This window comes from Thyridium curvatum (genome assembly GCF_004353045.1).
Source record: "Thyridium curvatum strain D216 chromosome Unknown NODE_117_length_85693_cov_76.445878, whole genome shotgun sequence".
In the NCBI taxonomy this organism is placed as follows: domain Eukaryota; kingdom Fungi; phylum Ascomycota; class Sordariomycetes; order Thyridiales; family Thyridiaceae; genus Thyridium; species Thyridium curvatum.
The window spans coordinates 614-71187 of NW_022156872.1; the positions used below are offsets into that span (position 1 = coordinate 614).

General features: G+C 46.9%; 12 protein-coding genes across 12 annotated transcripts in view; 7 read left to right on the forward strand and 5 right to left on the reverse strand.

The window, feature by feature from the left end:
• Positions 1-1147: 1147 nt before the first annotated feature.
• E0L32_011747 (uncharacterized protein) lies at positions 1148-2865 on the forward strand (the record flags this gene model as incomplete). Its single annotated transcript, XM_031134510.1, has 8 exons — positions 1148-1417; positions 1495-1631; positions 1708-1749; positions 1827-1893; positions 1952-1992; positions 2048-2137; positions 2214-2556; positions 2638-2865. The coding sequence occupies 8 exons, from the start codon at positions 1148-1150 to the stop codon at positions 2863-2865; spliced, it is 1218 nt and encodes a 405-aa protein (XP_031000047.1).
• A 489-nt stretch (positions 2866-3354) lies between these two features.
• E0L32_011748 (uncharacterized protein) lies at positions 3355-5319 on the reverse strand (the record flags this gene model as incomplete). Its single annotated transcript, XM_031134511.1, has 1 exon — positions 3355-5319. The coding sequence occupies one exon, from the start codon at positions 5317-5319 to the stop codon at positions 3355-3357; it is 1965 nt and encodes a 654-aa protein (XP_031000048.1).
• Positions 5320-6337: 1018 nt separating this feature from the next.
• On the forward strand, positions 6338-7974 carry E0L32_011749 (uncharacterized protein; the record flags this gene model as incomplete). Its single annotated transcript, XM_031134512.1, has 2 exons — positions 6338-7644; positions 7722-7974. The coding sequence occupies 2 exons, from the start codon at positions 6338-6340 to the stop codon at positions 7972-7974; spliced, it is 1560 nt and encodes a 519-aa protein (XP_031000049.1).
• A 5914-nt stretch (positions 7975-13888) lies between these two features.
• On the forward strand, positions 13889-16826 carry E0L32_011750 (uncharacterized protein; the record flags this gene model as incomplete). The annotated part of the gene is made up of 2 exons (XM_031134513.1): positions 13889-13911; positions 14045-16826. The coding sequence occupies 2 exons, from the start codon at positions 13889-13891 to the stop codon at positions 16824-16826; spliced, it is 2805 nt and encodes a 934-aa protein (XP_031000050.1).
• A 985-nt stretch (positions 16827-17811) lies between these two features.
• On the reverse strand, positions 17812-20348 carry E0L32_011751 (uncharacterized protein; the record flags this gene model as incomplete). The annotated part of the gene is made up of 4 exons (XM_031134515.1): positions 17812-19513; positions 19585-19723; positions 19790-20076; positions 20152-20348. The coding sequence occupies 4 exons, from the start codon at positions 20346-20348 to the stop codon at positions 17812-17814; spliced, it is 2325 nt and encodes a 774-aa protein (XP_031000051.1).
• A 1392-nt stretch (positions 20349-21740) lies between these two features.
• On the forward strand, positions 21741-23063 carry E0L32_011752 (uncharacterized protein; the record flags this gene model as incomplete). The annotated part of the gene is made up of 2 exons (XM_031134516.1): positions 21741-22574; positions 22692-23063. The coding sequence occupies 2 exons, from the start codon at positions 21741-21743 to the stop codon at positions 23061-23063; spliced, it is 1206 nt and encodes a 401-aa protein (XP_031000052.1).
• A 1665-nt stretch (positions 23064-24728) lies between these two features.
• On the forward strand, positions 24729-30944 carry E0L32_011753 (uncharacterized protein; the record flags this gene model as incomplete). The annotated part of the gene is made up of 1 exon (XM_031134517.1): positions 24729-30944. One exon carries the CDS (start codon positions 24729-24731, stop codon positions 30942-30944), a length of 6216 nt encoding a protein of 2071 aa, XP_031000053.1.
• Positions 30945-32647: 1703 nt separating this feature from the next.
• Positions 32648-33826, reverse strand: E0L32_011754 (uncharacterized protein; the record flags this gene model as incomplete). Its single annotated transcript, XM_031134518.1, has 2 exons — positions 32648-33663; positions 33724-33826. The coding sequence occupies 2 exons, from the start codon at positions 33824-33826 to the stop codon at positions 32648-32650; spliced, it is 1119 nt and encodes a 372-aa protein (XP_031000054.1).
• Positions 33827-34404: 578 nt separating this feature from the next.
• On the reverse strand, positions 34405-36691 carry E0L32_011755 (uncharacterized protein; the record flags this gene model as incomplete). The annotated part of the gene is made up of 2 exons (XM_031134519.1): positions 34405-36387; positions 36563-36691. The coding sequence occupies 2 exons, from the start codon at positions 36689-36691 to the stop codon at positions 34405-34407; spliced, it is 2112 nt and encodes a 703-aa protein (XP_031000055.1).
• Positions 36692-39656: 2965 nt separating this feature from the next.
• Positions 39657-41865, forward strand: E0L32_011756 (uncharacterized protein; the record flags this gene model as incomplete). The annotated part of the gene is made up of 8 exons (XM_031134520.1): positions 39657-39826; positions 39896-39990; positions 40050-40059; positions 40144-40390; positions 40508-40629; positions 40691-41097; positions 41169-41379; positions 41433-41865. 8 exons carry the CDS (start codon positions 39657-39659, stop codon positions 41863-41865), a joined length of 1695 nt encoding a protein of 564 aa, XP_031000056.1.
• A 23330-nt stretch (positions 41866-65195) lies between these two features.
• Positions 65196-67907, reverse strand: E0L32_011757 (uncharacterized protein; the record flags this gene model as incomplete). The annotated part of the gene is made up of 4 exons (XM_031134521.1): positions 65196-65209; positions 65263-65740; positions 65793-67495; positions 67571-67907. 4 exons carry the CDS (start codon positions 67905-67907, stop codon positions 65196-65198), a joined length of 2532 nt encoding a protein of 843 aa, XP_031000057.1.
• A 2434-nt stretch (positions 67908-70341) lies between these two features.
• E0L32_011758 (uncharacterized protein) overlaps positions 70342-70574 on the forward strand; it is a gene marked incomplete at both ends in the record, with an annotated part of 588 nt that continues 355 nt past the window's right edge. Inside the window, one exon of the mRNA XM_031134522.1 lies at positions 70342-70574. This exon is cut by the window's right edge and continues 355 nt beyond it. Coding sequence (XP_031000058.1) covers positions 70342-70574 — 233 coding nt within the window.

Here is a 70574-nt window from a genome sequence, read left to right on the forward strand (position 1 = left end):
TTTTCTTTAACTATACTAGATTTCTATTAATAGATATATTTTATTCTATATTTTTATTTTAAAGCCTTATAAAAGAGCTATCTAAAAATACTTTATTTTTATTTATAGTATTTTTCTATATTTAGATAGTATCACTGAAAAATTGCTGATTTTGGTGGGAAAAGGTGGCCCGGGGGGGGGTGGTCCAACTTGTGGGGCTCTGTCTTATGTATACGCGCCTCGGACATAGGAGATCACAATTCAGCTAGGCCCATAGCTAGTATATCAGCAGCATGGCGGCTACGGAGCCATCGATTCCTTTCTCGGAGAATTGCTGCAGATATTAGGCATGGAAGATTGAGCGTCACTCTGACGTGCCCTGTCAGCCAATTGCGGTGGGGATGTTTGTGTCAAATCTGCACCTTTGGAGAACCCTTGTCCTTGTCGCAGGTTCCGATCGGCCGGTTAGCTACCTAGGTAGCAGGCACGGTCAGCTGCGGGGAGAGGGAAGAGAGAGAGAAGAGAGAGAGAAGAGAGAGAGAGGAGAGAGTGTGTGAAAGTGCATTGCGCGGATTCTACAAGTACCAGCATTGCCACCGCGCGTCTCGCAGCAATCGACTCCCTCCACCGGCAGGCGCCGAGACATGCATCACTAGTTAGAGCGAGCACGATCGAAAAAGAGGGAAAGGGGAGAAAACCGAATGGAGCCGGCGAGCGTGGGAGGACCGGGCCGGGGATGCTGGCGAGTTCAATTGCGACTAAACCGCCTGGGGGAGAGGCTGCATTTTGCAGCATCTTGGCGTCTCGCATGGAGGTCTTAAATAAGGGTCAAGAGGTAGGTGTGAATGAACCCCGCTCCTTGCCAGTCGTGCCAGTCGTGCCAGCTTGTGCCAAATCCCTGCCGAATCCCTGCCAACCCTCCCCCCCCCCCTTCTTTCGCATTCGGGCGCCGCAATTGGGCCATGATTGGATTTTTCTTTTCATTGTCTCCTCCTCTCGCTCTCGCGCAGCAATCACCTCATTCCCTCCTTTTCTTCCTGTCCTCTCTCTGCTTCCTCAACCGCACCCCGCTCCGCCCGGCCCCGTCTTGAACTCACAATCCATCTATCCATCTACACTGTCTGACCTCAAGCTCACTCGCGCGATTGAGCCGCCGCCGTGCCCGATCATGTCTGGAGCTCAGCCGACCAGCGATCCCAGTGTGGAGCAGCCAGAAGCCGCCAAGTCGGCCGATCAGCCGACGGCGTCGACCTCCAACCCCGCCACCACCTCCGGAGCACCCGACCTCCCGGCCGCCACTCCTTCTGCCGCCGGCGCCGCTGCTGCTGAGGCCGAGGCGGCTGCTGCTGCCACTACTGCCGCACACGCTGCTGGCGACGTTCCCGCTGCCCCCGTCCCCGCCCTTCTTCCGGCCTCGCACTGGGCCGATCTCCCGCAGGTGCGTCCGCATGAGCCCTCCTGCTCCCGGTGCCACAGACGGAAGTAGCTGACGCACAGATCGTGCAACCCGGGTAGGCACCCCGTGACGATGACACAGACTCGGCCCAAGGCGATAACGCCAGCAGCACGGCGTCCATGTCATCCTCTATCCTGCAGTACAGGACTATCCACGGCAGGACGTACCACAGCGAGCGAGGCAACGCCAGCTACTGGTAAGGCTCCTGCTGCTTGCCGGCGGCGTCATCCTGACTTCTGTGGCGCTCACTAATCGTGGCCGGTCGTGTGTAGGAGTCCCAATGATGAAGCACAGAACGAGGCCCTAGATATCATGTGAGTTGCCCCCGGGCTGGTCAGCCAGACACTTTCAGGAGGTGATCGCGGACGATTGCGCTAATCCATATCTCAAGTCACCATGTCCTTACCTTGTCGTTGGACAACAAACTTCACATCGCACCACTCGGTGACAACATCCAGGTGAGATGCATCAACAGTAATTTGATAAAAGCAATCTTGTGGCTGACATCCGTCACAGAAAGTCCTTGACATTGGCACGGGAACTGGCATCTGGGCCATGTAAGTATAACCATCATCGTAGCATCTCCAGCCGCCCAGATCTCATCATAGATAGTGACTTTGCCGACGAGCACCCCAACTGCGAGGTCATTGGCACAGACCTATCGCCAACACAGCCGACGTGGATCCCGCCCAATCTGAAGTTGTAAGTATCTAACGGCCCCGAGGGCTCTGTTGTTGTGTCTTGCGAGGAGACGTTCGGCTCCTGACTGTTCACATAGCGAGATCGACGACTGCACGCAAGAGTGGACTTTTGCCGAGAACTCGTTCGACTACATCCACATCCGCTGGCTGTTTGGCAGCATCGCCGACTGGACGCACCTCTTCCAGCAGGCCTACAGGTCCCTCAAGCCCGGCGGCTACCTCGAGAGCCAGGAGGCATCCATCATGTTCCACAGCGACGACGGCTCCGTGCACGAGAAGACGGCCATGGCCCAGTTCGGCAAGTTCTTCCTCGAGGCCGCCAAGGTCATCGGCCGCTCCTTCACCGTCGTCGAGGACGGCACCCAGCGCAAGGCAATGGAGGAGGCTGGCTTCGTCGATATCCAGGAGAAGGACCTCAAGGTGAGCACTTGAATCCGTGACGTAGCAGCCAGGAGCTTGTGAGATGAGAATCGCATGGCTCACACAACTCATATATCATAGACGCCCATCGGCCCCTGGCCCACCGATCCCAAGCAGCTCGAGATTGCCAGGTTCCAGCAGATGGCCGTCGAGCAAGACACCGAGGGCACCCTGAACATGGTCGCCTCGCTGCAGGGATGGACCCCGACCGAGGTTGCCGTCTACGTTGCTCACCTCAGGCGGGAGCTCCGCTCCAAGAGCATCCACGGCTACTACCCTCAGAAGATCGTCTGGGCTCGCAAGCCCTAACACAAAGGACCCCAATCTGATGGGAGCCTATTTCATCTTCTCCTCTTATTCTTCTCGACAAAACCCATTGTGAGCTTTGCATATATGTTTCGACATAGACACGACCATGTCTCCCAGATGGGAAACGACTTTATGAATATATCTTGAAGATTGAAGGAATGCTACCTGTGACCCTTTGCAATGCCCGCTTGTGTGACGCTCTAATCATGGCCAGTTGCAAAGGCCACACCATCATTGACAAGAAACCTTTGCGTCTGGCATCTTTATGAACGAAAACGCAATACGCCAGATCCTGATGGGTCTACGATGTGGTCAAATATTCAGGACTCGCTCTCGTCCGTCGTAACCCTCTCAAGTCAGGCACAGGAGAAAGAAGGCGGCTGATATCTGACGGAGACCTCCGAGGAGTCAGAAAGCTTGGTTACACCCTCCACGGAGCTGCTCTCAAAGGTCTGGAAACCCAAACAGATAGTCATTCTATGAGCTTGTCTAAATGATACTCAACTCCTGCATCTCCAGCTTTCCCTCACCGACTAGCCTCTCGGCCTCTCCGTCCATGAACCCGTGCACATACACCGCATCCAAATACTCGTACTCTACCACCCCGTCGCCCCCCATCGACGGCCTCAGCAAGAATGGTACCTTGCCGCCCTCCACTATAGCGAGCACGTCCCCGTCCTTGGCACCCCGCGGCAACATGATCATGAGGCCCGTCTTGGACAGGCTGAAGCAAAAGTGCCTCCACGCTCGGCTCGCCATGGACCAGCACTGCAACCCGAAGCATCCCTCGAGGTCCTCCGAGATCCATTCCCGGCCGCCCCCCGTGCGCTTGACCAAGTTCTGCCCGGCCATGGACTTGCGCACGATCCCCGCGAACGTCTCAGCGTCGGCCTGCACGTCTTCGGCCGAGAGTCGCACAATCGGATACGCCTTGCAGTCGAGGGACAGACTGCGGCAGTAGGCTTGGAAGAGCGGCTCGCCGGTCGGCGCGTATACCTGCGACCGATCATCTAGGGGGGTTGTGCCGTAGTAGAGCTTCATCCATCGCTCGGGGCGCTTGCTGACGTGGTGGGCCTCGGGGTCGGCGGACTCCTCCTTCTCCTTGTCCTCGGGCAGCATGTGATATGTCTTCTGCAGCACGGGCCCGACCTCGTCGAGGATGATCCCCCTTACCAACAGGCGCTTGCCGTCGCGGACGCGGCACGGCACTTGGCAGGGCTTGGTGCTGGCAGCGAAGATGCCCCGCTGCGCAAAGAGGATGTTCTCCAGCCTTTCTGGGCCTTCCTGGTATTCGTACAGAGTGAGAGTGCAGGAAAAGTCAGGGACCCACGTAGGCAGACCGGGCATCTTTGGCTGGCGGTATTCGTAGTGGCCCTGCCATGGGTTTTGGCAAATGATGTCTAGATTGCCCGCCGAGTCGATGATGGACTTGGTGACGTCCACGTATACCTCGTGGGCCGTCTTGGCGTAGCTGACAGTGACGCCGTGTTCTTCCGTGACAAGGCCCAGCAGACCGTAGACCTTGTCCCGCGGATCGGAGGACCGGGCGTGCCTGAAGCGGGCCAGCACGTCGATGAGCTTGGACACACTGCCCTTGGTGGCGGTATCGCGCATGATGGACCGCTGGTGCTGGATGTGCTCGGCGTGGCGGAATATCTGCCGCGAGGCCATGCGGTTCACAGGCCCGTGGCCGCCGACGACGTGAAAGGCGTCGGCGTAGGGGGTGTCGCCGAGGAAGTCAAACAGCACGCTCCAGTCCAGCGTCCTGTCGCCGGCGACGAGGACGACGTGCGGGGCACAGGAGAGCTCCTGCGTGACCCAGATGCGCTGCCAGAGGGGCGTGAGCCGGAAGAGGGTGACGAGCGCTTGCTCTTGCTCGTAGTCGAGCATCCAGCCGCCGTCAGGGCGCCCCTGGCGCTCCATGTTCTCCTTCATGCCGGCAAGGGTATTGATGTCCCTGTCCTTGATCTTGACCATCAGGTCCATCCCCGCGTGGAGGTCCTTGAGCCTCGTCTCCAGCTGGGCGCGTTGATAGTCGTCGTGCTCGGCCTCCATCATCTCGGACGGATTGGGCCCCAGCCAGGCCAGGTCGGCGAGGCAGTGGCTGTAGATGGCCTTCATCAGGGTCACCTGGTGGCTCCTCTCGGCCGTGTCGTCCTGGTTGATGCAGATGGCATCTACCCAGAGACGCCTCTTGTCAGAGGGCTTGCGCAAGTGTCGAAGGGCAGACTCTAGATTCACTGTGATGTTGAAGGGTTGGGAGTCCAGCTCAATGGGTTGGGTGATCAGTGGCTGCCCCCAGGTATACGAGAGGGCTTCGTAAGGAGGGGCATCTTGCAGCGTTGTCAAGTCCAACTCGCAGCGAAGAGGCTCGTTGAAGTCTTTGGCTGGGAGCAGATGCAGCAGGCGGATCTCATGTCTCGCAGTGTTCAGAGGGCGGTATGTGAAAGCCATTTGTTCATGTGTTGTCTTGGGCAGATAGGTGGTGCTGCCATGAGTTTGACGGAATCGTCATGAGTTACCCTGTTCGAGGTCTTGGGAAAAGTTAAGAACCGCAGTTATAACATCGCTGATAGACCAGCATCTCTCGCGATGTGGACCAGGGTCTGCATTGCTCCCGCTGCGGCTCGGAGTTGCTCAGCCTCTGAAGGATTCATGGACTGGTGCAGGGGGTGTGCAGCTGCCCACTCAATCAATGAGCATTGAGCAACCAGAATGTCAGCGGTATCAACAGCCGCATTCATAGCCTTCGGACTCCTGGAATCCCCCAATTGCGAGTGCATGAGGATAGAAGTGATTTCTAAGGACCTGTCTATGTCTGGGGTCAAATTGGACCAACAAATTGAGACTCGAGAATGCCAGAGCAGCAACTCTCTTCTCGAATCTTATTTAACTTGGGAATAAAACTGCGGGATTGATCTTACGATTCTTTCTACGTACTGTATTTTGCATTTGTTTCTTTATACTCCGTACTGTTCACACCTGCCATTCAATACAAGAGTCACCAGGTAGCTACCTTGGTAGTTGTAGGTACAAACCTTGCGGCTAGATGTACGTGCTGTTTTGGGTTGAAGGAAGGGACAAATGATGAAACTCAAGTCGCAGTCTGCTCTGTTTATTTGTCGACCTCTTTGATGGGCGATTATACAACTCTAAAATGTGTAGGATGTCTTAGAGTCGCAATTGCAGCCTTTTCAACTATAGCGAAGTGATGAATGTTCTTAAGCTCAACCCACCAAGCACGCCAACTAAGGTAGGTACTCTTGTACTCTTGTTGCGGGGTCTCTCTTTACTAAGTACATGTAGGCACCGTACGATAAGCCCGTTCACTGATAACGATAAGAAAAAAAAAGTCATCCCAGTCTCCCACCATGGATGCATTCCCGCGACACCGCCTGCCCTGATCGATCGATTGATTGATTGATTGATTGCTTGCGAGATCAAACATCCCACACCAATCACCACAACCGCCATGGCGACGGTCCTCCCGCCGCCCTCCAAGCGGCAAAGAAGAGAGCAAGCCGAGCGCACGGCCACGCAGCAGGATGTCACTGCCCTCCTGCCCGGGCCGGACGCCGGATCCTTCAAGGCGCGCTTCATCGACGGCGACGGCCAGCAAATGGCCGACGTGATCGAGGTACCCCTCGCCGACGCCTCCGAGAAGAACGTCTCCCTCATCCTCAACACCCTTCTCGGCCGCGAGAGGGACGACTTCCTGCCTTACCGCTTCCGTATCCACATCCCCGGCTCCGACCCGCCCCTCATCATCGACCAATACCCGACAGACCTGCTCGCGCTGCTGCGGCAGCACGGCATCGAGAATGCCTTCGAGACGACCATCACGCTGGCTGCCGAGCCGCAGAGCGTGTTCAAGGTGCAGTCCGTCACACGCGCAGCGCACAGGATACCGGGCCACGGGCAGCCGATCCTGTGCGCGCAGTTCAGCCCCGCCTCGAGCAGCCGACTGGCAACGGGCAGCGGAGACAACACGGCCAGGATCTGGGATACGGAGTCGGGCACGCCCAAGTACACATTGAAAGGCCACACGGGGTGGGTGCTAGGGGTGTCGTGGTCGCCCGACGGCGCGCGGATAGCAACGAGCAGCATGGACAGCACGGTCAAGATCTGGGACCCCCAGACTGGCAAAATGCTCTCAGACTTCAAGGGCCACAAGAAGTGGGTGCTAGGGCTGGCATGGGAGCCGTACCACCTCTGGCGCGACGGCACGCCCAGGTTGGCCTCGGCGAGCAAGGATGCCACCGTCCGCATCTGGGTCGTCAACACTGGCCGCACCGAGCACGTCCTGAGCGGGCACAAGGGCTCCGTCAGCTGTGTCAAGTGGGGTGGCACAGGACTGATCTACACGGGTTCGCACGACAAGACGATCCGCGTCTACGACTCGGTCAAGGGCACGCTGGTGCACGAGCTCAAGGCCCATGCGCACTGGGTCAACCACCTCGCGCTGTCGACCGACTTTGTGCTGCGGACCGGCTACCACGACCACACCAAGAAGGTACCCGAGACGGACGAGGAGAAGCGGGCCAAGGCCAAGGAGCGCTTCGAAAAGGCCGCCACCATGGCCGGCAAGATCTCGGAGCGTGTCGTGTCGGCGTCGGACGACTTCACCATCTACCTGTGGGATCCGTCCAACAAGGGCACCAAGCCCGTGGCGCGCCTGCACGGCCACCAGAAGCAGGTCAACCACGTCAGCTTCTCGCCCGACGGGACGCTCATTGCCAGCAGCGCGTGGGACAACCACACCAAGCTGTGGAACGCAAGGTATGTTCTATGTCTACACTGCCAACCATGTTTACCAAAGAGCGCGCTGTGTCGGTGTCGCTAACACTTCCTTCCAGGGACGGCAAGTTCATGCACACGCTACGAGGGCACGTCGGCCCCGTCTACCAATGCGCCTTCTCGGCCGACTCGCGCCTGCTGGTGACGGGCTCCAAGGACACGACGCTCAAGGTCTTTGACACGCGGACGGGCAACCTCAAGCACGACCTGCCGGGCCACGAGGACGAGGTCTTCGCCATCGACTGGAGCCCCGACGGAGGCAAGGTTGGCTCAGGCGGCAAGGACAAGGCCGTGCGCATATGGTGTCACTGATCACCTTTTTGGTGTGTGTGCAAGGACAACAACAAGATCTACAAGTAGGGACATGAAAAGGAGGAGCTACGTAGGCATAGAGAAACGGAAGATACCCTGAATGGAAGATACGCATTGCGCATGATCTGACATGATCGTAATCCGTATCACCCAGTGGACCGCTACTAGCGACTTGCCTGATCCGCGGATCGTCTGATCCATTGTCCCGGCCATCCGGGGGATCGACCGGCAAGGACCGGGCGGCAGTTGGCGGCGCACTTCTGCTCCTCGCCAACGAAACGATCTCGAGTCCTTGTACAGACAAGAGAGGCACGGTACCACGCTCTCTTGTGAGTCATGAATGGGATGGACAGCCCTCGGGATGATGGTTCCGTTCTTGCCCAAGATCCAAGACACGAAACATGAGTAACCTACCTCGACGGATGGCCAGAGATGCCGATGCAATTTACATGTGATTCGGCTTGCTCGCTTGCAAGACCTACCTCCTATTGCTATTGATACGGTCTCGCATACGATACCAGAGTGGTATCTCGGGCTTTATCTTTGATCTTGATTGTCTGATCGAATTGGAGAACTGAGATCGGCCCTGCATGGGCAACGGACGGCTCAGAACGTTGCAGGATGGTGTTTGGCAGACAGCGAGGCCGCATCTGGTTTCCGAAATGCATCCCGCCGCTGTCGAAAGGGGGCAGTTTGAGGCGTCGGATTCCCTTTCAGTATCCTTGCCCTGCGCGCGCGCTGTGCGCGGTTAAGATGTGGATGCAGAATCCCTTCACCACAGACAGGTCCTTGCCACCGGGCGCCGCCAACATCCCAGCCATCGACGAGGTACCCACTGCAGCTCTGAGCAATCTGGTCAAGATTGTCAGGCACGCAAGACCCGAGAGTAACGGCGGGATGCAATGCGGCTGCAAGAAAGGTCCCTTGACAAATGACGAGTCGCACCAAGAAGCAAGATAAGAAAAAGCACAGCACGGACGGACGGACGAGATGGCTCCCGCCTTGGACGCGGCAAACAAAGACTTGTCTTTGGATGATCTTCGAATGACAGGTTCAGACTGAACGCGCGAACGTCAGTTGGCTCTGCCTGGTAGGACGATGCGGCACTTTCAATTGCTGCATGTGTTGTTCCAGGCTCAGCCAGTGGAGTGGATCCCTGTTGTCCCCGGCCCGTCCCAGCCAGCACTGGGCTTAGTTCAAGTTTGATGCTGTAACTACCTACCTAGCCTCTATAAACTACTTGTATAGGTACCTTGGGTAGAAGGTAGAAGGTAGAAGGTAGATCAATTAATTTAGGTAGTTGGCCGTTGTGCTGCAACTAGGTAAGGTACCCTACCTTGCCTTGCTCTTGGCAGGGATCAATCAGAAAAGTCCATGTGCTTGAAAAGCACAAAAATATCTCAATACAATGCACTCTTCGGCGGAGGAAGATGGGACGAGTTTGCAGGTGTTCTGTGCAGGGGACGGCGGCAATGCCCAATTTCATATCTCGATGATATTCCAACGGGCTTGGTTTTAGGGGGCCATTCCGCCCAATGCGACCCAAAAATGGGAGAGCGAATTAGCCCGCGGCCGTTAAAAAGTCAACTAATGTAGCTACTCCGTAACAGCCAGTCAACCACCACACCGGTTCGGAAAGTTTCGGGAGAGTCTTGGACTTCCAGCCTATGGAGCTCTCTCGCTTCTACGCATTTTTGCCCCTTTGGCGATTGGAGTGAATCCGGGGTTCCTCTGCTCGGCCGTTTCTGATATCTGACAAGCGAATGCATACGGAGTAAGGCTCGCATTGGAAACCGAAGCGTCAAACGCTCTGACCGAGGTTGCGGATCAGAGGACCGCGCGCGCAGATTATCGCGTGCCAGAACAGAACATCACTGGATGTACCTACATGATGAGGATGGCAGAGTACCTAGCTTAAATATTAGGTAGGTAGTCTACTACCAATCTGCCTCTAAACAGAGCGAACCTCTTGCCCACGAGGCCGGGGTGGGCTCAGTAATTGGCTACAGTTCTACTGGGAGCTATATTTATCACTACTGTTCCCTCGCTTCGATCATAGAGCATTTTGTGCGGCTCGATAGTCCCCGGACTGGCCGTGGGAGCAACCGCGGTCTTGCTGAAGATACCATTTCCACCCAGCCGTGGGATTCAGAGAGAGATGGAGATGGGCGTGACGTATCATGTTATCCCCAAGGCAAGAGTTGCCCGAGCAGGCCTCTACCCCGCCAAGTCGCCGTCCCAAACGGATCAGATCGTGTTATTGAGCGAGCCCAAGGCTCGTATGTCAGATCATCCGTTGGAGCTAACACACCTTGGCTGGGGTAGCTTCGTAAGCCCAAACGAAAGCCCCCTCACTCGATGTTGGAGCATCACCTCAACTTGGCAGAATCCTATTCCCCGCGTCTCGTGTCCATGCCACTGCGTACCATTTGTTGTTTCCGGGGAGGAATCTTCTGCAACGACGAGCTCGAGCGGGATCGTCTACTTCGGTCCCGGATCTGGTGCACATCAGACCTCAAACAACACGTCGCAGACAGAGCGCCAGCAGGTCGGATGCGGCAGTGGCGTCGATCGCGGCGCTGTGGAGCGAGCAAGTGGGGTCGCTTCGATGCACATTGCTTCCTGACACGGATGGCGGGTAAACACCCATTCAACTTGACTGGTCCTGGTAAGCCGGTGCGCGAGGGAGAGAGACTGAGCACGCTCTGCAAGTTCACAACGGCACATCACATGTGTCCAAATGACAACCGGGCTGCGGCTGGTCGATCATCAGTCTCCAGACAGACGAGGATGGGCCAAGCCACTTTGTTCATCCCATGCTATGCAGGTCGATCGACAGAAGAGTCCCAAGCTGCTCGAGCGGCGGGAGCCAAACTTGGTGGTGTCTAGATATTTCCAGAGACGCAAAGAGCTCTGTTCTGGACCTCTCGGCAGTGGGCCTATTGGCGCAATGGAGCTGCACAGGTTCTAGATGGAGCCCAAAGCCCAATCCCCATCCTCCCCACTGGGCGGGGGGAACATCCGTCGAAACATCGAGAAAGCCAGTCCCAAGGTATCAACGGCGTCGAGGTATGGCCGAAAGTGGTTATGCGTGTCGATTGCTGAGCGGAATGCTCGATCGGCCCTGTTATGGCGACGGTAGCCGCCAAGGTCGCAGCATGCGCACCACCCACTTCCGGTCCTAGGAAGCTCCAGACTTGGCTCGAGTGACGAGCAAAAGGGACATGGAGGATCGTGTGGTTTGTCAAGATGGGCCTGCCCAACCCTATTGCTCGGCGCCAGGTGGCCCGGCTCGCGGCGGGACGAGGTGCCCATCGGCCGTCTTGTCAGCATCGTGAATGTGGTTGCACAGGCGCCGCATTGGGCGAGGAACAGGGGGGGCGATGTGAGGGAAAGGAAGAGGTAGAGTGCGTGATTTACCAGGGTGAGGGGGCGACTGCAGGTCTCATCAAGGGTGTAAGTGAAGTGTGCACTTTCACGATACTTGATCCGTCGCAGCCTTTTGGCGGAGATGTCATCGCCCTACCAAGTAAAGTACGTACGAGACCACCCTCAAAGGCACATTGTCCGGATAAGATTGCCTTCTAGGACTGACTCCGCGCGTGTGGCCCTTGGGCCCCCTCCTCTCCATAGTCTTTCCCAGCTTCCTAACCGCTACACGTACCTGTCACGATGCTGTCTAAGGAGACGAGATGGTGTCGAGGATCGGTGCTTGGGACGTCGTCGAGGAGCAGTACCAATTGGTAATGCGGCGCATGCAAGGGATGCGAGGATGCCGAGCACCTGGGGTGTCTGGATAGTACAAGTACAAGTACTTACTTGTATGGATGTGCCTGTCTTGTACGTACTCCGTAGTTATCCTTCCATAGGAGAGGACTCGACAAGATGCAACGCGCCAAGTCAAGACCCAGTCCCGGCCCAAGCCCTTTGGCGACGTGACGGCCAGAAGGGCTGTTCAGTTGTTCAGTTTGTCACTCGGCCCACTGTAACCACACAACAATGGCGGGAGAATCCATAATTGTCTTCTTGCATCTTGCAGGGGCGAGGAGGGTTCAGATTTGGTAAGAACATGCAATTTCGCAGCAGGCCATTGGAGCATGCAAGGCTGATCTCGCGAGTGAATATTGCAATATGTACTTTGTAGACGGATGTACAGATGTACCGTGAAGTTGCATGTCTCTCAGTCTGGCCGGGGTTTGGGATCTAGATGTGAAGAGCAGAGCAGTCAGTGTGTGTACCTCAGCGTGCTGAGATGACCAGCTTGGATGGCTGGATGGCTGGATGGATGGACGGATGGAGGATTAAAGAAAAGAGGACATCCCCCGTCCGTCGACAGCATCAAATTCAATGATCTGAGAAACATCAAGAAGATCAAGCTCCCTCATCCCTCCATCCCTCCACTTTTTTCCTGGGTCGTCCCTTCTCCTTCCCAGTCCCAGTCCCTTCCTTTTTCGTCCCAAGGCCGCCATCTCCATATTTTTTTTTCTTCTTGTCCTCCCGACCCCAGTCACTCAGTACCTGCCCGTAGTCACTAGTAACTACACTCTCTACAGTACCTTCCCATAGTACCCGAACCCAGTTTGCCAGGCAGGTTCAATCCAGATCTACCCACATCAACTGATTGCCTCGCCCGGAACAAAACCTCCTCGCCCGATTCCAGAGACCCAGAGAACAACCTGGAAAAACACCATCTCTCGATCTCATCGCGATCCTGATAACGGCATCACATTATCACGTCCGATATCTCTTGTCCAAGTATACTTCGGTGGTACGGCTTCCGCGCGCGAGAAACGGTGACGGCACAGGTTTTTCTTCCTTTCTCGTCCTCTTCGTCCTGCAGGGGTTCATCAGCGCGTCATTGGCTTGTAAGTCGCCGAAAAGAGAAAAAAAAAAAAGGACAAAAAAGAACTCAGCCCCCCGGCTCCAGCTCCATCAGCTCTTCCTGAAGCATTCCACATCCCAGCTGGCACGTTTCAAAAACCTCTTCCACCCCCTGGCTATGTCCTAGTTCCCAGTGCGCGCTTGTTACGTCAGTCGCAACACAAGCATCGTCACCCAAATCATAAAAACCAAGGCACACCAACCAAGGTCCAACACCAACACCGCCAGCCAGCGCTAGCAAGGCATGCTATTGTCAGAAAAGCGTTGCACCGGACCAGAAGGCCATCAGGTCCGCTAGCCACCACCTCTTGGATCACCATTGGCTGGTCCTGAACTCTACCACCAGCTTCGTCCCAACCGCTTACACATATCCAAGCCTTCCAAGCCGGTCCGCGCCACTCTCGCCAACAAAGAAGGCCGGCCGATCCCCAACTCATTTCTCCCCTCGCGGGACCTTGCGAAACTCAAAACGCCCAGAACCCGAGCTGTGCGGGCTTTCCATCCTGCACCCGTTTGCACTATCATAGCTCCCATCCGGAAGTGGACGAGCCAATTGGGTGTGCAACAGCACTCCGCCGAAACCTTCACTGGCCCGCGGCGTTGCGCAGCTTTTCCCCACCATTCGGTCATCCAGACCTCATTCCTACCTAACCAAAAGCTAGAAGACTGGCCTGGTGCTGCTACTAGAAGCCTCATAAGCTCGCCATTGCCCTGTTTGTCGTCTTGCGAATACCCTCACGGGCAGCTTCCTCGCACTCCACGACCAACAAGGCTCCACGACCAAAGAGGCGCACCATTTGACCGAGGCCACTTTCCACACGTCCCATCTGGCATAAACGCTGCCCGCTGTATTCACACCCAGCAGTCTCTGCGACCTCTTCCTCCTCATGGTTTTATAGCGAACATTTCGCCTGCCCTCCGAGATCGAACGGTGTTGTAGTGTGTCAAGTGCGCGCGGGACGCACTTAAAGCTTTGCGCATTCGGATTCTGCGTCCCTGCCATCTTGTCGCTTTACCCAGCTCGTTGCCCGCCATGACTGTCTTCATTGCTTCTCTGTGAGTGACAATCCTTCTTTCTGGCCTCTTGTGGCACGAGTGGATGCCATCCCACAGGCACTACCTCCCTGAGGAGTCGTCTCATCTCGTTCGCCTGATAAGTTGCCTGCAGCTAACATTGGTCGCTCTGCAGATTCCTCCCCAAGACCATCCGGTTCAACCTCCCGGGTACTCCTCCGCGGGCAGAGATTCCTGAGAAGCGCGCATTCGAGACACAGTCGAGCCGGAAACCCAAGAGGGAGACTCTTGACCGGCAGCCCAGTCTCTTCAAACCCCAATCCGACATCACCCCGCCCGAAACCCCTGTCGAGGAGCTGAATAACCTCGATCCGTTTTCTAATGAAGATGGCGTGCGAATCGGCCTCTCCAAGGACGAGACCACCCTCCGAGCACCGGCTGATCGAGGCTCTCCCACCTGGGGTGCGCGAAAGGACCAGCCCATGTCGCGAGCCAGCTCGCCTCCTCCCGCGCTGCTAGATGGCGACAGAAACCTCACACAGAAGGCGCGCGAGCTGGGCCGCCAAGGCATCATGCAACCTCGCCCTTTCGTTCGCAGCGACAGCCACGACCGCGTGTTCGCCACGGCGAACTGGCGGGTGGTCAATGCCGACCAGGGCAATGGCGGACTGCGCAACGCCGCCGAAGCCGCCTCCCGCGAGGGCAAACTTTGCGATTACACGTGGGTCGGCACGCTGGGCATGCCGACCGACGCGCTCGAGGGCACGCAGCAGAAGCAGGATATTGAGGACAGGCTTGCCACCGAGCACGACATGTTGACCGTGTGGTGCTCCGACAAAGATTTTGACGGCCACTACGTGCACTTTTGCAAGCAGATCCTGTGGCCCATCTTCCACTACCAGATCCCCGACAACCCCCGCAGCAAGGCATACGAAGACCATTCCTGGAAGTACTATGTGCGCGTGAACCAGGCCTTTGCCGACAAGATTGTCAAGAACTGGAAGCGAGGTGACGTGATCTGGATTCACGACTACCATTTGCTGCTCCTACCCGGCATGCTCCGGCAGAGGCTACCGGACGCCAAGATTGGCTTCTTTCTTCACGTGGCCTTCCCTTCTTCCGAGATCTTCAGGTGTCTTGCTGTACGTAAGGAGGCCCTCGAGGGTATGCTGGGCGCAAACCTCATCGGCTTTCAAATCCACGAGTACACTCGGCACTTCTTGCAGACCTGCAGTCGGCTACTGAGTGCCGAGGCCACGAGCGACGGGCTCCAATTGGAAGACCGCTTCGTCGATGTCATCCATCTCCCGATAGGCATCGACCCCGTCCTGCTCAACGAGCACCGCGAGGAGGAGGAAGTGAAGCAGTGGCTCGATGTCATGCGCGAGAGATACCATGGCAAGAAGCTCATCGTCGCCAGAGACAAGCTCGACCACGTCCGCGGCGTGCGACAGAAGCTGCTCTCCTACGAACTGTTTCTTAACAAGAACCCGCACTGGAGAGGCAAGGTTGTCTTGATCCAGGTCGCACTCTCCACCAGCGAGCGCAACGAACTGGACGCGACCGTTTCCGATATTGTCACGCGTGTCAACTCCATGTGGGCGAATCTCGCTTATCAACCTGTTGTTTATTTGAAACAGGATATCGACTACGCCCAGTACCTGGCCCTCTTGACGGTCGCCGACGCCCTCATGATCAGCAGCCAGCGCGAAGGCATGAACCTCACTTCTCACGAGTACATCTTTTGCCAAGATGGCAGGGACTTTGAAAAGAAGCACGGCGCTCTGATCCTCTCCGAGTTTACCGGGACTTCGGAGCTCTTTGCGGGCAACGAGCTCGCCATCAATCCCTGGGATTATCAGTCCTGCGCCGCGGCGATCAAAAAGGCGCTCGAGATGGGCGATGAGGAAAAGGATGCGCGCTGGGCCAAGCTCTACGAGTCTGTCAACCACCACACCGGGGCACACTGGTTCACCGAGTTCCTGTCGCGTCTGGACCGCGTCTACGACGAGCAGCACCGCCGCGACCAGACTGTCGTACCTCGGCTGTCGATGAACGTCTTGGCGCAACAGTACAGGCGAAGCGAGAGGAGGCTTTTCATCCTCGACTACGAGGGCACACTCGTCAGCTGGGGCCCAATGAATAAGATCATCCCGGTCAGCCCGCAACGCACCCTGGATGTGCTCACGGAGCTGGCACTGGACGGGCAAAACACCATCTACGTCATGTCTGGACGGCGCCCCGAGGAGCTGGACCGGCTCTTCCGAAGGGTTCCCAACCTCGGCCTCATCGCCGAGAATGGGTGCTTTCTGAAGGAGTGTGGCGCGGAGAGCTGGATCGAGATGGCGGACCCCGCCCAGATTCGCAGCTGGAAGGAGTCGGTCAAGCAGATCATGACATACTATCTGGAGCGGACTCCCGGCGCCGAGATTGAAGAACGCCGGTGCTCTCTCGTGTTTCACTTCAAGTCTGCCGAGGACTACGAATCGGCAGCTCGATCGGCCAGCGACTGTGCATCGCACATCAACGATGCTTGCGAGGAGCAGCGTGTCCACGCCATCCCGCTCGATGGCTCCATCCTCGTGGAGCCGCTCGATTGGACTAAGAGCACAGCCGCCTCACAGATCTTTGACAACATGCGGAGCCACATGGGTTCCGACGAGGAGCACAAGACGGCTGTGGACTTTTTGATGGTCGTCGGCGACGGCCGAGAGGACGAAAAGGTCTTCAAGTGGGCCAACGGCCTCGGCGAGGACAAGGTGGTCAAGGACGTGGTGACGGTCAGCCTGAGCAGCAGGAATACGGAAGCCGGCGCGACACTGACGCAGGGTGTGAGCGGTAAGTGCAACGATGCTCCGCGCCCCCTTCGTTCCCTATTCCTCGTCGACACCGAGCCCGAACTCGCCACGGATGCCGGGTTGATGCGCGTGGGTTGGTTTTTGGAAAGCGTTTACTGATTTGAGTTGTGTTTGCCTCTAGGTGTACTTATTGCGTTGCAGCGGCTTGCTTCTTCTGGTTGATTATCCGCGCGTCTCGCTCCTCGGCCTTCCTGGCTTGCTTGGGACGCCAGCTAAAGCGCTCTCACGGCCTGTCCTTTTGACCTTCTTTGAGCATCACTGATCCTCATCAATAACTCGGGGCTACATCACACAACGTGGCCCCCTCCCCCAATCTCTTTTTATGATTATGACGAGAAACACACCTTACAGTTCAATTCGCCATCATCCACTCTCCTCATGCGATGACCCAGCTTTATTCATCGAGTACCCCCTTGTTTTTTTTCCTATTGCTTAATCATTACCCTACGCCTTTATCCCGTTCTGTATATTGGCCTGTATCATATTTCTCCGCCTCATGTACCAAACTCCCTTGTGCCACTTGTTGTTTGGCACGGAACACGATGTTTTTAATGTTGATTTTAGCATGGAAAGAGCGGGATAAGGGAAAGAAAAAACACACTGATGTATGTATGGGACAGAATGAAGGGGAACTGGGATTCTCATAGCTTCTCGTTATCTGACCCCTTGAGCGACGTTGTGCCAAAGCGTGTTTTGATCACCATCTGGAAGATAGAATAGGGCAAGGAAAGCACTTTCCACACATATCAAGACTCAAGATGTGCGTGCGATGCGCAAGCTAGCAAGCAATTGAACGAACAAGACGGATGAATTTGTGACTGCTGATTGCCTTTCGCTGATTGCCTTTCACTGCAACACCCTCGTCGTGACTCTGCCCGTGCGCTGTCCAAAGTCGAAAGTTCTGTGCCTTGAGAGGAGCCCAGCGGGGAGGGCGTGGCTATCGGAGTTTTCTGATGCGTTGCACACATGTCTTCCACGTCGTCCTGCATGAATACTTTGTCGATCCTTGTCCAAGATGCTGCAGAGACCGCTTGGAGGCAGCCCAAATCGAAAAAAAAAGAAAAAAAAAAAAACCAAAAAAAACTCAGCTCATCCCAAACCTCCACCCACCGGTGCTCTCCCTCTTGAGTCTGACCTTCATCGTCCGCGCCCTGATCAAGAAATCGGCCATATCCTCCCCGCCTTGCGTCCTCTTCTCCTCGTCTCCAGCCCCGGGACTGATTCCTACCGGACTGCCCGGCTCGCCCACAGTGCTCGGCCGGGCACCGCCCTTCTCGACCCCGACGCTGCCCCCGCCGCGGTTGCTACTCACGATGCTGGCCGTGTCGTCGACACCAGCGAAGAGGAGCGCGAGGGGGCTGCTCTTCCAGTAAGCGCTGCCGCCGTCGGCCCTGCGGCCGGCGAGGAGGACGGAGACGAAGAAGACGAGGGCGAGGCACAGCAGGGTGGCGGAGAAGGAGATGTAGGCCCAGCGGACCTGGATGCACGTCTCGTTGACCCACAGCTGGCCTCGGACGCGGCGGGTCTCGGGGCTCGAGTCGTTGCTGTTGAGGCGGAGCTGGGCCGAGGCGGCGGCGGCGAGGCCGTCCATGAAGGTCTGGGCCGTGGCGAGCGAGGCGCTGCCGTTGTGCCACAGCGTCTGGAGCCACGTGGGCCCGTTGTTGATGGAGGCGCGCGCGAGGCCGTAGGGGATGGACAGGTTGCGGCCGGAGAAGAGGCTGTCGGACATGAAGGAGGATATGCCCAGGATGGCGTTGGCGCCGAGGAGGTAGGCGCAGTGGGCCGGGTAGTACGCCACGTCGCCGCCGGCGGGCGGGGCGGGCGGGACCGGCGGGGTAGACTGTTGGAGCGAGGTCAGGGCGCGCACGGTCATGGTCTGCTCGTCGACGGGGATGGGGTGGGACTCGGTCTGCGTCGGGCTCGCGTCGCACTTGGCCCAGGTGCCGTTGTACAGGGCGGCGCCGCGCAGGACGAGCGAGTACGTTGGGTCGGTGCTGCGGCGGACGAGGGCGGCGCTGGACAGCAGGGTCTCGTCGTAGATGCCGGCCGTCACGTTGGCGGCGTAGGTGTTGACGCAGGGCTGCAGGGCGCAGCGCACGGCGAAGGGCCCCATGGGGCAGACGGCCTCGGGCTGCGCCGAGGTGCAGCCAGGCTGGTAGCGCATCATGAGGGCATCGAAGCCGGTGAAGGAGAACTTCTTCATGTCGACCGTCGACAGGAGCGGGGTCTCGGCGACGCTGACGGTGGCGCCGTAGATTCGGGCGCCGCTGGGGAGGGAGTAGTTGTAGGCGCCCTTGACGGTGCTGTTGGGAGCGGTGTCGTTGACGACGAGGGCGGTGACGTCGTCGCAGACGGGACAAAAGGCCAGCGTCGAAAAAGTGGCGAGCTTTCCCGGTGCGGCACCGCTGCTGCCAGTGTCGCTCTGGGAGGTGCTTGTGGACAAGGTGGAGAAGGAAGAGGCGGCGGCGGGATCGGCGGCGGCGGCGGCGGCGGGCACGGAGGGGAAGGTGCAGTTTCCCGAGGTGCAGTCGACCGAGACGGCGGCGGAGGAGTTGAGAGGCGGGGACAGGACGCCCTGGAAGAGGGCAAGCTGCATGGGGCCGTCGAGGGTGACGCGACCGGCCGAGAAGTGGTTGGCAAAGGCCGTGTACGAGTTTGCGCGCGGGATGGAGGCGCGCAGGGCCTGCGAGGGTTGCAGGCAGGGGTAGTACTGGATGAGGGCCTGGGTGAAAGGGTCGACGGCGAGGACCAAGATGATGAGGATGGCGCCGAGGGTGGCAAGGATGCTAGAAGGAGAGTCTGTGAGCGAAGCGGACCGCGTTTCGTTCGGTCTTGGGAGATGTGCCAAGGTGCTTACGACCCGTCAGACCGGACGACCTGGTTGAAGAGGAGAAGGCTGGATCCCCAGGGGCCTCGACTGGCCATGTCGAACGTCTCCATGTCGGAGAGGCTGCGTTCGCCCGACGCGAACCAGACCCATTTCAGCTGGCTGATGCCTGTGTCACCATGTCAGTCCCGGCGAGAAGGGTGCTCGGGGCGGGCGGGCGGACTGGGATGCGGACCTTCGGCGACCGGCAGAACCATGGAGCTCTTGAAGGCCGTGGACAAGATGGAGACGACAGCGTTGATGGTGACGGGGAGCCTCCAGCCGGAGATGGTACGGCCGTTGTACGAGGCGAGTGTGGCAATCATGCCGACAAAGGAGCCGATGGAGATGCAGATGCTGAGGATCTCGGTCCACCAGGAGGCGATGCGGCGCTCGCTGGAGACAAAGGGCGTCACAGGCTGGGCTGCTGCCGGACGCCGGTACGTTGATGCATCATCGGGCGGAACCTCATCGGCCACATAGCTAGCGAGATGGTTAGTCGCCGCGGTCTTCCGGCAGGGAGGCAGAGAGGGGAGGCAGCGGATCGCAGCGTCTTACTTGGTATAGGGCCAGGACTTGTGCGGATCGGCAGTGTGCGAATACTTTGTCGCGGCTTGAGTCGGCGCGTCGACAGAAGCGACCTCATGATGATGTTGACGGGGCTGGTGGTGGTCAGAGTCGACCACCTCGTCAAACTCGAACTCGTTGAGGCTATCATAGCCGCTGAGCGGTCTACGCCGGGACGAGCGCAGCATGCTTGTCTGTTTGCTTGTTCGCTATGCTCCTGGAGAGGGAGGGCACCGAGGCAAAAGACATGACGGACGGGCGGCGGCCCAAAGCATAAATGCACGTGTCAATGGAGGGAGGAGAGAGAGAGAGAGAGAGAGAGAGAGAGAGAGACGAGGCGCGAGCAATTTGAATCACCGTGGTCGTGCAACCTGGATCGCCGGGATGGCAATCCTACCAGCGAAACAGCGGAAGAAAGGGGCTGGCATTGATATGCGGCCAGGGTCGGCGAGAGTTTCAGCTCTTTCACGGAGCACTTGTACCAGGAGAAGAAGCAGGCGTGGCAGGCAAATGCAATCAATCAATTCATCGCCCTATCGCCCTGGGCTGGACCCCGGTTCCCGCACCCGAACGGTTGTCAAGCCAAGCAGGCACAGGCTGCGCGAACAGGGGGGCGGCAAGCTGTCAGACTCGAGACTCGAGACTCTGTCGAGTCTCTGCCGACCTGCCTAGCGACAAGGAGTTGGTCCGACTCCGACTCCGTACTTGAGTTATTGGGGCCGGAACTGTCAATCCACGATTCCATGATGGTCGAGCTGGCTGCCAGGTGAAGCAAAGGATTGGGACACACAAGCAACAGCCAGCAACCAGCAGCCAGCAGCGAGGGCGGCACCCTCGTTGTGGTAAGTCATGCCTTCAGGCGGCCGGTCTCACGTCAGCCGGAGCACAGTACAGGACGCAATGGGCCGGGTTGGTTTGACAACGGAGAGAGCGAGTGTGAATATTAAACTGTGGTGTTGATTGACCCGCGGCTAGGAATGAAGAATTGGATGGAGCCCTGGAGTGCTAATTCGGTACGATCAGGGGGCCACCTCAGCGCGTAAGGAATTCAATTCGGCGGGGTAAGTACTTGTATTTAGGTGGGGTGACAGCCTAGAATGGTCTAACTACTAGTTAGCACCACATGTAAGAGTCCGAGACTGGAGCATGGATCCCCCGCATTCCGACCATCGGAGCTTTTGCGGTGCTCACGACCCACGATGCACCTCTTTTTTTTTTTTTTTTTTTCGGTCCCCGTACCCGCGGATACTGAGTACCTAGCTAGGCAAATCTAAGTACATAGTTAGGCTATCCACGAACCGGCCGGCACCGTTTCGAGCCTCCATTGCGCCTGACTCATCACGGCATTGCTTGAACTTGCACTCCCACGACCGCGACGGCTCAATTGGGATCAGACGACGAAAGACGACGAAAGACGACGAGAGACGACGACGAGCTCGCATCGCAGCAAAGCAGCAGAGCAGCAGAGCAGTGGCCGCGCACCGCCTCTACATCTCTACATCATCTCCTCCTCTTTGCCTCGATTCACCACCACATCATCCATCACCGCACCAACCGCACCAACCGCACCAACCGCAGCCATGGCCGCCTTCCCGCCCCCTCCGGTCAACTCGATCGACTGGTCCAACGTCGGCTTCAAGGTCCGCGAGGTCAACGGCCACATCGAGTCCCGCTACTCGGTCAAGACGGGCCAGTGGTCCCCGCTGCAGTTCGTCGCCGACCCCTTCATCCGCATCCACGGCATGGCCCCGGCCCTCAACTACGGCCAGCAGGCCTACGAGGGCCTCAAGGCCTTCCGCGCCCCCGGCGACAAGGCCATCACCGTCTTCCGCCCCGACCGCAACGCCCTCCGCATGCAGCACTCGGCCGAGTTCATCTCCTGCCCCCCCGTCCCCACCGACCTCTTCCTCGACGCCTGCCGCGCCGCCGTCTCCCTCAACGCCGGCTTCGTCCCCCCCCACGACACCGGCGCCGCCATGTACATCCGCCCCCAGATCTACGGCTCCTCCGCCCAGCTCGGCCTCAACCCCCCCGACGAGTACATGTTCTGCGTCTACGTCGTGCCCACCGGCGTCTACCACGGCACCCACCCCGTCAACGCCCTCATCCTCGACGACTTTGACCGCGCCGCCCCCAACGGCACCGGCAGCGCCAAGGTCGGCGGCAACTACGCCCCCGTCCTGCGCTGGAGCGACAGGGCCCGCAACGACGGCTACGGCATCACCCTGCACCTCGACAGCGCCACCCACACCGAGGTCGACGAGTTCAGCACCAGCGGCTTCATCGGCGCCCTCGTCGACGCCGACCGCGTCACCCTCGTCGTGCCCGACTCCAAAGCCGTCATCGACAGCGTCACCAGCGACAGCATACAGCAGATTGCCAAGAGCTTCGGCTGGAAGGTCGAGAAGCGCCAGGTAGGCCCCTCCCCCCCCAAACACACCTCACTGCTCTCAAAACAACAAAAAGAGACAAACGACCGATCCCAAAGTCTGAACTGACATCAATCTACTACTTTCTCCTACTACTCGCAGATCAAGTACAGCGAGCTCGTCAACTTCACCGAGGTCATGGCCGCCGGCACCGCCGCCGCCCTCGTCCCCATCCGCTCCATCACCCGCCGCATCGACCACTCCTCCCCGACCTCCCTCGCCGCCACCGTCAAGCAGCACCCTCGCCTCGAGGTCTCCGTCGGCCAAGAGACCGTCACCTACATCCCCAAGACCCAGGAGGATGCCGGCCCCGTCTGCCTCAGGCTGCTGACCCAGCTCAAGGGCATCCAGCTCGGCAAGGTCCAGGACACCTTCGGCTGGAACTTTGCCGTCTCGGAGCACGACGGCACCAAGGTCGTCGGCGAGCAGGCCCAGGGAGAGACCAACGGCCAGACAGTTGACCAGATGGATTAGAGTGGAGGCGGAGATGGGAGGGGAAATAAAAATAAACCACAAAACATTCAAAAGGAGATAGATAAAAATCTTTAGTCATCAGATACAATGCTCAACGCGTACATGTTTTGAATACTACTGGAAGAGCGGTTCCCTTCCTCGGTATTGGCAGCCTCCAGATTCCTCGAGGAGATCAGCCCCCAGTATCGCTGTTCCCTCGAAAGGCTGACCTCAACAAGCACAGATACCAAATCGCTGGTCCGACAGGGCCAGGTCAACACTGCGACCCAAGTCCTGATCAAGATGTGTTTGGAAGATGACTTGGTGAAAGTGTGCAAACGAATTGAGGAATACAAGACTAGATACCATGTGCCAAACATAGTCAAATAATAAGGAACAGATGTATGCTTGGTCGTTGCCGAATAGTCTCCTTCACTTTCCTCTCAAGAAACTGGAAGGCCTCTAGGGCACAGTGAGTTGCAGTCATTTCAGCATCTCATCGGATTACAAGCTGAGGACGTAGCTGTTTGTACATGGACAATCTCGCCACACTATCTTGCCCAATCCACAACCAATCGACTCCAGTAGAGACGGGTATGGAGACTCTGAGATTCGACCAAACATCTCAATGTATCCTGCATAATCCACGCCCCTCGAGTGACGTAGTAGCCAGGTCGATCTGCAGCGGGAGAACTCAACGCAATTGACCTACACCATGGCCTTAGTGGTACTTGGAATCTGGCTCGGCGACTGACACTTCTATGCCACCGTCCAAGTCACAAGTTAGCGTCTCTTCTGTTGTTCGCGGAAACCTACCGAGCCCCAAGACTCTCAAGAACCGCGTGCTACATCATATGTACACATATCTGGCCTTTGATTACCTCAACTCATGTCTGGAGATCTCGGTAGAGGGCCACCACTTTGCTGCCTCCCTAGCATGGTCGACTGTCGTAACAGCCTGCCATCGATACGATCCTTCAGTGTTGCCAACAGCGTCAAGGACTATCTCGCCGATTTTGACGAAAAGACGGATCAACTAGAATCTGTACAACTCTATGTCAATTGAGTCGAGTGAGCTAATAGCTGAGGAATTCACATTGGAAAGCAATCCCCCTTCAGTCTCTCTTGCATCCCAGGTGCAAGTAATTAGTCAAATAGTCGGGTTCGTTGTAATCCTCACTGCAGTGTTGGGAGCGAGATGCAGCTTGATGTTCCGTCGGTTTATTCGGAGCTGACGCTCTAGCTCATCAGATGTGAAGACCCAAGAAACATCATGGTACAGAATCACTGGTGAGTTTAGTCAACAGAGGCTTAGCCATGATAAAGGGAGGAGTCTTGTCTGCAGCTGTCTTCCAACGCCCCTAAACGCGAGGACTTCGCCCAAGCGATTGGACTTGATGCCGACCCATGAACGATATGGAAGACACCGCTACGGCGGGGAATAATAATAATTGTCCAGGGTGATGATGATCGGGTACACTTTTTTGGATCCACGTGATCCAACTGGTGATGATCCTCTCGCTGCCTAGAGCTCGACTGTAGCCTACGAGGCCCAGGTGTGTTCCGCCATATCTTTTGCAACATCCGTTCATAAATTCAACCCTGTCTCACTCTCCCTCTTCTCTGCAAGACCAACCCTGATTCCCTCATGATCACTGCGCGAGAAAACCTGCTGTTCTTTTGGTCATGCCCCGGTCCATCAACACCGCCGACGAATATGACTTTGTGGACCATGATGAGACGGCACTGAGCCCCGAGGCCATCGCTCAAATCCGTGAGTGGCTGCAGCCCACCGACTACCTTGCCGAGTCGGGAGAGCTCAGACGCCACCTGGCCTCGCAAGCCCCCGGCACGGGGCTGTGGATGTGCGAGACGGACGAGTACCGCAAGTGGCACGGTTCTCCCGACCATGGCAGCCTGTGGATCAAAGGCATCCCCGGGGCCGGGAAGTCAGTGACGGCCGCGGCCATCATCCAGCATCTGCGGACAACCGAAGACTGCCCCGTGCTGTTCTTTTTCTTCCGCAACATTATCGCAGCCAACTTCTCCCACCGGGCTCTGATCCAAGACTGGCTCGCCCAGCTGCTGCCGCACTCACCCAAGCTGCAATTCGCCCTCGAGGCCCGCCTGCAGACCAAGCTCGCCGAGACCACCGACAATGAGCTCATTGAACTGTTCCTCGAGGGCTTGTGCTGCGTGCCAAAGGTCTACTGCGTGGCGGATGCGCTCGATGAGATGACCACGGATAACAGGCCATTCCTTGACAAGCTCAACAGCCTGGCCACCTATCGCCCCCGCTCCCTCAAGCTGCTCATCACCAGTAGGCCCAAACAGCACCTACAGAGCGCGCTCCGGGACTCCTCCATCGTGCACATCAGTCTTCAGCAGAAGCTAGTCGATGCAGACATCATGTCGTACCTGCACCATCGCTTCGACCAGGCCCCAAAGGCACGACCCCATAATGAGATGAAACAACAGGTGATCGACATGGTCGCGCGAAAATCCCAAGGCTTGTTTCTCTACGCCAAGCTCACCCTGGATCAGGTGGAGGCGTCCTTGCTGGCCGAGGAGCCGATCAACGTTACAGCCTTGGAAGAATTGCTTCCGGTTGGGCTGGAGCAGACTTACGATAGTGTCCTGGCAAAGCAGCGACGTGAACATGGTCTCACCGTCGAACTTCAAGTCACGATACTCGAAGCAGTCACGCACTCATCCCGGCCTCTGCGGCTACACGAACTCTCCAGCCTGCTGAAGTGCATCTGCCCAGGCCTCGCAGCACCCAAGGCCTTCAAGAGCCTTGTCGCTAACTCCTGTGGCTCTTTGGTGGAGATCTTAGAGGACGAGACGCTGCAGATCATTCATCACTCCTTTACTGAGTTCCTGCGCGGTGAAACCCGGAGCCAGCCGGGCGACACCTCAGCCCACGGCTTCCCCGTCATCAACTCCAGCAATGCGCACAAGCGGCTCGCCATCTCCTGCCTCCAGTATCTTCAGTCGGGCTCGCTGCTTCTCGAAGACGAGCTTGAGTTTGGCCACCGGCACGCCACGCGAGGAACTGCTGACGTTGACTGCTCGGGTGGGAGCGCAGAGAACGAGCGCACTGGCCGACTGCACGAGCATCCCTTTGACTATAAAGCAGCTCGCTTGTCGCACCCCTTTTTGCGCTACGCTGTTGAAAATTGGTGCTATCATGCCAGCCACCACGACGAGGACGACGAGGATCTCTTCAACGCTGTCGCTCGTTTCTTCGACCCGCACAGTGTGTCCTTTCGCAGGTGGCTTTCACTGCAGTTGGGTCAGCCGAGGGACAATTCGCCCAGCCCGGAGAAGTTGCCGACGCCACTTCACGTTGCCGCCTTTTCGGGCCTGTCTCGACTTGTCTCGAAGCTGATCGGAGAGGGTGCCGATGTGTCTGCCCTGGATACCCAGGATCGTCTCGCCATACATTGGGCCGCTGCCAAGGGCCACGCCAAGGTAATCTCACTCCTGCTCCGGCATGGAAGTCATCCAGATCCCGCAGATTGTCGTGGTATCAAGCCCATCCACCTCGCCGCGCTTGGAAATCATGCCTCTGCGGTCACCGCTCTTCTCGAGGCCGGCGTCAAGCCTGACACGATCAAGACGATGGAAAACCACGGCGGGTACTTGAGGGGTGGCGAGACGATCACCAAGGGGGAGTCTGCTATCCTGTATGTGTCGCGCGGGGGATATGCCGAGACCGCCGTTGCCATGGTTCCATTCTGCGACACAGGGCAACTGGAGCAGCTTCTCTGCGAGTGTTGTCGGTTCAACCGCACAGACGCCGTCCTCGCCGTCTTGGACAACTGTGACGTCTCTGGTAATGCAACATTCGCAGGAGCGACTGCTCTATATTTTGCATGCCGTAATTCCAGCACCCACTGCGTCCAGGCGCTTCTCGATCGAGGCGCAGATCCCAAAGCCACGTCCACATGGAGGCCAAGAAGAACGAGATGGGGCGGGATGTGGATTCAAGAAGGCGAAACACCGCCATTGCATCAGCTGGTTCGAGACTGGGCGGACGCGAACGGCGCGGCATGCCAGGCGATCCTAGACATGCTGCTCGAAGCAGGCGCCGACGTCGATCAGCTCGACTTCCGGGGTGACACAGCTCTGCTCGTGGCCGCCGGAGCGCCCGGGCTGGGCAACAACCGGGGGCCGCTCCGCGTACGCGCTATCCGTGCTCTGCTGGCCGCCGGTGCCGACGCCAACAAGGCGCAGAAGCGCGGGAACTCCCTACATCTAATGTTCAATGTCGAGCGAAATCTCAAAGCTACTAAGCTTCTGGTCGAACACGGGTGCGACCCGAATCTGAAGGGCGAGTATGGTCGGACAGCACTGCACTACCTGTTCCTCCCGTCGGGCTCAGTCAGGCAGACCGATAATACCGCGGACATTGCCAGATATCTGCTCGAACAAGGAGCCGATCCGAACATTCTGGATCAACATGGTAACTCGGCCATCTATCGATCCATGTCCTGTGGACCAGACGTCTTTTCCGTCTTGCTCCCAATGTGCAAGGGCGAGTCCATCAAAAGACAATGCTGGTTCAGTTTGGCACTAAATTACCACCTAGACCGTTTTTCTCAGTATCTCGAGCTCCTCTTGGCGAGCGGCATGGATATCGACACGAGGCGACAGGACAATGGCCGCACCCTATACCTCTGCTGCTCTGCCAGCCAGGATAAGATCGAGATCCTCCGCCAACACGGTGCAAAGAGAGACGTCGTCGATAAGCAAGGAAACAGCGCTTTGCATGTTCTCTGTCAGCTCGAGTCTCCCGATCAGGAGTGGCTAGAGAGGCTCATGGTAGAGGATGGTCTGAGCCCTCTTAGCCCGAACAACCAAGGAAAGACTCTACTTCATCATGTCGCGCACTGGTACAATAAGGAAGCGGGTCGCGGCCTGGTGCTCCGACTGTTAGATCTTGGCGTACCGGTCAACGCGATCGACATGGAGGGCAATACTGCCTTGCATGTCTACTTGAAGAAGACGCTCAATAGGTCCACCACCCAGGACGCTCTGCCTGTCAACTTTTACGACGCTATCAATGTCTACGGCGATGTTGACTTTGAAATCCGAGATGGCGAGGGCCTGACAGCTTTACATCTAGCTGTCATACGCTGCGATATCGAGATGGCGATGCTGGTGGCCGCTGGCGCTGACTTGGCTGCTCTCACAGATGACGGGCAGAACGTGCTGCATCTTGCCTGTCGGGCTCGTCTTCCCAACACAGTCTGGCAGATTCTCGACAGGCTCGGAGCCATCGACATCAACCAGCCAGATCGTCATCGCAGAACGCCCCTACACTGGGCCTGCAGGTCTGGAGAGCCAGAGTCGGTCGCTTTGCTGCTGGACCACGGCGCCGACGTCCATGTCACCGATGCCGACGGGTGCACGCCTCTCCACGCCTGTGCTGAATTCAGGCTCGAGCAGTCCATCTGGGACGCGTTAGGCCAGAGCAGCCACGGGTGGCTCCGTGGTCCGCCGCAGGACCCGCTCCGGCCGGGGGCAATGCGGCGCCCGCACACACTCTGGACGTCGCCTTGGTACCACGCCAATCCCAAATATACCGTCTTGGCCGCCCCGGGCCGCAATACTCTGTTCGCGCAAGCAACGACGATCTTGCGACTGCTCCTGGAAGCCCAGAGCGATCCCAGCGTCCTGGACAAGGGCGGCTGCACGGCCTTGGACCGCGCTCTGGCGAACGACTGCCCAGAACTCGTCGAGGTGTATGCGAAGGACGAACAGCTTTTCGCCAAGGCCACGGAGAACATCGCCAATACCCCCGATCATGAATCGCTGGGCGGCCGTGCAGATGAATTCCGCGACTACCTGAGGAGCCAGATGGCGCTAATGTGCCGGACATCACCTTTGACAGACCCGGGCGAGGATCAAGAAGCGATAGATCGAGTGAGAAAGGCACCGCATATATACCTGGAGCTCCTCAGCTGCCAGACTGCTGCTGCGCTGATCACCAAAGCGTTTGAGGCTGATCCGCTAGACGTCTCGCTCTACACCACCCTATCGGTCGTGCTCAAGTCTGGCCGTTTTGATCTCATCGCCAGACTATCTAGCTTGGTGACCCATTACAGCTCGTATACAGCCCTCCAAGATTACGTTCAGCGAGGCTCAAACAGAGGGGAAACTACACTGTTCACCCCGCTCCAGCTCGTGTGCCAATCCGAACGTCCAAACATGCTGTTGCTGAAGCTGTTAGTAGAAGTAGTCGAAGTCGACGTCGATGCACAAAATGTCCAAGCATGCGAACTCGACCAGTGGAAGGCCAAGCCGAACCTTGAACCTGGAGGGACGGCACTACATATTCTGGCTTCTGCGGACAACAGGTGGCAGGTGGATGCGATTGAATTTCTCCTCGAGCATGGCGCGTCGGTCGATGTCAAGGACGCCAAGGGAGAAACTCCACTACACGTTGCATCCCAGGGGACAAAGTACAGTGGGAATAAGATGGTCAAGGGCATATGGAGGCCCAAGGCCGTGCGTGTTCTGCTCTCCCACGGGGCCGATCCGAGCAGCCTGGATGCCAAGGGTCTCTCGCCTCTACACAAGGCATCCAAGGCGCCCGAGGTCATGCGGCTTTTGCTCAACACGGGCGCCGACGCGGCCATGGGGGCCCGGAGCCCTCTATTCCAGGCGATATATGACCAGAATCTAGCGGCGTTGGAAATACTCCTCGACCATGGCGTCAGTGTCGACTCGGTCGACGAGAAGAAGCAGAGTTCGCGAGTCAACTACCAGCTGCGAGAGCCTCGCAAGGTCTACGCGCTTTTGTGTGCGGCGTATGCCGAGCAGATCAACACCCGGGTTGCCAGTTCCATACCTCTGTTCCGTGCGCTCGTCGTGCGCGGAGCAGACTTATATGCGCCGCTCAACGACAAAGAGACGATGATACAGTTCTTGTTTACATGGCCCACGCATGAAGTGCTGGACGCGCTACTCACTGAGCCCTGCGTTTCTCGCATCGACTTCGACCATCGCGACCAGTGCGGCCGCACAGTGCTGCACGCTGCTTGTGACTGGTGCCAGACGCTGCCCGGTTATCGTCATGAGCACTGGTTGCCAAAAGTTCCTGGCCCGGCCCTGAGAATCCTCGACCACGGCGCGGACGCAACGCTCGTCGACAACGAAGGCAAGACGCCCCTCCATCATCTCTTAGAGAACAATGCGATGCCCGACGACGTCCTCCTCCAGTTCATAGACCACCCCGAAGTCACTCCGACGCTCTTTGTCAAGGACAAGGCAGGATTCTCACCGCTCCACTACGCTCTACGAAACCTTCGGCCCGTCGTCTGTGAGTCGTTCTGCGCTAAGGGCGCCGAGCTTTTGGAGGCCGATCCAGACGGCCGCACGGTTCTGCACCACATCGCGGCGCAGTGCCTACTGACAAGGCGCGATCCGCCCGGGCGCAGCGGCTTTGGTATCGAGCTCGATGAGGACCACTTTGACCGGTGCCGGGATCTGTGGGTGAGGTACCTGTCTCAGAAGGGCTCGTCGATCAATGTCATCGACAACGACGGGAATACCCCTTTGCACGCGTTTCTGCTCGCGCCGGACAAGGACCTGGGCTACAACACAAAGGTGCCGCCTAACGCGTGCTGCCACCTAGAGCATTTTGCCAAGTTATTCCCCGAGAGCAGCGGGCTGGACGTGTTCGCCGTCAACAAGGCAGGCGAGACGGCGCTGCATGTGGTGGCGGCGAGGGAGGGCAACGGGCGCGGCGAGGAGCACGACAAGGTGCTGTTCAAAGCTTTGATGGCGAAAGGGCTGGACCCGCTGAAGGAGGACATACATGGGCGGAGCGCGCTCGACGTAGCGAGTGCGTGTGAGAAGGAGGATGTGTTGAGCATCTTTGGGAGGAGCTAGGGAAGTGGGAGCTGTGTGCTGGCGGGCAGAGACAAATCAGTTTGAGACCACATTCCCATGACCGATGATTACAGCATTGCGGCATCAGGCCCGCCTGGGTTCGCAGTGCCTCCCATAAGTGTGCCTGAGCTATTGTCGCGGAAATAACTAGCCAGTATTGCTCGCTCAAAGTCAAGGCCCCGCGGGGACAATGGGCCCGGGAGTGCAATTTCTACGGTGACCCGGGCAAGTTTCGGTGCTGCATGCACTCTCTCAGACGTGCCAAAGACATCGGCAGCGATGTGAGGTATAAAAGAGACCTGCATCTATTGACACCTGCATCGCCATTGAGGTGCGAAAAACCCATTTCGACGCAACTCTGCTCTTTTACCAACTGTCGTTGAGTGTCGGCACTTGCTCATAGTCAACAGCTATGAGTGCAACAAAGGTGCCATTTTTGATTCCAAATATTAGAGTCCACAGAAAATGATCTGTGCCCAGCTGAGCTTGTGAACTGTCGCCGCCATCAATGACTTCCGGGTGAAATCAAAGGAGTTGAGTGTATCGTTCGTTAGAAGGGGATCCGGGGACTGTGGTCTCACAATAAGGGGACCGTTGTCATTCAATTCTGACATTTTGATTGGGGTAAACCCCCTTTGCTGATCCACCCTGTCGTTGTCTGCTTGTAAAGCAGTCCCACGATTGTGTCCCGGACCTGGGGTTTTCCGGGTGTGACCAGTGTCTTTGTTACAGCTCTGGGATTTTTGCTGGGCCTCCTACCCGTGAGCACGGCTATAAGCCCCCCAGGTGGCCTTAGCATAGGCCTTGTTGACAAGGAGTGTCCCTTTTAAATAGGCGCAGCCTGATGTTGTCCGTCTCCTCTTGTTGGAGGCGATCATGACTTTCGTCGTCGTCCGCCATACGCCCGACTGGAAACTTGGAAGCAAGGCCTTACCGCCTTTGGAGCTCAGCTTTGACTCCCAGGTAGTGACGGAGTCTTGTCTTCCCCCCAGGGTGCGTTCTGCCCTGATATGCTACTTGCTTTGAAGGACTTTTCAATGTAGTAACTGGGATAAGCCAGTCTCATACTGCCACCAGACGGGTCTCGAGAGCTGGGCCCTTGAGAGAGACCGATAGCCCGTTGCTGTTTGAGGATTATCGCGAATATCTGAACAGGTTGCAGACGGCGAGCGCCAAATCCAACAAGGAGCTCTCTTAGGAGTTCGATGTACTTCTCAGGCACGTGAGAGTGGTATGCTCCGAGTATCATGCCCTCTTGGAATCTGTGACGCAGAATTACCCATACATGTGTAGTCAGCGAGCAGAGCCTGGGGAGCACACCAGTACCTCGCACAACACCGAAACCCGGCCGAGCACTCTCTCGAAGCATCCTTCAAGACAGGAACTGGAAGAACATGAGGATTCGATGTGAAAGGAGTTTGGGGAGCTAATGTTCAAGGCGCAAGGCCTATGCGAATTATTAAAAGGTCCACCGAAACGGCCGAGTAACTCCTTGTAGTTGCTTCGGGAAATGAAGCAACACCCATGCGGGTCAGCATGCATCTGTCCAAAAGGGCAATTACTAAACACAAATTCTACCCCTGGCAACCTTTGCCCTAGGTGTCCTTGGAAGGGGATCGAGGCCTCGTCAGAGCTTGCCGAGATCGAATTTCTTGCCTCCATCGAGGCACCAGGATATCTAGAACATCAATATCATCTATTTACTAGTTCGTGTCGGGACCTAGCGGAGTCCTGCTAGCCGCCAGATTACATTGCCTGAATATCCTCGTCTCGCCGTCCCGGAAGGACCCAACAACCGAGTGCATTACCCCATGATTATTGAAGAGCACCAAGTCTCCCTCCTCCCAGTCATGCGGGTAGATAAGCTCGGGATCAATGCCCGGCCGCTGTAGCTTGTATATCCGCTCCCTGATCTCCGCCAGATTGTCGAGCACCTCCCCGCTCTCGAGGTGGATCCTTCGCATGGGTATGCCGTAGACCATCAGAGCATACTCGCCGGTGACGGGGTTCTTCCAGACCATCGGGTAGGTCTTGATCTTGGCCACTTCGATCGGAGGGAGCTTGTCGTCTGGGATCTCGAGGCCTTCCGAGAAGAGGCCCAGACCGTTGGACCTGGCATGGGCGCTGCTGATCCACACGTACGGGTGGGCGGCATACTCGACGCGGCTTGTCCTCGCAAATTCTTTGTCCTCTTCCGACAGCATCTGGTAGAGGCGGTAGCCGCTGAAGAAAGCGGTCGTGCCCAGGGGAACATCCAGCTCGGCCCCGGTCCCGTCGTCCCAGCGGCAGATTTGACGGCGACCCTTGGGGACCGTGACCGCCAGCAGGGATGTCACGAGGGGTGGGTTCAGATCGTACAGGGCCGCATCAATATGCCACCTGTAGAAATGCGTGCAGTCGTCATCCTCCTCTGCGGAGACGGGGTACTTGTGGAAGGTATTGTGGTGCGGGTGCTTCAGCTGGATGTTTTCAAGGCCCTCGAACGAGTCGACAAAGCCGTGCCCGATAACTTGGACTTGGGGCTGGTGTGGAATCGTTTTGAGGTCCTTGTGCAGGATGCTGCGTTTGTCGATCGTCTTGCCGTGGCCGTAGATGTCCGTCTCGGGATCGAAGCGTCGCGTCAACTCGTACTGCGCGCGCGGTGTCAATGCCTGCTGGTCTCGGACCACGACTACTTGGCTGGTGTAGAGGCAGTCGCGGAGCAGCTTGAAGTCCTCCTCTTCAAGACGAGAAGCCGATCAGCGATACGTCAGGTTTAGAGGAAAGAGCTGGATCCTACCGGACAGGTTGTTGAGGTCGACACCGGTCACCTCGGCGCCGAAGTCCACTCTGCACGACCCGGGAACAGAGAGTGGTCGTGCTTGAAAACCAAGAGAGCCCATCGCCTCCGGGTGTGTTTATACGAGTAACTGAATGGCTGTCGAAAGATCCGATGCGCAGAACCCAGCCCATCAAGGTTATATATCCCACAAGGCACGCGGACGAGACAGACCATTCGCCCGACAACCCCCCCCCCCCCCCCCCCATGGTATCATAGGGGACTGGCTACCTATGTGCAATCAGAAAGAAAGCCCTGCAGTACGCAGTCTGTGCCTTGACGTGCACAGCACAGTGGTCGGGAGTGGATAAGATAAGCCCAGCAGCCACCAGACATGCATACTAGTGACAGAGGTCGGGCGAGTCTCGGTACTCGCCCGCGACTCCACAACTTACGAGCATCTGCCAATCACCAGTCGGATCTCACATGGTGGGATATCGGAGGTCAGATAGAATAACAGACTGAGGGAGCCCAGCAAGCGATGATGCAGGCGAACAGAGAAGGGAGCCGAGGTGACTTGTTGGCCCGGCTCCTGTTTGGGATGTGAAAATGTTCAAATATAACACAAAGAGCCATAGGGACCGCATTCGCGTGTCCATCGACCCTTTCTTGACGCGCAGGTGTGCGATAGCGTATGCGTACTCAGAGCACCATGTCTTGGGCGTTGTCAAAGAAAACACTGTTGAACCAAACGTCGAAGCCAGCACCGACGCCAACATCGCTACTGGCCCAGGCCCCGGGAGAAAAGTCCGATCCCGGCCCGGGACCATGGCTGTCCTGCGCGAACATGAGTTGCTCGGCACTGACGCCGCCACTGGACGTGTTCTTGGCAGGATACAAGACGGACGCGATCCAGTCGAAGCCCATCGAAACCCGTTGGTCTAGTGCTTGCTCGCCATACTGCGAACCCTCGTTCAGCAGCACATCCACGAGAGTGACGCCTCGCTGAGCAAGCAGGTCGCCGCTCCGGGAGGCGAGCCGCTGCCGTGCGGCCCTCACGGTCTCCCGGTGGTGCTCTGCCGTAGTGGTGTCGCTGCCGGGCGTGCTGTATATCTCGAGGCACAGGATTACGGCGGCGGTGATGCAAAAGGCCGTATGCGTCCAAATCGACACTTCATCGGCCTCGGTAAGGGCATTGTGCTCTCGGAGGATGGTCGTCGCGGCCGCCGTGCACGTCTTCCGAGTGAACGCATACGCAGGGGCCTGGAAGGAGCGAAAGAGAAAGGGCCTGTGTATCATGATGATCTTTTCGGCGGCGGTGATGGCGAGAGACTTTCGGGCGATCTGCAGCCACGGGATGCTTGCCTCGGGCTCGAGGTCGCCCTTGAGGAAGAAGGGCGGGAACTGGTTGACGACCTCGCGCACGCGACGGTCCATGTGGAGGACGTGGTCGTACTGCTGCTTGAGCGGGAGCTGTTGCTTGGCGGTCCCGAGGCCGTCGGCCAGCTCGGGCATCAAAACGGCCAGCTGGACCAGATTGCGGCAGTAGCTGCTGACCGTGGGCACATTTTCGGGCTGGTGGACCAGATCACGGTCGTCTGCGTTGCTTGGGTAGCTCGTAGAGACCTGCCCGGGCGAGATGCCGTATGTCTCGGTGAAGGGGATGGCAAAGTGGTCCTGGATAGTCAGCTGGCACCACACCCTCTTGCCGACTTCCCGCTCGACGCGCGTTTCCCAGTCTTCTGTGCTGCCGGCCAGCGCCGGAGGATCATCTATGCGGTGCAGACCCAGACACTCGGAGATGCGGATGCCCGCGTAGATGAGGGTTGCGTTCAGTTCGCTCTCGCCAAGATTGTGGGCGACCTCTGTAGATATGGCAATGGCCTGCACGCTGTAGAGCGTGAGGTCCTGCAGGAAGTGATGCCGATACAGCACCGTGATCATGCTGGAGAACAGCTGCTGCGTGCTTGGGAGCCGCGCGGTGTCGACGCCGATGGCGGCCTTTGCCTTTTCGCTGTGCTGTGTGCCAAAGACGGTCGCGCTCAGGACCGAGAGATAGAGGGCCAGCCACAGGGGGTGGTTGTAGGTGCCGGTGGCCCAGAAGGTCTCGCACTCGGCGAGGAAGGTCGGGCTGTGCCAGCAGTTGTGGTGCCACGCCAAGTGCTGGATGTGGAAATGGACGAGCTTCCTGGCGTCGTCGGGGTCAGGCACGGCGGCCTCTGCTCCTCCAGCGTCGATGTGCCGGCCCAGCATGGATGGCATGCCCTCGGCGTGTGGCTCTGCATGATGTCTGCGGTGCTTGCACCCGCACGCCTTGTGCGGGAAGCACTTGCCCGAGGTCCGGCCCCAGGCCAGGTGCTCGAGCGCGGTCAGGAGTGAAGGATCTCGGAACTTGCGGAAGCCGACCTGGGTGTCCGGGACCTGCTGCTCGGCCGGCGCCTCCGTCTCGGCAGTATCGCCCGTGTCGGATGCTGACGGCCCGGCTTCTTGTCCGTCATGAGGGGCAGCATCGTCGCCAAACTGCAAGTGCAGGATCCGGTCCCTGACCCTTGCAATGGTCGTGGTCAGGGCAGCGTGATAAGGCAGGCGCTCCAGGTCGGCGACGACAGAATGCAAGAACTGGACCTGGTCGTCGTTCTGGAGAATGTGGCGCTTGATGCGGACCTTCTCGCGCGAGCAGTCGATCTTGAGCCGGCAGCATCGGGCGCAGGGCACCTGCTTATCGCATTTCACCTTCCTCCGAGTGCATTCTATTATGCGACGACAGGCATCGACAAGATCAGCTACTGCTACTGCTCCTGCTGCTGCTGCTGCTGCTGCTGGCGTCTTCTCGACATTGAAAGGGCTGCTTCTCTCTTACCTCGACAGGCAAGCGGCCGTCGCTGCGAGGTGCGAAACTGGTCTGCCGGATTCTCCATGCAGATCCATCGAGCGACCGATCGCCAGGGTTGATTCTCTGATCCCGTCCCGGGGCGGCCCAGCCGTTCATCTCTCCTTGTGCCTAGGTATCTCTGAAGAAAAAGACGACAATGGCGGCGGGGACTGGATCCATTGTGTGCTGTGTCAGCTCCTGTGTCTGGAGGCCTGTTTCTCCACTCGGCTCGATCAAAATGTGTGTGGGGAGGGGGTGGAGAGGGGCAGAATTGGAGCTGATGAGCCTCGAATGGTGATAGGTGGTGATAGGAGGTAATTCCAGTGGGTGCGGGGCACTGAATGGGGGGGTCAAGTGGACCGAGATAAGGCCAGTCAGTACTCGGTAGATAAGCGTGCATTTCTCTCTCCCACTCAACTCTCAAGTCATTTGTCATGCGGCGTGACAATCGCCCCAACTGAGCCTCGGTCTACTTGTACGAACTTTGTAGCGACAAAGAGGCATCATTTTCAACGGTGGGATAGTCCATCCATACTTGGCCGACCTAGGATCGAGAACAATGCCCTCCAGTGCGACTGGGCCTCCCCCCGAGTCAAGTCGGATCTTCGGATCTTCGGATCTTCACGTCTTGGGCCACATGCAGTAATTCCCGCACATCTTGGCGTGCTCCTTATCCAGTACTTGTACGGTAGCAGTGCCTACCGAGTACCTAGTCGTTCATCAAGGACGAGCAGTCGTGCGAGGCTCACTCTCAGGAGCCAGCCTGGCTCCTCGACAACAAGCGCGATAGGCGCGTTGGGAATGATCATCCTGCGTAGGCTGTGGCCAACCAACCGCACCACTCGCGATGAAGCGACACGGAGCGACGGCTGGGTCACCAGATGTCATTCATTGTCCTTGGCAATGTGTCCCAGACTCCCAATCCAGTGGAGTTACGTACCACGACGAGGACCTTACATACCTAGAACATGCACCGAACAGCGTGCCTTGACGACCGAGCTTTCCCATCCTCGAGGGCTAGCCTGGAAATAATAGGCAATATCGTTTCTGCGTCCGAGTTCAAGCGCGGAGGATGGAGTAGAGGACAAGTAGATCATGTCCATGGCACCATCCTCGTCTTGTGGTCACGAGTATCCACCAAGCTGGCATGCCCGCACGAGACGGGGCCAGCGCGGGGCGGCGTCGTGTTCACGCCACAGAGGGCATGGCGTAGCACGCTCGTTGCTGGGGATCGAGCACCAACGTCTGGATGTATGACCTGGGCTAGGTAACCCGTAACGCATCGAGTGCCTTTGCTGCTTAGGTAGGTACCACGAGCCAAGGTGTACAAGTACGGAGCCATGGATCCTTACAGGTACAATACTTGTACAATAGCTGGCATCCCCGTTGGTCCGGTGGCAGACAACGGCCGAGGGACCAATGCGCGCCGGGGCGGGGAAGAAACCCTTGCTGGGCGGGTATGTGGGTGTATTGCTAAAGTACTCGTACAAGTAATTAACATTGTACCCAGGCAGTTGTAGTTACCATATGTACGGACATGGTCTTCTATGCTGTGTGCTGTGTGCTGTGCTGTGTGCGCGCGTGACGGGCAGCGACGTGGAGAGCTAGAATATGCTTTGTTCTAGAAGCAAGAATCAAGACAAGCATTGGCCAAGCATTAGCCAAGCATTTTCTAGTCGCAGCTTATCCCCAGCGCTGGACCAGACGAGTGGCTCCATCCATTCGGTCCGGTACAGCCAAACGCCCGCCTATTGGGCGCTCCCGTCGCACCCTTCGAAGCTCCCAATACGACGCGGGGGGGCTGGCGTAGAACTTGGAAAGGGTGGGTGGCTCGAAGGGAAGTGCGTGCATGTACAAGTAGTTAGTTCCATACCTAGATAGGATAGGTATGTGAAGTACGGAGTGCAGGGTCAGTCAGGCTGTTCTGCCAGTCAACCAGCCATCCATCCACCCATCCATCCATGCCTGCCTACCTCCCTAACACGCTTTGGGGACCGACACTGCAATGCTGCAACAGACGATTCTAGAAGCGGCGGTTCAACCGGCCCATACAGAGAGGCAGGTCCCCTCCGAACGCGGTGTGGCACCGCGCGACCCGATGCGCCCACCCATCGTTTGCTTCATTTGCTCATGGCATGGGCAATCCCCAGCTCGAGTGAACTTTTGCCAACTTGCTTGCTCGCGTGCTCGCTCTACAACTATCGTCCGTCGCACTCGAGGTAACATGACCTCGCCGGCCGGATATGCCGGATTAGGCGGGAGCACACACGGATGGCTCACCCTAGTGTGGTCTAGCTCTGCGCCTCTTTCGTATGGGGAGCCTGTGGTGGTGCGAGAGGGGGGGGGAGAGGAATGGAGACTCGAGAGTGAGTGAGAGGGAGAAAGAGAAGAGGAAGGCAGAGCCGGAGTCTGTCTGTCTAGGTATGTTGGACAAAAAGTCCCAAGGCGAGCTGAAGGGGCTTTCGGTGACCATAACCAGCCTAGCTCGCCACTGGTGTGCAAACAGATATCGAACTCCGTACAGGGACACGGTCTAACTCGCGATCTGCTTGCAGAGCAGAGGCTCGATTACGTTTGCCTCGCGGCCTGGCGCGAGAACAGATCTGGATCGTATCATGGGCAGCCGTGGCTGGTATTGGCTGGCAGCAAGCGACTAGAGTACTTCTGTCCTCAGTCCACCCCAGAACTGGTATTCCGCTCCGTTGTGCCCGGGGGGGCGCTTATTGACTAGTCTCCAGACACACACCCACCCGGCCGGCCCACGGCCTGCGCGTTATCTCTGCAAGCCCTGGTATTAGCCAAATTTCCCTGCCACCTTCCTTATCTGTGCTCCCCGACCGAAACAACACCAATAGGGGGCTGCGCTTATCTATCGTGACCCGTCGTGTCGTCCTGGGGTGGCGCGCGGGGATGCCGTGCCCGTGCATCCCTTGGTAAAAGCTTAAAGGCGCCCTCAGGGGGAGGGGGGTGGGAGAGAAGAGCTTGGCTTTCTTGAAATATGGGCGGCCCCGGCCTCCGTGTGCTTCGTTCTCCTGCAAGACCGCCTTCCTCACCATTCCTCCTCTCTTCCCCGGCTGTCAAGATGAGCCTCGATAACGAAACCAAGGCGCTTGGCGCGCATGCTAAGAGTTCCCCGGCCTACGAGCCGGGCGCCCCCGGTGACCAGGCAGCTGGTCACCAGATCAGTGTCGACTTGGAACACGGCCAGCTTCATCGGAATCTGAAGGGTAGACACATGCAAATGATTGCCATGTAAGAAGATCCCATGCCGAGCCCCCCCCTCTTCGAGTGCCCTCAACCCATGCTGATCGACCCTCTCAGTGGTGGTGCCATTGGCGCGGGTCTCTTCGTTGGTTCTGGCGGTGCTTTTCAGACCGGCGGGCCTGCCTCCGTGTTTCTTGGTTTCTTGATTATTGGTCAGTCGCCGTGTTCTGCTGCAGGCCGAGAGCCTTGGATTGCTAACGCCTCCTTCCAGGTATCATGGTGTATGCCCCCCCCTCGGCATCCGGGAAACGCAAGGCCCAGCAAGTCTTTTGAGACCCCCGCTGACAACCGGCCTGATGATCTAGGTACCTCATGATGCAAGCAGTTGCAGAGCTTTCCGTCGTATATCCGATCAATGGCGCCTTCACCATATACATCTGTCGCTTCGTCGATCCCTCCTTTGGGTGGGCGTGTAGCCTCGAGTACGCCATCAGCTGGCTGACCGTCCTGCCCTTCGAGATATCAGCTGCTTGCAACATCATCCACTACTGGCCAGGATCGGAGGGCATCACCAACGCCGCGTGGATCGTCCCGCTACTTGTCGCCTTGGTCGTCATCCAATTCTTTGGTGTCAGGGGTTACGGCGAGGCATGTTGTTCCCACGCCGTCCCACTCTGCGCTCTCCTCCCGGCGCTCCTTCTCGGGGCCCGCTAGCTGACCATTGCACAGGTCGAGTTTGCTCTCAGCCTGCTGAAAGTCACCGCCTGTGTGGGCTTCATCATCCTGGGCATCATCATCAACTGTGGCGGCGTCCCGACGGATCCCAGAGGCTACATTGGTGGGAAATACTGGTAATGGGATCCACATCCATGCAGAGGCTCTGCTGGGCGAGGGGCTGACGGTGAGAGACAGGAACGATCCCTATAGCGCATTCCTCAACGGCTTCCACGGCTTCTGCAGCGTCTTCGTCACCGCGGCCTTCGCCTACACCGGCACAGAGCTGACCGGGCTGGCTGCTGCCGAGACGGACAACCCCAAGAAGGAGATCCCGAGGGCGTCGAACCAGGTCGCGTGGCGCATCGGCATCTTTTACGTCGTCAACCTGCTCCTCGTCGGTCTGATCGTGCCCGAGGACAGCCCCTTGTACTCGGGCGAAGGTTCTTCCTCGCGCCACTCTCCCTTTGTTATCGCCATCCAGCTTGCGGGCATCAAGGTTCTGCCGTCCATCTTCAACGCCATCATTCTCATCGCCGTCATGAGCGTAGCCAACTCGTGCACCTTTGGTTCGACTCGCACACTCCAGGCTCTGGCTGCAAATGGTTCGTACCCCCGCGTCCTTCTCGTTTTCTCTTACCCATCATCGTCTTGCCAATGCTAACTGTGCATACAGGCATGGCCCCAAAGTTCATGGCCTACGTCGATAAGAAGGGCCGTCCTGTGCCTGTGGTCATCATTCAGCTCCTCTTTGGGCTGCTGGCATTCATCAATTTGGCAAAGAATGGTGGAGACATTTTCACTTGGCTCCTATCATTGTCCGGTCTGGCCATTCTCTTCATCTACGCCGGTATCGCCCTGGCTCACATCCGCTTCCGCGCAGCCTGGTAAGCAGTAAACTGCCGCTCTCGCTCCTCCTCCGTCACTAACAACCCTGCAGGCTTGCCAACGGCCATTCTTTGAGCGAGCTACCCTATCAGGCTTCATGTGGTGTCTGGGGCTCGTGGCTGTGCTTCCTGATCTGCGTTCTCGCCCTCATCGCTCAGTTTTACGTCGCTCTGTATCCAATTGGCGGCCCAAACCTGGATCCTACCACCTTCTTCCAGCTCTACCTCGCAGGTCCTCTCCTGATCTTCCTGTACTTGGTGTGGAAGGGCTACAGCTGGTTCGCTGTGCCCGAGCACCGCCCGCTGTTCATCAGGACAAAGGATATTGACATCTACTCGGGCATGAGAGAGGAGCAGCGGGCCATTATCAGCGGCTCTGGTGTTCTCGGAGAGCAGACCCGCAGTAGCATCGATGCGATGGAGGAGGAAAAGACGAAGAGAGGCGTTAAGGCTTACATCATCGGTGCTATTCGAAACGTTATCTAAACAATCGATGGCAAGGATGATTAGCAGGTTCTGGACTGAGGGTGTATCATGACCATGATCCATTGTAAGAGGTTAAACAAAATGCAAGAGGTCTATATTGTGGGTCGAGCAGTGGCGTAAACCGTCTCTCGGTGCTATTGTCGACATCTACACGCATTGTGAAATTAGATTCTCATATTATAATTCTCCTGGCTATCACAAGACATCCTCTTTTAAGCTGAAGTTGACGCCGCTTTGGTCGCTCTAAGTATAGGACTAATTCCGCACAGTAGAGAACAGGCTTCAAGTTGCTTCTCGCTGCAGAAATGAATACAACCATAGGAATGCATGACGGAGGACCAACAAGATGGGATGGAACCAGAATGATAACAGCGATAGCAGGGGCCCAAGGGACAGTGAGGAACAGGCTTATGTCGTGGTAGCAGGCGCCCTTTTTGGATCAGCCGCCGCCGGGCGTAGTAAAGTGTGGTATTATTTTAGTAACTCCATCCTATCTCCTCCCTCTGGTCGTCCACCACCCTCCCCCATTCCAACAGCAACCTGAACATGTATATCTGCATATCTTCCTTGCGAAGCACCTGCGCCGCCCAGTCGCGGCCGTCCTCGGCGATGCGGCGCCCTAGCCCCTCCCCGTGCTTGCCTGCGAAGAAGTTGACAATCCCCCAGAGCCCCTTGCCGAGCCGCACGTCCACCGGCACGTAGTGCCGCCAGGCGTGGACGCGCTCCTCGTACCACGTGCGGAACAGCGCTACCCGATACACCAGGCTGCGGCTCAACAGAAACGGCACGAAGCGGCCGCTGAAGCCGGCGCCATCAAAGTCGATGAGGTGCCGGAAGGCCCAGTGATCGGAGAAGGGGACTGGCGGCGGCAGGAAGGAGGCGTCCCGCCCTCCCTCGACGTGGTGGCCGCTCTTTGGCCGGCTGCCGCCACCATACCGGTAGAAGGTGTCTGCTTCTGCGATGCAGTCGGGCTCGTGGCATTTTCGGAATTCGCCCACGAATGAGACGTTGACGCCAAAGGGGCGCCCGCAAACACCATCAGAACATTGTCCAGTCTCGTGCTCGTGCGCCACCCACCCGGGCGTGTCAAAGTCGGCGGCCACCCTCTGCGCGGCGTGGACGAACCGCGCTCGGGGGAATCCCTCCCAGCCGCCGTTAATGGCGAAGCCGTCCGACGGCGAGCCCCGCCAGAAGAGGGTGTTGTGCTTCTGCTCCCACGGAACGTCCTCGGCGGGTTCGTACACCGTCTTATCCACGAAGGACCAGGGCGACGGAACCAGGACGTCTGAAAACCCGGCGGTGCGGGCTTGGCTGAAGATGGGAAAGAGCCTGTTGGTGCCGAGCATCGGCGCAGGAGACGTGATGAAGCCGTGGAGGTAGGCCAGGTCCGGCTGGTGACAGACGTCGCCGGAGGCCACCCAATCCGACACTACATGCATTCCCGGGTCCGAGAGCGTATGGCGCTGCAGGCAGGCTGTGCAGAGCGCCTTGCGGTTCCACCATACGGATTGTCGAGCGCGGGAGTCGGGAGGACAGGCCGGGGCCACGACGTCGTAGAAGAGCTGGCGGCGCGTGTTGTCTCTGAAATGGGGAGACTTGGCCGCCACACCCGGCGCGCTGTCGGGCTCAAAATACTTGCTTGGCCACCGCACGGCAGCGTCCTCGGCCTTGGCGAAGCCTGTTAGCTTCGCGGTGTCGAGCTCCGCCAAGCGTGCTTGCGACTGACGAGCGGCCACATGGAGCAATCTCGAGTCTGTGAAGGGGAGGGCCACGCGGCACTCGTCGTCCAAGTTGAACGCAAGATCCATGTCGGGAAGCCATCGTGCAAACGGCTTCATCATGGCGGCGTTGGCGTCCATCATCCACCGGTGGGTGCCGGGCGTGTGGGGAGACAGCTTGATTTCCCCCTTTCGAATGCGGAGCCCGCCTATTCTGAGCGACGGGGACTCGACAAGGTGCGCAGTTCGTGCACGGATGACGCTTGGCACGACACCCCAGAACGGACGGAGGTCCGAGGAGACCTGATCAAAGCTGTCGATGATGGTCGAGTTCCAGGAGACGGCAAACTCATACCACTTGTCGAAGTTTGGTGGCGGCGGGATCCTGTATCGTCTCTTGTACTCGGCAACGGCTTCGTCAAATGTGGTGCTCTGCCGCGCGGTCGCTACCCAGGTCTCGGACATGCGACCATGTGCCTCGGCCAGGGAGGGGATAGCATGATGGCTGGGTTCTATAGAGTATGGTCGCGGAACCGCGGCGACGTAAAGCGTCACCAGAACTGCCAACAGGCCCCAGTAAAGCGTCATGAGAGCCCGGTGAGGGCTCTCTCCCCTGAAACACGTCGCGGTCAATGTCTCCTTGTCAAAATGCAACAGAGCTGCGACAGAGGCCAGGCCCAAGATGCCGACCGCCCAAGAACCAAGAGAAGCCAGAGTGGCTGCGGAATTGACCAATCGTAAGCACAACTCTGCCGAAAGCCCGGTAGCGCTGAAAAGGACCGCGATAGTGGAGGGGCGGACAGAGGACAGCAAGAAGACGCTGCTCAGGAGAGCGCTCGATGCGAGCAAGGTGTCGAGAGCCAGATGCCGAACCCTAACATCGTGGATTCGGAACGCCCAGGCGATATCAGAGTCGTGTAACGTGAAGAACAAGATTGACAGCAGCGTCAAAACTGCAGACGAGGAAAGAAAAGCCGACGAGAGAAGGGCGGAGCATGGGCCAACGGCCTGGTGTCGCTGCCAGAGCCGCGAGGTATAGTCGATGGCCGCCGCATCAAGCAGCACCACAAAAACTTGCGCAAAGGGAACAAACGGTTCCCATCGCCACCCTGGCGGACAAATTGAACCCACGGCCCCGCTGGGTGAGAGGTACATCTGCGTTGCTGACCATCCCCATGTGGCGGCTAGGACGATGTAGCGAGTGGAAGGGCCCAGGCTCGTCCTTCCCAGTTCCGGGAAGTAGCCATGTCTACCGGAGCTCGCAGCCGGCCGGCCTTTCGTCTCGGCGAGGGCCAGGAGAAACGGCAGGAAGGCGTGCAGCCCGTCGCGCGAGCAATGTATCGAACGTATTATACGTCGGAACACGATCGTCCGGCACGTTATACAAGCGATGAGCAGCGTCAAGGAGGCCGAACCAATGCGCAGGCGTCGCAAGGAGTGTAGGAGGCTCTTGGCGGCAGCAAGAGGAGCGGCGCTGGGCACAGTCCGGAAGGGGGCCTGCACCGCTGATGGCGGCACGAGCTGGATCGCCGACGGCAGGTCGGCACGCGCCCTTCTCGCAACAACCAATAGAACAGCGCCGCTGACAAGAAGTGTCAGGATAGACAGGTGGATCGGGCGTTCTACAAGTATGGACAAACAGTGGGTTAGTGGATTGGGCCCGCAAGGGCCGGGGGGCGAGTAAAAATACAAGTAGTTCCCCAGGTTGTGTTCATAGTACCTCTCTGTACGTACCAAAGGCGGCGCTCGAGCTGAATCGAGCAGAAAGGACTGCTGTGCTCCCAACGAGGACGCTGTGCCGACGGACGACAGACGTTAGTTGCGCCGCGGAAAGACGGACGGCAATGAGACGAGGTGCCAGAGTCAAGGCGGGAAATCACTTACTACAGCGTCGTGATGATATGCAACCAGCGGCGCTCCATCAGTTACTCACTGGGCAGCGAGCAGGCCGCATGGTTTGAAGGCCGCCAAGCCTGACTATCTTACAGTCGATTCGTCGCACTGGGCTATCTGCCGGAGAGGAAGATTGGCCAGGCGAGAGAGCGCAAACACAATACGAACGCGTGGGCATTGTTGTCATTTTAAATGCGCCGTGGGATCGGTACCCTGCCCGTGTGGGAGAGGAGGAAGACACTTTCGGTAAGACAGCAAGAGGGGTAGAATAGGAGCTAACGTGCCGCACTATACCTTTAAAAGCCAGGACAGGAGGACCTTTGAAATTCCCCCGTATTTACCACCTTGCTGGATCATCAATAGTGGAGGTGTATATCCGCCCTTTAAGAGGATAATTGGTAGGCTCGGTCTAATTGCTCCCAGGCACCCGTCTTACGTTCCAAGCTTCCGGGGCGACTCGGGCAAACTTGGCAAGTTTTTGTTGTGAAGCCTCCCTCGCTCGCCGCATAACCACCATACTATGATAGTCTTCAGTCGCTACCTCGTATGAGTGTGGTAGTGTGGACCAGATTCTGTCTGACAGGGACTGGTACTTAAACCCTTGAGGAACTGAACGAGTCTTGCTTGAAGGGGAAGATCTTCTCCTGCCCGCCCAGCTTCAGGCAGAGAGTGCCAAACAAAGCCCGATATGGGCCTAGGTGTGGGCTGCCGAAAGCGCGCACAGGATGCATTGTCTCAGGTCTGGAAGCGAGTCTCCTTGTTGTTGCGTCACTGGCCCTTGATTTGAGGCTTGGGGAGCAAGTTGTTGAAGTCCACGGCCCACTAGAGTGCTTCCCGACGGGGAGGAAGCGTGGGATCTAGTTACCTGCCAATCTTGCATCAAAGGAAGAGCGTTACCGGGAACAAAATCTTGCAGCAAGATCTTGCATCCATCATTAGTCTTACCCTATCTGTAAACCTCGTCGGAGAAATCGGTGCACTTCCTTTTGGCTGCAACTGAGCACGACTTCTCGAGGAACCTTGAGGAGCACTTCTACGGACAGTTGGTGCAGTGTGCGATTGCATCTGTAAGCGCTTCACACGAGGCGCACACAACAGTAGACCATGCCATACATTCCTTGGAGGACATCTTAGACACCCCTGCTGTTGGACCATTGATTGTGTGTATTCTTATGTTCTCCCCTCTTCTTCTAGAGGAGGCTGGTTGTATGAGATATCTAGAGAAATCTAGTCTAAATCAGATTGAGTATTACTTTATATCTTATATCTGGGGTATAAGGTTTATTTTATAGAAATACTACTTGGTTATTTATTTTATATAATATATCTAGATAAGTTGGATTTATCTAACTAGTTATTAGTTATTTCTTATTATATATTATAGAGCTAAGATCTAGTAGGCTATAAACTATAATATAAGTGATTTTTTAAGTAAGTAAAGTATTATTAGCTTAAGAAGGTTTTATCTACTAAAAGAGGATGTCTTAGATAAGAAGCTCTTAAGAGGATTTCTAAATCTTTAAGATTTAGTCTTAATTAAATATTATTATTTATTAGAACTTTAGTACTAGATATAATCATCCTCTAGCTATTATCTACTATAGATTAGAGTAGGTAAAATATAGCTATAAAGTAGCTATATAATAACTAGCTATATATAGTATAGATTATTAATAGTCTAAGGCTAAAGACCTTTAATACTAATACTAAAAGAATAATCTTAAATAGAAGAAGTTATATATTATAGAGATAGAAAGAAGAATAATAAGAATAAGATTATAATAATTAGTTTAATAATATCTAAATATCTATCTATCTATTTATCTATTTTATTTATTTTTAATATATCTATTAGATATAAGCTAAGTTATATTATTAATATAATATAGTTAAAAGAGATATAATAAATATAATACCTATATTCTAGAGATACTATAATAATATCTAATAATAAGAATATAATTATTATTATAGATTAATTAAGTATAGTTCTCTAATTATAAAGGCTTTTAAGTCTAATAGCTACTAACTATCTTTAATATAGGTCTAAGATCTAAAATTAGTTCTAAACTTTTAAATCTCTTAACTATAGTTAAGGCCTAGAATTAGTTCTAGACTTTTTAATCTCTTAACTATAGTTTAGCTAGATCTATAGCTAGCTAATAAGTTAATTTATCTAGATATCTATATATATAAGTTTATAAGTCTAGATATATAAGCTATTTAATAATAATAGATATAATTAAATTATTATAATAAATAGTCTCTTAATAATAAGTAATCTATTTTATAAGCTATAATAATATACTTTAAGATTCCCTCTTAAAGAGTTTATAACTATAGTATGAATTTATAATATTAGATTAATTAATTAATTAGAATCTTATATATAAGTTATTTAAGTAGCTTTTATTAACTTTATTTAATTTATAATCCTATTAAAATAACTATTAATATAATAAAACTACTATATAATATAATACTAGTTCTATTCCTTCTTTCTTTTCTAAAGATATTTAACTATCTTTCTTAGATATTCTAGCTATAGCTAATATTTCTTAATATTAAAGAGTTAGTTAAGATTTAGATTATTAGATTCTATATCTATAAGAATAATTATATTCTTAAGTAGCTCTATAATATTAATAGTCTTTAATAGGCTATATTTAAACTCTAAAAGACTATAGTTATTAATATAATTAATTATCTTAATAGTCTTATATAGTTTATCTAGATTAGACTTAAAGAAGATAAACTTCTTGACTTTATTAAAAAGTTATCTATTCTTTTTATTAGATATTATAGATAGAAATAAGAAAGAATAGTATCTCTTTAGTAGCCTTAGATATATATATTAATATTATATAAATATATATAGATATAGATTAGATTATTTAATAGAGAATATAATTAAGAGTCTTAATATAGATAAGTATAAGAGATAAACTTAAGAGAGTTAGTAATAGAAGGACAGACTATTAAGAGAGATAAGCTAAGTTATATTATTAATATAATATAATTAAAAGAGATATAATAAATATAATCTCTCTTAAAAGGTTTATAATTATAATATAATTCTATAGTATTAGATTAATCAATTAATTAGGATCTTATATATAAGTTATTTAAGTAACTTCTATTAACTTTATTTAATTTATAATCTTATTAAAACAACTATTAATATAATAAAACTATATATATATATAGTATAGTATTAGTCCTATTCCTTCTTTCTTTCTTAAAGATACTTAACTATCTTCTTTAAGTATTCTAACTATAGCTAGTATTTCTTAATATTAAAGAGATGATTAAGATTTAGATTATTAGATTATATCTCTTTAAGGATAACTAGACTTTTAAGTAGCTCTATAATATTAATAGTCTTTAATAAGCTATATCTAAAGCCTAAAAGGCTATAGTTATTAATATTATTAATTCTTCTAATAGTTCTATATAATTTATCTAGATTAGGCTTAGAAAAAGTAAACTTCTTAACTTTATTAAAGAGTTATCTATTCTTCTTATTAGATATTATAGAAATAAGAAAGAATAGTATCTCTTTAGCCTTAGATATATATATTAATATTATATAGGGTTGTTTAATAGAGAATATACTTAAGAGTCTTAATATAGATAAGTATAAGAGATAGACTTAAGAGAGTAGTAAGAGAATAAACTATTTTATATATATTTAAGATAACCTCTTAATAATAGTCTTAAAGTATATTATTATATTAAAACTTATAGAATAAATTACTTATTATTAAGAGATTATTTATTATAATAATTTAATTATATCTATTATTATTAAATAGATATAATATTCTTTAAGAATAACTTATATATCTAGACTTATAAACTTATATATATAGATATTTAAATAAGTTAATTTATTAGCTAGCTATAGATTAAATTATAGTTAAGAGGTTAAAAAGTCTAGGACTAATTTTAGATCTTAACTATAATTAAAAGATTTAAAAGTCTAGAACTAATTCTAGGTCTTAAATCTATATTAAAGATAGTTAATAGCTATTAGACTTAAGAGCCTTTATAGTTAGAGGACTATACTTAATTAATCTATAATAATAATTATATTCTTATTATTAAATATTATTATAATATCTTTAGAATATAGATATTATATTTATTATATCTCTTTTAATTATATTATATTAATAGTATAATTTAACTTATATTTAATAGATATATTAAAAATAAATAAAATAGATAGATAGATAATAAATATAATATCTATATTTTAAAAATATTATAATAATATTTAATAATAAGAATATAATTATTATTATAAATTAATTAAGTATAGTTCTCTAATTATAAAGACTCTTAAGTCTAATAATTATTAACTATCTTTAATATAGATTTAAGATCTAAAATTAATTCTAAACTTTTAGATCTCTTAATTATAATTAATATCTAGAATTAATTCTAAACTTTTTAATCTCTTAATTATAGTTTAGTTTATAGCTAGCTAATAAGTTAACTTATTTAAATATCTATATATATAAGTTTATAAGACTAGATATATAAACTATCTATTTAATAATAAATATAATTAAATTATTATAATAAATAGTTTTTTAATAATAAGTAATCTATCTTATAAGCTTTAATATATTTAAGATTATTATTAAGAGATTATTTTAAATATATATAAAATAGTTTATTCTTTTACTATTCTTTTAAGTCTATTTCTTATACTTATTTATATTAAGACTTTTAAGTATATTCTTTATTAAGACTTTTAAGTCTCTTTTCTATTAAATAATTTAATCTATATATCTAAGATTAATAAGATACTAATCTTTCTTATTCTTATAATATCTAATAAGAAGAATAGATATCTCTTTAATAAGATTAAAGAGTTTATTTTCTCTAAGCTCTATTTAAATAGACTTTATAATATTATTAATAAAATTAATACTATTAATATCTATAGTCTTCTAATCTTTAAATATAAGCTTCTATAAACTATTAATATAATAAAGCTACTTAAAAGCCTATATATTCTTAATAAGAAGATATCTAATAATTTAAATCTTAACTAACTCTTTTATATTAATAAATACTAATTATAATTAGAATATTTAAGAAAGATAATTAAGTATCTTTAAAAAAGAAAGAAAGAATAAAACTAATAATAGTTTTACTATATTAATAGTTATTTTAATAGAATTATAAATTAAATAAAGTTAATAGAAGCTACTTAAATAACTTATATATAAGATCTTAATTAATTAATTAATCTAATATTATAGAATTATACTATAGTTAGAAACTCTTTAAGAGAGAATATCTAGATATATATATATATCTATTAAATATAATTAAATTAATACTAATTAATTATTAAGAGATATTTAATTACTTTTTTAATAATAGATTAGCTAGTAATAAAAAGATAGAACTAATATATAAGATTTTAAAGCTATTTTTTATCTCTATTCATTTTATTTATTTTTAATATATCTATTAAATATAAGCTAAGTTATACTATTAATATAATATAATTAAAAGAGATATAATAAATATAATATTCTTATTCTAAAGATACTATAATAATATTTAATAATAAGAATATAATTATTATTATAGATTAATTAAGTATAATCTCTTAACTATAAAGATTCTTAAGTCTAATAGCTACTAACTATCTCTAATATAGGTTTAAGGCCTAGAATTAGTTCTAGACTTTTAAATCTCTTAATTATAATTAAGATTTAGAATTAGTTCTAGACTTTTTAATCTCTTAATTATAGTTTAGCCTATAGCTAGCTAATAAGTTAACTTATCTAGATATTTATATATATAAGTTTATAAGTCTAGATATATAAGCTATCTATTTAATAATAATAGATATAATTAAATTATTATAATAAATAGTCTTTTAATAATAAGTAATCTACTCTATAAGTTATAATAATATACTTTAAGATTATTATTAAAAGACTGTCTTAAATATATATAAAATAATCTATTCTCTTATTACTCTCTTAAGTCTATCTCTTATACTTATCTATATTAAGACTCTTAAGTATATTCTCTATTAAGACTTCTAAGCCTCTTCTCTATTAAATAATCTAATATATCTATATATATATATATTTATATAAAATCAACCTATATATCTAAGACTATTAAAGAGATACTAATCTTTCTTATTCTTATAATATCTAATAAGAAGAATAAATAACTCTTTAATAAAGTTAAAGAGTTTATCTTTTCTAAGTCTAATCTAGATAAATTATATAAGACTACTAAAGAAATTAATAATATTAATAACTATAGCCTTCTAGACTTTAGATATAGTCTATTAAGAACTATTAATATTATAAAGCTATTTAAGAGTCTAATTATTTTTAAAGAGATATAATCTAATAATCTAAATCTTAATTATCTCTTTAGTATTAAGAAATACTAACTATAGCTAGAATACTTAAGAAAGATAGTTAAGTGTCTTTAAGAAAGAAAGAAGGAATAGAATTAATATTATACTATATATATATATAGTTTTACTATATTAATAGTTATTCTAATAGGGTTATAAATTAAATAGAGTTAATAGAAGCTACTTAAATAACTTATATATAAGGTTCTAATTAATTAATTAATCTAATATTATAGAATTATATTATAGTTATAAACCCTCTAAGAGAGAGATAATAAAATATATTTATTTCTACTCTAACTAACTTTATTACCTCTAACTTTCTTCTATTTTAACTACTCTTTAATAGGATAATAAGAGGTATAATAATTAAGAAATATCTTTTAATAAAGTAATATTAAAAATTATAGAATTCTAAAAATTATTAAATCTTATAATATAATTATAGCTTAGATTAAGAATTAATTACTTCTACTCTTTAATTATCTATTAAAATACTCTTATTATTAAGAATAAATTCTAAGAACTCTACTTAATTTTAGTAAAATAAGTATTTTATAGAATTAGTATAAAGCTCTATCTTCTTAAGTTAGAATAGTATTTATTTAATATATTTAGTATATTCTTCTTAGAATTTTAAAAAGATTAAGATATTATCTAAATATACTATATAAAAGATATTAAGTAGGTTATAGAGTATATTATATATATAGCTCTAAACTCTCTTAAAAGATTTATAACTATAGTATAATTCTATAATATTAGATTAATTAATTAATTAGAACCTTATATATAAGTTATTTAAGTAACTTCTATTAACTTTATTTAATTTATAATCCTATTAAAATAACTATTAATATAGTAAAACTATATATATATTAATCTTATTTCTTCTTTCTTCTTTAAAGATATTTAACTATCTTTCTTAAATACTCTAATTATAGTTAGTATTTATTAATATAGAAGAGCTAGTTAAAATTTAAATTATTAAATATCTTCTTATTAAGAATATATAGACTTTTAAATAGCTTTATTATATTAATAGTTTATAGAAGCTTATATCTAAAGATTAAAAGACTATAGATATTAATAGTATTAATTTTATTAATAATATTATAAAGTCTATTTAAATAGAACTTAAAGAAAGTAAACTTTTTACTCTTATTAAAAAGCTATTTATTCTTTTTATTAGATATTATAGAGATAAGAAAGATTAATATCTTATTAATAATCTTAAATATATAGATTAGATTATTTAATAAAGAATATACTTAAGAGTCTTAATATAGATAAATATAAGAAATAGACTTAAGAGAATAGAAGAATAGACTATTTTATGTATATTTAAAATAATCTCTTAGTAATAGTCTTAAATATATTAAAGCTTATAGAATAGATTACTTATTATTAAAGAATTATTTATTATAATAATTTAGTTATATTTATTATTAAATAGCTTATATATTTAGTCTTATAAACTTATATATATAGATATTTAAATAAATTAACTTATTAGTTAGTTATAGGCTAAACTATAGTTAAGAGGTTAAAAAGGCTAGAACTAATTTTAAATATTAATTATAATTAAGAGGTTTAAAAGTCTAGAACTAATTTTAGATCTTAGATCTATATTAAAGATAATAGCTATTAGACTTAAGAGTCTTTATAATTAGAGAACTATACTTAATTAATTTATAATAATAATTATATTCTTATTATTAGAAATTATTATAATATCTTTAAAATATAGATATTATCAGTTTAACTATATTTAATAGATATATATATATCTAGATATTATTAAACTAGTTATTATAATCTTATTCTTATTATTATTCTCTTTATCTTTATAATATATAACTCCTTCTATTTAAGATAGTCCTCTAATACTAATACTAAGAGCCTTTAGCCTTAGGCTATTAATAATCTATATTATATATAGCTAATTACTATATAGCTATTTAATAGCTATATATTATCTACTTTAATCTATAGTAGATAATAGCTAGAGTATAATTATATCTAGTATTAAAGTTCTAATATTAATAACTCTCTTTTTATAATTATATATTATTATTTTAGACTATTAGCTAATCTAATAACTTATATATATTAACTATATATAAATATCTTAATCTACTTATTAGTTTTATATAAAGATAGATTAAGCTATCCCTATTATCTAATTAAATAATAAATAGAAAAGTCTTTTATCTATCTATAATAAAAGACCTATTATATATACTTTAATCTATTATCTATATATATATTAATAAGCTTAACTTAATAAAAATTAATAAGTATAATATATATATTAATACTTCTAATTTAGATTAGTTCTTCTATTTCTTTATTAGTATTATCTATTATATTAGATTAATAATTCTTCTTATATATCTTCTTCTTCTATCTCTTTAAGATCTTCTTAGATTCTCTTTAGAATCTTCTTCTCTATCTTCTTATATTTTTAGTTATCTTTCTTATATATTAATAATCTCTCTATTACTTTATATTTAATAGATCTTCTTCTCTTTTAATAATTCTTCTCTTATAACTTCTCTTTTTATTATATAATATTCTTTTTTCTTATATAATATCTTCTTTCTTCTTATATTTATTCTTATTATATATATCTCTTTTTATTATATATAAAAGAGATTTCTTCTTATTTATTAATTCTTCTTCTCTTTTTTTCTTCTTTTTTAGCCTCTTATTCTTATATATTAATATCTTCTATCTAAGCCTATCTTTTATTATTATATATAGCTATCTATCTTCTTATCTTCTATTAAAGCTCTCTTTTTATCTATTAATATATCTTATTAGATTATTCTTATCTATCTTATTATTATTATTATAGATATAAATAAAGTTACTTTTTATTAATATAATAAATAATATTATCTTAAGATCTCTTTTAGTTTTAATTATATATATAATATTATATATAATATTATTATTAATATATATCTCTTTTCTTAATTAATCTTCTATTCTTATTAATATATATCTTAATCTAATAAGATTATTCTTATAACTCTTCTCTTATATAATATTCTTATTTATATTAATATTAATAAGTATTATTATCTATTATACTTTATTATATATCTCTTTTATTATAAGAGTTATTATTATATAATACTTATCTAGTTATATAATAATCTTTATTATAAGTATTCTTATAAATATATATATTAAGAGTCTATTACTCTCTACTTTCTTAAGTATTATTAAATTTCTAATATCTTTAATAACTTATATATTAAGTATATCTTCTACTTTTATAATATATATTATAATTATTATAATATTATTAATACTAATAATATTAATTTTAAGAATTATAATAATAATAATATCTTTTCTAATTTAAATAAGTAGTTAGAGTTAGATAATAAGAATAATAATAATACTAACTTAAATAATAAGAAGTAATTAGATTTACTAAGATCTATTATATATAGATTTTCTAGTTATTATATATTATAAGAGGTTATATTAGATTAGATATTATCTATTAAATAAAATTAATAAGAAATTTTAAGCTTTATATATTACTTCTACTTATCTTCTCTAACTATATAGTTAATAGTTTATCTTTTTCTTTTATATATCTTAATTAAGTCTATTAATAAAAGCTTTAACTTATATAGTTAATTTATTATCTATTATTAATTTTTTAAAAGCTTAATTTAGTAATTCTTTTATAAAGATATTTATTAGATTATCTTTATTATTAATCTATTATACTTTAAAGATCTTATATCTTTTATAAGACTTTCTAAGTAATATAATATTAATTATTAGATACTTCTTACTTATTATATCTAACTTTATTAAATACTTATAGAGTAATCTAAAGTCTAAGTAAATTATTAGAGAGATATATAATAATAATAAATAATCTATAATTTTCTAAAGTATTATACTTAAAGTAATCCTATAATTAAATCTATTTATTATATTATAAAGCTTACTTATTAATATACTTCTTATAATCTACTTATATTTTATTAAGCTTTAATATATAATATTACTATATAGTTAGAAATCCTTTATTATATATCTCTTAATTCTAAGTATAATAATAAAACTAATCTATAATAATAGATCTTAGTTATTAATAAAGAAGCTATCTATAAATATATATAGCTTTATATTTCTTAAGTTAAGAGGTATAAACTTTAAGCTTTATACTTAATTTTCTATCTATTATTTAAGTTATATATTTAGCTTATTAATATCTTTAACTTTTAAATCTTATATTTAAACTATTATTAATAGATTATATATTACTTCTAATTAATATATTAAAGTAATATATATCTCTTATATATATTAAAAGATATATTATTATACTATATTATCTATATTAGAGTTAATCTTTTAGAGTTACTAGGCTTATCCTTTTTATATAAAGATAATATTATTACTATTTAAATTAACTCTTCCTCTATTAAATTTAATAGATTAATTATATATTAATATTATCTTTAACTTTACTTAGAAGTTAATCTTCTTTAACTTCTCTTCTTCTTATATAGAGAAGTTTTTAATAATAAAGTTAAAGATATTATCTATCTAGAGGATAATAATACTAAAGATTTCTAATCTATCTTAAGTAAATAATAGATATAGATTATATATTAAGTTTTATATCTCTAACTTTTCTTTATAATATAAGTAATATATCTTATATTAATATAGGCTAGATTTAATAAGTCTATATAGTAATTATATAATATAAAGAATTATCTCTATTAAATACTTTATCTCTATCTTCTTAAGAAGTTATATAAAGATCTCTCTATTAAGCTTATTATTAATCTAGATATATACTTATATAATATTCTAAAGTTTATCTCTTATATTAAAGTCTTATATAAGAATTAATCTTAATATAAGAAGAAGTCTTTAGCTTATCCTTTAAACTATAGAAGACTATATAAGAATTATCTTCTTCTCTTTATTATTATAGTCTTATATAACTAATCTTAACTTCTTATATAGCTTTATTAATTTACTTTTAACTTCTTATATAAGTCTTATCTTAAAGATCTAAAGATAGCTATACTTATTAAGATTTATTTATATAAACTTAAAGACTTATTATATAGCTAATTTATTAATCTTTATTATATCTAATTCTTTAAAGAGCTCTCTAATAATTATAATTACTTCCTCTATATAAAGCTTAATAGTTAGTTCTCTATTATCTTTTTTCTTTTAAATAAAATATTATATAATAGCTTTTTAGAGTCTACTATATCTTTATAATTAGAAGTTAATCTATATAGAGATTTCCTCTTTATATTAAAGCTCTTTAGAGATTCTTTAGAATTATCTATACTTCTTTAATTAAGGTTCTTATTATATAGAGGCTACTTTATTAGTCTTTTCTTTATTATCTATAACTTATATAATCTTCTTCTTAAAATAGGATTTAATCTATATTATATAAAACTTAACTAATTTATTAATAGTAATAATTATTATATTATATTCTTTAATTATCTTAATCTTATATAGTTCTAATTAATCTCTCTTCTCTCTTTATATTAGAACTTTACTTTCTAATAATAGGTCTAGAACTTATATAATATTTAGCCTATTCTTAATATTAGCTATTAAATTAATACTTTACTTTATATAATATTTCTATAAAGTCTTAATAGCTTTTTAGATTATAGTTATTTATATAATAATATCTAATAATAAAGATAAGTTACTATTAATTCTTAGATATATATTAAATATTAATAAGATTAGTATAAGTCTATCTAGACTAATAATATTATTTAGAGTCTTAATTATTATTTATAGGATTATCTCTTTATCTATATAATAGCCTAACTTCTTAAAAAGAATATTAAAGATCTAGTATAGAGATCTATATAATCTCTTAATCTTACTAACTATTTAGTAGGCTTCTACTAGTATTTCTTTATATATAATCCTTAAAATTCTAACTTAATCTTTAAACTTATTAGATAAAAAGTTTATATCTAGATTATAGATAATATTATTAGATAGCTTTTAATATATATAGATCTAGTATTTATAGAGTATATTCTATATATCTTATATAGATAATAATTTTAGAAAAGTTACTATCTAAAATAATATTATTATATTAATAATATATAGTATATATCTTCTATTAATATATATAATATTAATTATAATTTTATAGTTAAACTTATACTTATTCTTAATTAAAAATTTAAATTATCTTAGAGCTAGATTATATAATTAGTAATAATAATAAAACTTTTAGATTTTCTTTAAGATCTCTATATATATATTATTATAGCCTATCCTCTTAAGAAGGATATATAGACACTTTATATATAGATATTTAAATCTTTAATATAGCTATTATAACTATACTTCTATAAAGTATAATCTAGCTTCTATATAGCTAATATTAAAAAATAAATATCCTTATTTCTAAATAACTAGTATTATCTTTCTATTTTATTATATAATAATATTATTAATATTATTAAAATATACCTTTAATCTATTAATATTATATAGACTAAGAAGAAATAGAGTTAGTATATTAAGAATATAGTAGATAATTTAGCTAATAGAGTTCTAGATCTTTATTATACCTATAGTATATAAGAGGACATCTTCTTTAAATTTAATTTAGATACTTCTAGATATTTAATCTATCTTTATATCTAGATATTCTTATATATATATTATAGTCTATATCTTCTCTATTATTAAGACTTATATAGCTTCTATATTCTATAGCTCTTCTTAATATTATTATATATAGAGATTATCTAATATAAACTAATCTATCTCTATAGTTTATATAATAATATAGATATCTTCTTCTATTATATAATAGAATTAAGCTATATCTATTAGAAACTATATTACTTCTTAAGCTTTATCTAGATTAAGATCTTTCTTTATATTATTATTATCTTTCTTATATATAACTATACTTAGATTATAGCCTTTATACTTCTATAGAAAGGCTTTATAATCTTATTATATATAGTTATATTTCTTTATATTATCTATATTAAGATACTATATCTTAGCTCTATCTTACTCTATATAATTATAGTTTATTAATTAGTATTCTTTCTTCTTATAGATAAAGTACTTCTTATTAGAATATAATCTCTTTATATAATATAATAGTTCTTATAATAATTATTATTAGTAGGTCTTAACTAGAAGATATAGCTTTTTCTAGTTTATATAATTATATCTTTAATTAATAAAGTTAATATTATATAAATTAATAATTAAGTATTATATTAATATACTTCTATCTATTATAACTTAAAGTAATATATATAGATTTATAAAGAGGGCTTTATATATTAGCTTCTATTAGAGTAATATTATTTCTAGTTTTAGAACTTCTCTATAGGCTCTTATTATAGCTATATAAAGAGCTATCTCTTCATAATAGCCTTCTTTTAGAGCTTATTATATAAGTTAGAGCTTATTTAGTAATATCTCTAAGACTTTTAATAATAATTTATTAGAGTTCTTATACTTTATTTATATAAAGATAAGTATAGTTTAGTTAATCTAATAATTATTATAACTAATAATTAAGTTAAAGTAGCTATCTATAATTTAATAGATATTATATTAATATCTCTCTAAACTAATATAATTAAGATAGAATTCTTTTATATAGTTAGTAAGAATATCTAGAAATACTATATAATATTACTTCTTAGTAATTTCTAATTACTTATAAAATCTAATAAAGTATTATATCTTATTATAAAGGATATTATATAGTCTTTTAGTATAATTTTATATAGACTTCTATCTCTTTTAAAAGACTATAATTTTATCTCTCTTAATAGATCTATTCTAGATTTTATATCTATCTATCTATCTATCTATTTTATTTATTTTAATATATCTATTAGATATAAGCTAAGTTATACTATTAATATAATATAGTTAAAAGAGATATAATAAATATAATATCTATATTCTAGAGATACTATAATAATATCTAATAATAAGGATATAATTATTATTATAAATTAATTAAGTATAATCCTCTAACTATAAAGGCCCTTAAGTCTAATAACTACTGACTATCTCTAATATAGGTTTAAGGCCTAGAATTAGTCCTAGACTTTTAAACCTCTTAACTATAGTTAAGACCTAGAATTAGTTCTAGACTTTTTAATCTTTTAATTATAATTTAGCCTATAGCTAGCTAATAAGTCAACTTATCTAGATATCTATATATATAAGTTTATAAGTCTAGATATATAAACTATCTACTTAATAATAAATATAACTAAATGATCATAATAAATAGTCTCTTAATAATAAGTAATCTATTCTATAAGCTCTAATATAATAATAATATACTTTAAGGCTATTACTAAGAGATTGTCTTAAATATATATAAAATAGTCTGTCCTTCTACTATTCTCTTAAGTCTATCTCTTATACTTATCTATATTAAGACTCTTAATTATATTCTCTATTAAATAATCTAATATATCTATATCTATATATACTTATATAATACTAATATATATATCTAAGACTAAAGAGATATTATTCTTTCTTATTTCTATAGTATCTAATAAGAAGAATAAATAACTCTTTAATAAAGTTAAGAAGTTTATCTTCTCTAAGCCTAATCTAGATAAACTATATAAGACTATTAAGATAATTAATTATATTAATAACTATAGTCTTTTAGGATTTAGATATAGCCTATTAAAGACTATTAATATTATAGAGCTACTTAAGAGTATAATTATCCTTATAGATATAGAATCTAATAATTTAAATCTTAACTAACTCTTTAATATTAAGAAATACTAGTTATGATTAGAATATCTAAGAAAGATAGTTAAGTATCTTTAGAGAAGAAAGAAGGAATAGGACTAGTATTATACTATATATATATATAGTTTCACTATATTAATAGTTGTTCTAGTAGGATTGTAAATTAAATAGAGTTGATAGAAGCTACTTAAATAACTTATATATAAGATCCTAATTAATTAATTAATTTAATACTATAGATTTATATTATGGTTATAAACCCTTTAAGAGGGTCTAGATTTTATATATTAGTAGGAGGTTATATATAATTTCTTAGCTAGAGAAGACTGACTATTTATATTCTTCTATATAATAGATCTATAGAAAGATCTCTATTAGTTATATATATCTCCTATCTAATAGAAGGATTTATATAATAGCTAGGATTCTTATTAATAGTAGTTTTAATATCTCTTATATAGAAGTATAAGATTATTATATAAGATATAGGATAGGTCTATAGATATTTAGAGGGCTTATTATATAGCCTTTAATATCTAGACTTCTAGTATTTTATTAAATATCTATATAGTTCTTTAGATCCTTAATTTTTACTATTCTCTTTAGTCTTTCTTTTATTTATATCTTAAGGTCTTATTAGAGAGGTAGGTTATATATCTCTCTAATTATTTATATTAGAGATATAAGTATTTAATTAATTATATTCTTCTTATAGTTATCTTAAATATCTATCTTATATCTCTATATTAAGAATAATATCTTATATTTAAATATATAGTATATCTACTTAAAGATATCCTCTATCTACTCTTAAAATATATTATTATATAATAAGATAATAATCTATCTATTTTATTTATTTTTAATATACCTATTAGATATAAGCTAAGTTATACTATCAATATAATACAGTTAAAAGAGATATAATAAATATAATACCTATATTCTAGAGACACTATAATAATACCTAATAATAAGAACATAATTATTATCATAGATTAATCAAGTACAGTCCTCTAATTATAAAGGCTCTTAAGCCTAATAGCCATCTCTAATATAGGTCTAAGGCCTAGAATCAGTCCTAGACTTTTAGACCTCTCAACTATAGTTAACACCTAGAATCAGTCCTAGACTTTTTAACCTCTTAACTATAGTTTAGCTAGACTCCTATAGCCAGCCAATAAGTCAACTTATCTAGACATCTATATATATAAGTTTATAAGCTTAGACATACAAGCTATTTAATAATAGATATAGCTAAATTATTATAATAAACAGTCCTTTAGTAATAAGCAATCTGCCCTATAAGCTCTAATATAATAATAATATACTTTAAGGCTATTACTAAGAGGCTATCTTAAATATATATAAAATAGTCTATCCTTCTATTACTAGCTCTCTTAAGTCTATCTCTTATACTTGTCTATATTAAGAATCTTAAGTATATTCTCTATTAAATAACCTAATATAATACTAATATATATATCTAAGGCTAAAGAGATATTATTCTTTCTTATTCCTATAGTATCTAATAAGAAGAATAGACAACTCTTTAATAAAGTTAAGGAATTTATCTTCTTTAAGCCCTATCTAAATAGGCTTTATAATATTACTAGTAAAATTAATACTAATAATACCTATAGCCTTCTAGTCTTTAGATATAAGTTCCTATAGACTATTAATATAATAGAGCTACTTAAAAGCCTATAGATCCTTAAGAATAAGATATCTAATAATCTAAATCTTAACTAGCTCTTCTATATTAATAAATATTAGCTATAGCTAGAGTATCTAAGAAAGATGGTTAAGTATCTTTAGAGAAGGAAGGAGGAATAGAAGTGGTTTTACTATATTAATAGTTATTCTAGTAGGGTTATAAATTAAATAGAGTTGATAGAAGCTACTTAAATGACTTATATATAAGGTTCTAATTAATTAATTAATCTAATACTGTAGAATCATATTATAGTTATAAACCCTCTAAGAGGGAATAAGATAATAATATTATTATTATAGTTTATCTAAGAGATTTTTAAGATAAATTATATAAAGTATATTATTAGATATTACTTTATTAGATTTTATATAAGAACTAGATTAACATCCTAGAATTCTAGGCTAATAGATCTTTACTAGAGTTTTATTAAGATATTTATCTTTATACTTATCTCTTTATATATCTCTCTATTATTATTTAAGATATCTTTTAATATTTCTTTATATATAATCTTAGAGAATTCTAAGATTAAAGAATTATCTTAACTTCTAGATATTAGATTCTTAGATAAGAATATTATATTTTCTTAATTATATAATAATATATAATTATATTCTAAACTTATTTAACTTCTTTAAATAGATAATAAATTTATTATATACTCTTAATTATATAGTAATATATAACTATATTATAAACTTATTTAACTTTTTTAAATAGATAATAAGTTTATTATATAATCTTAGTTATATAATAATATATAATTATATTATAAATTTATTTAACTTCTTTAGATAGATAATAAATTTATAATATAATCTTCTAATCCTCTTATATAATATCTAGACTAGTCTTCTAGATATTAATTCTATAGAAATTATAGAATAAAGTATAAGATATAGCCTTAAGGTCTTATATATTAGTTCTATCTCTTTATTATTAGCTAATCTACTATTAAAAGAGTAATTAAATATCTTTTAATAACTAATTAGTATTAGTTTAGCTATATTTAGTAGATATATATATATCTAGATATTATTAGACTAGTTATTATAATCTTATTCTTATTATTATTCTCTCTATCTTTATAGTATATAACTCCCTCTATTTAAGATAGTTCTTTAGTATTAGTACTAGAGGCCTTTAGCCTTAGACTATTAATAATCTATACTATATATAGCTAGTTATTATATAGCTACTTAGTAGCTATATATTATTTACTCTGATTTATAGTAGATAATAGCTAGAGTGTGATTATACTTAGTGCTAGAGTTCTAACAGATATTATAATTATAATATCTCTTTTAATTATATTATATTAATAATATAACTTAACTTATATCTAATAGATATATTAAAAATAAATAAAATAGATAGATAGATAGATAAGATTTTAATTAATTAATTAATCTAATATTATAGAGTTATATTATTATTATAAACTCTATAAAAAGATATCTTTAAAATATAGGTATTATCTATCTATTTTATTTATTTTTAATATATCTATTAAATATAAGTTAAGTTATATTATTAATATAATATAATTAAAAGAGATATAATAAATATAATATTTATATTTTAAAGATATTATAATAATTTCTAATAATAAGAATATAATTATTATTATAGATTAATTAAGTATAATTCTCTAATTATAAAGACTCTTAAATTTAATAACTATCTTTAATATAAATTTAAAACTTAAAATTAGTTTTAAACTTTTAAATCTCTTAATTATAATTAATATTTAAAATTAGTTCTAGACTTTTTAATCTCTTAATTATAATTTAACCTATAACTAGCTAATAAGTTAATTTATTTAAATATCTATATATATAAGTTTATAAGACTAGATATATAAGCTATTTACTTAATAATAAATATAATTAAATTATTATAATAAATAGTTTTTTAATAATAAGTAATCTATTTTATAAGCTATAATAATATACTTTAAGATTATTATTAAGAGATTATTTTAAATATATATAAAATAGTTTATTCTTCTACTTTTCTAAGTCTATCTCTTATACTTATTTATATTAAGACTCTTAAGTATATTCTTTATTAGGACTTCTAAGTCTCTTTTTTATTAAATAATTTAATATATCTAAGACTAATAAGATATTAATCTTTCTTATCTTTATAATATCTAATAAAAAGAATAGATATCTCTTTAATAAGATTAAAGAATTTACTTTCTTTAAGCTCTATCTAAATAAGCTTTATAATATTACTAATAAAATTAATATTATTAATATCTATAGCCTTCTAATCTTTAAATATAAGCTTTTATAGATTATTAATATAATAAAGCTATTTAAAAGCCTATATATTCTTAATAAGAAGATATCTAATAATCTAAATCTTAACTAGCTCTTTTATATTAATAAATATTAACTATAGCTAGAATATTTAAAGAAGATAGTTAAGTATCTTTAAAGAGAGAAGAAGAAATAGAACTAATAATAATTTTACTATATTAATAGTTATCTTAATAGAGTTATAAATTAAATAGAGTTAATAGAAGCCACTTAAATAACTTATATATAAGGTTCTAATTAATTGATTAATCTGATACTATAGAATTACACTATAGTTATAAACCCTCTAAGAGAGATATAGATATTATATTTATTATATCTCTTTTAACTGTATTATATTAATAGTATAACTTAGCTTGTACCTAATAGGTACATTAAGAATTAAAATAGATAGATAGATAGTTATTATTATAGCTATATCTCTTTTACCTTTTCTATAGATTACAAAGTAAGATCTAGCTCTATCTACAATAGTCTAAACGCAGTCTGTAGTTAAGTGCTCTCACTGCACGGGGCAATCTTGACTACCTATTCCTCTTAAGCCTCCCATAGCTTGGCTCTGCCTCTCGATTCCTCGCTGAAGCATGTCCCATTGGTCAACGCCATCCACTTTGAGATCGGCGACGTCCTCGGCTTTGACAATCGCACCCGCCTGATCCTTGATGAGGCTTCCTCGTCCGTTTGCTAAAAACACGCCAACGACTGCAGCCGCAGTCATTAAAAGCTCCCCACGGCCTTCTCTCTTGCCACCAATGCCGACGCCCTCGCGGCCTGCAGCAGTCGAAAAGACAAAACCTACCACAAATGGAAGTTTGTCCTCTTGTGGCACATACTGAAGGAACTCAACACCCACAAGTTGGGTAAACTCTTCCTTCAACTCTGCGAGGAGAGCCCACGCTGTGTCGTGCATGGTGAAGTAGTCAAACGTTATGGCAGGGATCTCAGCATGGATGTCAAAGGCGAGCCTCTCGATGAGGTCAGCAGGTGAAAGCTTGATGGTTTCGCGCTGTAACCTGCTGTTAGCTTGAGTCTCCTTGTCTCGTTTTAGTAGAGCTCACCTCCAATTCTTTGGCTTGCTCCCTCATCTCTGGCTGAATATGGGCCTTGCCGTCCTTGAATTGATGCCGCCGACCCTCCATGAGGATCTCCTCGATTCGATCGGACGAGAGCGCTGGGCGTGCCCTGGCTGGCGCCAGTCGCTCAGCCATGAACAGTGACGACCACCCCATAAATTTCATGTTACGCCTGTTCTCCGTGTTAACACTGGGCGCGCCTTTGCGCCTATTGGGCGCCCAGTTGCTCACGGATACCCCGATGCTAAGACAATAGTTTCTAAAGTACCCCTCGAGATCAGCGGGTGGCTTCCCCACGAAAAAGGTCGGATTGCCCTGCATTTTCCAAAGCGTCTCGAGGTCCTCCCAGACGAGCTCCTCGGGGAACAACTTCTCTTCGCGGAGCGCGTGATACAGCTGCACCGTGGACAACAATCCTCCGGATGGCGCTGCGTATTGCACCCCCGAGCGGTGCAGCGTAGCACGCATATTGTGGATGAGAAGACCGCAGTGAATTGGGTTGCGACGCAGGAACTGGAATTCCGTATAGCGTTTGTCATCTTGCGGTATGCCCAAGCCCTTCAGCTGCGCACGTATTTTTACAATCGGGTCCTTGTCCCAACTGGTCGCGGCCTTGAGGACAGCTCGGCGCTCCGGCGAGGTTTCTGGCACGTGGAGCATCATCCTCTTGATCCTCAGGCTCTCCTGCCGCATGTCATCCAGTCCGCGGCCGCAGTTCTTGCCGAGAGATCGTAAGATGTCTAGATGAATCTGCGCCGCCCAGGCCAGCCAAAGGGGCATATCACCACCGTCCTCACAGCCATATACTAGTTCACCTATACCGCGAGTCATCTCGTCTTCAATTAAGGACCCTCCTCCAAAGCTCGACGAGAGGATATGCAGATAGTCGAACAGCTCGAGCAGCACTGCCATGTCCTGCCGCCACCTCGCCCGGGGTGGGCTCGCTGGATCCTCAACGCCTTCGTTGTACCAGCCATACTTCCCATTGTAGCTGTCGAGGACTGAACTGGGCGATGCAATGGCAGCCCAGCTGGTCACAATGGTGAGCGAATTGACAAGGCAGAGCTGCGCGCGATCATAGGCTTCGAGGTTGAATGGGTCACCGGGTCTCTCCTTATCTAGCACATTGATGCCGGACGCCGCGGAGGTGGCAATGAAGTAGGCAGTGAGGAGGGTGTCGGGGCCGCCAAAATTGCTCAGCACAGGCTTGATCTCGTCTTCCATGCTGCGAGCGAGATCGAAGGCGGCGTTGGTAGCCACTGCCACAGCGGCCAGGTCGAGATCTCCGGCCGCATACCGGGACCAGAGTGACTTGACATGCTTTGTGAGACGATCATAGTCGTCCAGGAGCGAGACCAATGCAAAGACTGCATCTTCCCAGCTGTTCTCGTCCTCGACGGCGTACTCGGTCCGTGATGCAGGCGGGACGGCGACGTCTGGGGCGTCCATGAACGCTTTAGACGGAGTATACACGTCCAGAACAGCAAACATGTTTCTGAAGGGATGGGGAGACTTTTTGGCGGACACCTTGTGCACTTTGCCGACGTTGAAGATGTTGGCATTCATGAACGGTTGGAGACGTGCACGAACATTCTCGAGCACCCCCACAAAGAAGGAATGTCGACTGTCAGAGGCACGGTTGGGGCGAGCTCCACTGGCGATGAGCTTCTCCGAGAAAGCCTTGCGTACTGTTTGATAGAAAGGGTCAATACCGCGGATCATCTAGATTCAACGACGGACTCCTGGAGAGAGGGGACTCGTACCCCAGATCACGCGTTCAAGAGCGAGGGTAACATGGTCCGGGACGTGGACAGCATCGATGCCAGCCAAATGAGCCGCCATGGGCTCAAAGTCTTTGATGGCAACAACATGACGTGTCCCGGCCGCCGAGGCCGAGGAGGCCGGCAAACTCGGAGCTTTGCCTTGCTTGCGCGTGCTCCGCCCTCGCCTGCCACCCGAAGCGGGTGACTTGCCGGTCTTGGAACTACCCTTGGCAGAATCATAGCCATGGGCCTTGGCGGTCGTGGCCAGCCACGTTGCCACCGAGTCCGTGTCGGTTTTGTATTGCTGGTAGATGCTCTTGAGAGACGGGGGAAGCATGTTGGGAGTGTTACTGGCCAGGAATGGGGATATATTCGCCACAGTTCGCTGCTCTGTGCTTGTTTGTTTGAAGAGAAACAGGTAGGATGCGGTGAGTGAGCTGAACCGGAAATGGCCCTAGCAAAAAGCAGGGTCATGGATGCGGTCCGACCTCGACTCCGGGCCTGACAGGGTATTGATTGGCATTGGGAACATGCAGTGAGTTGTTGCCTAGAAAGCAGGCAATGTCCCCACGATGGTAGCTATTTGGGGGTATTGGGAGCTGTTCTCCTCATCAGCAAATGTACCTTGGGATTGTGATAGGTTCAACCGTGCACTGTGCTTGACCATCATGCTACATACATATTTTCCCTTCCCCTACTATTACGCCTATCCCTGCAACTTATTTTTTCTCGTGTTGGCTCAGCACAATACTGGAGCTCACACTATACATGGACTTGCAATAAGTACGCCGTTCAAGCCGGAAGAGTAAGTAGGCGATATACTAAAAGATTGATCTTCGACTTCCAGTGGCAACAACGCAAGTTGCGTAACATATCGCGATGGAGGACCAAAGGCCCACCTCGGATGTCAGACAATCTCCCTTGGTCTATGCTGTACTATCAAGGGGACGAGGTAGTCACAGTGGAATGCCATGACTAAAGAGGTCGGGGACTGGTTGACCTGGGAAGCCATCGTGACAAAGCTTACCATTTGTTTTTGTGTTCGGCTTGCTTGGGTTGCCATCAAGTCTGGGCAACAGACTTGACGAGCACCGGTCCGCCCAAAGAGGGGGGGGGAGCGGTCTCGGAGTCGTAGGAGGCTCTGGTGACTGTTGCACAGATATTCTCCATCTCATTTGCTTTTTGCCCATCTTACGATTGGGTCATATGATCATGACCACTTATCCGTCCGTTTCTGTCTGTACTGATTCGGGACCGCCTTGTCTGGGTGTAGCCCTCCTTCGGCACTCATCCAGGCTGGAATGTGAAGTGCAGTATGCGTTTCACAGAACATCCTCCCGGGCATCGGCCGAGCCAATGACGATCTGTCTGAACACGAGGAATAGGGTCCAACACGACTCCGATTCGGGGCCTGGGAAGAGGAAGGCAGTGCATTCTTCACAACCGTCCTCTATGACTCAACGTGCGAGTCGAGGCAGCGTCCCGGACGACAGGCAAACCACGAGTTGTTACAGTCTCACGGCGTGGCCGCGGTGCCATACGAGAGTGATGCCTTGAACCAGCCACGCCAGTTCCGATGAAGCGGCAGCCTGGTATGAGCTGTAGGACCGATGCGGCGCACACCAGTCTTGCGACAAACCATGTACGTGTTCGCAACTGTACAACTTCAAAGGCCAAAGATTTTGGAACATGAGACTCGGGCCGTGTTGAGTCTCTTGGCCAAAGAGGCCACGCCCGCGTATGCGTCCCACAGAGCAATTGCTTGCGATGATAGCATCAGCATGAACCTTTGTGGATGCGACTAGGAGGACAAGCACTGAGCCATCCGGCGGTGAGGCCGATGAGTTCGATTCACTCGTTTGCGAAACCCCCTTCCCACCCCCGCGCCGACAACTGCCGGCGGTTTGTGATCTGAGGAGGCACAGGGAACTTTTGGTGTACCATGCGAGCAGCATCGCCCCATCACCTCGCCATCCGCTGACCCGTGAAATGGATCTCGTTGATCATGAGGCATTGGAAGACGGTGACGAAGAAGAAGGCCGACATGAGACCAATCGCCTGGCCTGTTGAGTTCTTGGAGAGAGCCAAGGGTTAGATGCGTCTAGGTTGGACGGTTTGCCTCGGGTATCTTTTGTGACGTTGAGCAGTCCCTGAGTTGTGACAACGTCGTGGCCAGTTTACATGTTGCCCGGTTCCATAAAGGCGTGAAGGCCACATTATCTTGGGTATCTCGCTCGCTGACCCAACCAGCCTGTGGGCAAGGAAGACAATGATCCGTCACAGAGGGAGAAGGCGGCGGCACGCTCCCGCTACGTGCGCTCACCCGAGCCCAGTCAGATGGCGTCCAAGCCTCGGTGTGTTGTACAAGCTCGGAACGACTCTGATGTCCGTCGTCGTGCAGGGCGTATCATCACCGCCTGCCACATGACAGGACACACGCTTGGACAAAGCCGGTGTGGTGTTCGTCTCGGGCTTGCGCGGAGCTTGTCCTGACGGCAATAAGGATTATGGTATCACCCAAGCCCCCAAAGTACTCGAAGCGAGATGCCCTGTCTCGCTTCTGCTAACCTCTCGGGTCAACGAGTGCGTGAGACGGAACGTGACGGCGATGCGATATCGCAGCAGGGAGATGCAAACCAGACACTCGCTTGTGGGCTTGTCAATAAATAGGCCGGTTATCCCCTTTCGAGACAGGCATCAGTCAGAAGTTCACCGCATTGCGCATGCACTACGTTCCCTCCATTCCCTGTGTCCCCATCCACGGCTTCACAATGGTGTCCTCCAAGAAGCAACTGTCCGAGGACTCTTCCCGGCCGGATGACCTCAACATGACCATGGCTTGGACAGGTTATGGAGAATCCAGCGATCCGCAGGAGTACGTCAATTCTGATGACTATCCCTACTACATAAGCCTCGAGGCAGACCACTACCACCAAACCTCTTTTGGTATGGCGGCATCTGACTACTCCCACATATGCTCCCGGTCCGACATGACGCCTCGCTC